Genomic DNA, 71,328 nt, shown 5'->3' on the forward strand with positions numbered 1-71,328 from the left:
TCTGCCCTAGAGAGAATATATTCAAAATGTCATTAATGCTTTTTTTCTCAGTTCATTATTTGTTGCACAAAACATGTGTATAATCTTGCACATACACTTATGCAAATGAGCATTTAAGTGTTTCCAGGTCAGGCAGGGGACAGCAGGCTCAGACATGTCACAGTCTGGGCTCATATGTCTTTCTGAAGTCCAAAGAGCACTTTGTCCATTCAACCACCAATACATAGTAAAGTTTTTCAATCTGCCAAGATGTTTACAAATGGAACCCTCTCTTCCCCCTATTTAGCACAAGAACCTAAGGCAGGAATGATGTTATTCTCAGTGATGAGATATATTGTGCTTTTTTGGAAATAGATACCTTATCTGGAGACCAACACAAAAAAATACACCAGAGATTGATTTGTGTTCTCAGACCAGTGCCCAATTTCAAACATGGGCCCAGACTTATGAAAACAAGTGCTTCTGCCATATATAGTGGTGACGCTTCAGAGAGGCTTTTCAGCCTGTGCACACAAGTCAGGAAGTGTTTTTCCAGAGTCTGGGTCTGAACTAAAATCAGGGTAATGGTGAGACTGAAACTGGACCCCGTGTTATTTTATGTATTTTTTATTTTTAGTTTTTTTTACATTTTTTGGCATAATGCTCAATATATTTTCTGCATTAATTGAATCACTTAAAAAAAAAAAAGCTGTTTGGGATTTCTGCAAACTTATGACAAAGCTGTAATGGCTAAATGACTCAAATGCAGTCATAGTGAGTGGAGTGCAGGGTGAAACAGAAAACTACTGAGATGCAAATTAAATGTTATACATGAATACTTATGCGTATTGATTTTTTTCATCTTACTTAGTAAGAATTCTATGTTTATGCAGCCAGTTGAGTTCCCATTGGCTGCGTTCCTCTTGTTGCACATGCCTGGCATGCTGCCACGCAAACAGCACTCACCATCTTGCCTACATGATGCTCTAAACAATACTTACTGACAAAGTTTTTGTTTGCTGTAATTGTTTCTCCTGCAAAGAGATACCTTAAAGCTACTGCAATACAAGTGATTGAGGGGATAGAATCTAATATGAGGCTTTAGCAGTACAACTTAGTGAACATTCAGGCCAAAATCAGCTCCTATTGGAGCGTGCAACCGTTGGGACAATGAAAAATGATCCAGGAAGCCCAATGGGACTGACAGATCTGTGAATTTGAAACCGAAATTAATTTGAAATTTGAAACTATGACTATGCACTGGGACGAGTTTGTGAACTTAATTATTGGATTTTTAACTCCATGTGTTCATCTATGTGTTTGTCTTACAAACCATTCTACTCCATCTATCTGTCAGTGGAGAGACAAAGAGGAAATTTGATATAAAAAGACCATGGCAGATACCCATTTGACATGACTTACTGTGACTCACAGTCAGAGTATGAGTTGCAAGGCAGCCAGTGGGAGCTGAGCTCTCATAAGGAGGAGTCTGAGCTACCATGAAAGCAGTAAAATCATACTTCTGTGAGGGTCACTGATACATACCAACAACCATTACTTTAATCACAAATAAGGCATTTTTTCAGGATAATGACTATTATTCACTTTAACAAGATAAATAGGTTAAAATAAACCCATCTTCCAAAATAATTACACACCATATTCTCCTGTGAATGAAAGTATGACTGAACTTCACCACCAAGGACACAACTGGTGCAAATAGTGGGTTGCTATGTGTGTGTGTGTGTGTGTGTGTGTGTGTGTGTGTGTGTGAGTGAAAGTGTTGGACCACATAATGAGCAGTAAATTCTATTAAGCCTCTCTCTCTCACATCCATTTGGCTGTTATTTATTCATTCATCTCCACCCCGAGCGTTGGTTATTCCAGAGATCCCCTCAAAGCTCACATTATGACTGGAGCCCTGCTTACAGTGTTTTTACTCAGACCAAATGCTGTGGATTACATCCCCCATCACTTTCACTGAAAGCATTGTAGAAAGGGATCTCTTTGTAGCCAGTATGGACAGGATTAACGGTTACAGCAAACAAAAACTGGTTTAATGTTCATTGGAAATTGAATGTTTTTTAAGACTGACCTGAAAATTGTGAGACAATCTTTTAAAGGGAGAGAAACTATCTTTACATAACTACTATATCATAAGTGGAAACATTTGAAAACAGCTGATCTAAGAGGGAGTGCTGTAAATCCATTTGATCGTTATTAGAAGCTATAGGTTTGTTAGCAGAGACACTGCTAAGTGGAGAAAATACTTTTATGGTGCTGTTAGGATACAGAACAATTCACATCTGTCTGTGAGATCTGTTGGCTGTAACACACACACACACACACACATAGAGACAGAGAGACCACCATACCCCCTTGTGATTTCTAACTTCCTCCCATCCAGCTTGGGTTCCCTGCGGGGGTCGAAAGCCCAGTGCATTATGGTCTGTCACCAGGAGATAAACCAAATGCTACAGTGATGACATCATCTGTCTGTTTGTTTACAGGGGGTGAGGGGGCAGATAGAGAGATGGGGTGAGGGAAAAGGGAGGGAATGGGGACATTGAGAAAAGCGTCGTGTTGAGAAAGACAGAGAAGCACACAAGGAAAAGAAGGTCTGAAGCTGAAGTAGAAAGGACTGAAACAGGATGCACCCGAGCCACCTCAGCTTGTTTAGTCCGTAGTACGTTCACTGAATAATCAAACACTCACAGTTTGCTCTTGCTGGCTGTTTGCTTTCAGACCACAGCTGCTTAGTCTATGGAGGAGATTTTCAATTAAGTGCAGCTTCCATCTGTGTATTATTCTTTGAAGTTAACAGATATGTCAGAACTGTTTGGGTTAGTTTGTTTGGTGTATCTCCAAAACCCATCTCATTGAGGATCCCAGAAAATACAGATGTATTCTCCTCCGGTTTCTGGCTTTATTCTGTTTTTTTTACAATCAATGATTTGATTTGGGGAAAAGGCCATAAAATATGAAGTATTACATACATATCTACACGTGGGAGACTATTGATGGCCGTAAAACAGGAAGTATGAGACAAGACATTTCAATCATGGGCATCATTGTTTGTCTACAAATATATTACCAGTTACTTATAACGAATAATTCCTATCTGAAAAGTACTGACTTGTAGGTCATTTTATTTGCATAATCAGAAATGGTGGCCTGGAAACACAAAGAGAAAGAAAACAAAAGTTTTACGAGTAACAAATGCAATAAATTACTATTGACTAAGTTTCTCTTTAGGTCAAAGAATAATGAGCACAACAATGTGTACATTAAATGAGTAAAAATGAGTTTCTGATGTAGTAATGAAAGTGTGTATTGCGTACAGCAGGGGGCTTGAAAAACAGTGCAGAAATATTATTAGAGCAAAACAAACTGCTCGTGACTAGCTACTGTAAACCAAATATTCTGTATTACGTCTGATGTTCTTGATATGTACATCTTGATGGTCAAGCGCAGATCTTCATTTTGAGGTTGGAACAATGATGCTGGACACTGAAGTAGAGTAAGTAATCAGACTGAAGTCGGTGGAATAAGGGCTGGGAATGGGAATAAATTGCACATGTATATGTTTTAATCACTAAATTCCCCAAATGAGTACTTTCAAAACAGCCTTTAGCTTGTAATGTTGTGCATAGAAACATAGAACCTGTTATGTTATGTATGTCACACTTTCCACGTGGTAAAAACACAGAAAAACAACCCTCATTCCCATGAAAACAATGTCGAAGCAGTCCATGAGGTGTCCATGACACAGTGGGAAGTTTCCTGTCTATCCGCAATAATTCAATGGTCAGAGATGTGAATCACTCGTATCTGTGGTGTACTGTAGCTAATGGATGTGGAGGTGGTTAGGGGCCACGTTGCTCTCACGCTCTCTTGGGCTCTCTTGCAATTTTCCTGCACGTCTCCAAGGCAAACGGCTATGAGTGAGGTCACACAGTGGGGGCAGATGTCAGTGGGGTGTCACCCACACTGAACGTTGTTTTTTATCAGCTTATTCACTTGTTAGAGTTAAAAGAATCAAACATCCATGAAATCTGTGTCACATATGCTGCAAAAACAAACTATACACAAGTACACTATGTATTTTTAAACACAGAAACCAACACATACGCTGCCCGTGTACGTAATGTGTTCTCGTGCATGACAATTAACAAGCAACTCTATATTTAAATGTTTACAGACCACCCCAGTAAAACTGATATCTGTGATATTGGGAGACAAATGTTGAACCTGAAGGTAGCTGCTCTTGCTGCGACTGAATGCATGAAGGATAACAGGACGATAATTTTTACACACTCAGTTGCACAGTGATTTATGCCACATTTCAAACCGGGTCAGAGCAGTCCTAAATACTGAGATGTTTTCGCAGATATCCAGAACAAATCCTGCTAAGAAAAGTGTGGAGTCTGAACTCTTAATCACTCCATCTTTCTTCACAGTGTGACCTCATCTCCCTGGAGGAGGGGGTGGAACAAGAGAGGAAAGCAGAGGGGGAGGGAAACAGAAGAGAAGCTGACAAGGATTAGAAATTAATTTGTTTCCTTTTGTGTAATTTAAGGACACATGTAAGAATTCCTTATTGTACATTAAATACAATGCAAGGGTGTGGCAATCTACATATATACTAATTAATGTACTTAGTGAGATAATTGGATAAAAGGTACAGAATAGAGTTCTTTAAGCATGGAGCCATGTGAGAACACCAATGATGCAGTTAAGAGGAATGCAAGACATCTCAAAAATGGAAAATACTGTATGACAGGAAGGCTGGAAAAGAATAGTGTAAAACAAGAAGGGCAAGCCAGCGGACTCTCCTCTGGGATGCTGCAATTATACATGAGAAATGGCCAATTATTGAAAGCAAGGACAGGGACCAAAGAAAGACAGAGGGTAAGACCAGACTAAAGGTTTAACAGTAATGAGTAACATTTTTAAAGGATTTGGAGAAATGCTTCGAAAGAAATGTTGGATGAAAATGTGCTGCAGCTGTATGGAGACTTTGCAGCTGTGACCTCTTTCCTCACCCCTGTCCTCTTTCTCATTCTGAAAGTGTTGTGTAACGCAGTCACAATGTTACAGTATGATTTCCACACATCAGCATAAAACTTCACTTGCTCTGCCCAAATTTCCCAACTCTCCATCTTTCTCCGCCCCATGGGGACGAGAACGGGTTGATTATTCAGACCTCCCGCAGACCTGATCTCCGACCGACACCTTCCCCAGACATTTCCACAAGTTCACTCTCGCAACACGAACTTTCAGTTTTACAACTTACTTTCTCTCTTTTCATTGATTTTATTTATGTGTTCTGTCGTTTCACTTTTGCTCCTCCTCTCCTCTCAGTTTAGGATCAGTCCAAACAGCCAAAACAAGACTGAGTCTTCTCTAAGCAAACGTTCTGCTCAATCCCAACTGAGAAGTTTACTGTGGACAAAAGACATAGCAGTTCTTATATCATTTAGTAAAATCGTGAACAAGAAGCTTTTGGATCCTCCGCATAAGGCCATTCACAGTGTAGCGTTTAATGCAATTGAGTTCAGACTCACTGTTGTCAACAACATAACCAGGTTGCATACAGGAAATGATTGTTGCAATTTTCATTGTGACCATCCTGCGTGATTTGCTTTTAATGGAAAATCACCACTTAAAACCAGTCTTTATGACCACAAGAATGTTTGTATATTTATATGGGAGGCCACAGTGGGCAGTCGGCTTGCAAAATAACCCAATAATGGCTTTAAACTGGGATTTCTGGTTTCATTATCATTAACTGGCATTGCAGTGGCATAAGTGGTTTAGAGATGGTAAACACAGGGAAATGATTTCAGTTAGAGGTAATCATGTAAGGGGGTAAAAAGAGAAAAAAAAAACAGTTGAAAATAAATGATTTCAAGTTCTTCTTGTAATTCTTGTAATTTAAAGAATTAAAGAGAAGCTCTAAGAGAAGAAACCACCCATTGGAAATATTAAATCTTGTGGTTAGCGCCTTCAGTTGGACAACTTTGTATTAATGTAACATAATTATCTCACTGCATAAGATTGAGATGACTTGGATTATATCATTATTACAGCATGTTGTTTTCCTCTCCTCGGCTGTGAAGCTTGAAGTTCGCCTGTGGCACAAATTGCCATTTTCTGTTGTCACAAGCTCAAAGTTCAAGTTCAACACAGAAACATGATATTGTCAATGCCTCCATGGATGATGAGAAATGCCCTTGAGGTGCAAAACTGCGGTCAGTAGTATATCAGATGACCTTTTCACCTCCTCACCTTTACATGACATCGCCGTCCAACAAACATGTCCATATATAGATGAGTGTGCAGAGTGGGCTTATGGGGGAGGAGAAAGAAAGAAGGAAAGAAAGACCTCAAAGTGAGGATAACTTTGACAGGATGATTATAGTTTATGCAGACTGATGCATTTACACTGTTGGTCTGTAAAGCATGTACAAATCACAAATGGTGATACAGTTGGGGTGACCTGCATGCACATCCTTTTAGATAAACTGACTCTTCATACTGACAGGAGTACAATTGTTGAGTCTTAGAGTTTTATCATTCTCCGATTTCTCTGTTTCAACAAAACCAAACAGACGATCTGTTACAGTTAAAATGTGTCTGCATGCACACTTCCCATGCACGGGACAAAATGTAACAGATGCACACTTATACTGAAGGCGTATCAAAATAAGTTTCCCCCCGTAACCGATCATTTCTGGTGTGAAGCAAATGCTCAATGGCAGCCAGTGTTAAGTCAGATGTCACGGTGCAGCCGAATGATGCCCACATAAAATCTTTCTAACGCCTCGAAAATGTGTATGTGCGCCGTAGATTTCCACACAGAAGATGACCCACATGGCCTTAGTTAAAGAGGCTGGGCTCCCTTTTCTCCGTAACTTGACTAACAGTTGACCTCATGACATTGTGAGGAAATAATGTGAGATGTATTTAATTTTTGTCACTCTGAAAGCAAACTGCTTTAGAATGAGAGCCGCACATGAAGCGCCCACAACAAGCTGAGCATTTTCTCCAGTCCAAAGACTGTATTAAAGCTTCATCATTGTGCATGGGCATTTATTTCAAAACTTGGCTGATGCATCCATCACTTCCAAAATGGACTCGGGACAATAGTTTCTTTTATAAAGAACAAATTCAGGGGCTCAGCATGCATGAGTGTTTGAACCTCAAAAATTGTCTGGAGGTGACTAAGGATGTGGTAGGAGGCTTGCACTCAAGAAGAAGAGGAACAAATGAGTGATTAGTCAAAACAGAAGGATTACTGTATGTTTCCATTAGAAAGTGGTCACCATTCACATTTATACATTTAAAACAGAAACTCCAACCAAAATGGAGGAAAAAGAGCAAAAAGACAACAAGAAAGTTCATTCTTACTGTTCTAAAACTGTTTAACCGTTAAATGTAGCCCAAGCTTTTCCCACAATGTGATGCTAAGAAGTACTGAACAAAGCAGTTAATGAGGGAAAGTAACAGGCAGATATGGAGCACTCCTGACCAAACGAATCTACGCCAATGAATCCAACATGTACAGTGCAGGAGAAAAGAATGAGCTGATTACAGCTAAGGAGAAAGGACAGCGAGTGAAATTGACTCCTTGACACACTTGCACATTGCAGAATTTAGCCTGTATCACAGAGGGATCATTTCAATAAACCTCCTAGACACATAAACACTCTCCAGACATTGAAACTTTAGGCTACTGGAGACTTTCCAGAGACTGACGCCATTGACCTAATTCCTGCAGATCACTACCAGGACTGTGTAAAACCAATAGACCAATATGCTGCATAGAATCAGCTTCCTGTAGCAAGGTTGCTTCAATCAGAGACAATTGTACAATCAAGACATTGTATTTTTTCATGTACTGGCCAATTTTGAGGCTATTTTTGGGCTATTTTGCTTCCGTAGCATGTTCTCTTTCAGACTAATGAAGAGAAAACATTCAAATTTCACAGGTGTCATAGGTGTTTATTTCACTACACTTTGTCTATTTGTGTCAGTAGATTTCTTCTGAATTTACATCTTTAAATGCCATTTCCTAAAAAATTTAAGATCAATCTTGTTTTTTCTCACACTCTGAGCCAGAAATCTGAACTTCAGCAGGACTAACATGCACTGGACATTCCTGTTTAACCCTATCTATACTCTGAAAGTATTTACAGAGGGGTTTGTCATTCTTAGCCTGATTTATTGCACATTTTATTAGGAGTAGCATGGCAAAAATTGGTTTTCATTAATTTTCTGATTGAAGTAGGTATAAAAAAGATATCGAAATGTTCCTTTGTAAAAACCTTTGGTTCCAATATGTCAACAAAATGAAAAAAAGAAGCTTGGACCTGGCTTTATCCAGTTTCCAGATTTCTACACCGGAAATATATGCAAATGCAAACCTGACAGTGATACAAAAAAATAAGAAAATAAGAACAAATTGCTGGAAAAAGAGAAACGTCAAATATCTTCTCTGTTTAAATGATAAAACCTGCATTAATACATGTTGTCAGGCTCAAAAACACAATATCAGTTTAAATCAACTTTCAAGCTCATCAAAGACCCCTCAGACACAGTTTGGGTAAACGGTTGTACAAGAGCCTTAGACACCAGGACAGTTTACAGCTGGTGGATCTTCTTTTCTCCCTGGCTGAAATGTGAAGGAGTCACCCTCTCTCTCACTTTCACACTATGTGGATGGTTTAACCGGCTGTGGTAATGAACCATCAATGCAAAGATTTTATTTTATTTTTTTCGACCATCGCATTTTTGAATGAAAACTCCCTTTCTGTCTAATCTCATAGTCCGGAAACCACCACAAAGAGGAGTTTATGGGCTGAAATGTGCGTAATCATCACTGTTCCGTAAAAGTTTGTCTGCCTCAATTCGACGTGCTGCGTGGGTAGTCGGTCTCTTTGTTGGACCTCCCTCCTCCGGCTGAGACTAAGCCATGCCCAGATAAATCACTCCCACAGACGGGTAACCTGCACACTGGGGCCGCAGACCGGAGAGGAGCGGACTTGAACGGGGAGTTTGGTGCGCGGCAGGAAAAAAAAAAAAAAAACTTTGCACTGGATCCCACTTCTCTCCGTCCCTGGTGAAATAAACTTTGCACAAGGAGCACCTGTAACCACACTCTGCAACAACCGTGTGGCTCGCAGTAAAAAAAGTATGTCCGGCAGCACCCTAGCCAGGGTGCTGGTTGCGCTCTGCATCGGGAGCGCGGTGAACTGCATGCCCAGAGGGACGCACAAGAGTCGGCGACAAGCGCAGCAGCATCACGCCGCCTCAGTCTCTCATGGTAAGTCTTTTTTTTTCTCCAAGTTATTACTCACCAGAGTGACTTTTTTTGAAGTGATAAGTGGATCCCCCAACTGACCTGTGGCCACCAGAGGTCACCTGGGGGACTAGGGTGAGATTTAGGGATGGGATTACATGTAATTTCCTTTATGCTTTTGACATTTTCAGTTGTTGAGATGGAAAAGAACATGGGACAAATCTTGGTGCCTTCAGTGCCTTGTGTATTGGGTTATAATTAGTTGTTAATCTCTGATCTAAGAGTCACCGGATTAACCTGAACCTCAGGATTATTTTTAATCTCATCAACTTCATCCCTGTGTGAAGGATCAAAGCTTCAGAGAGGAAGGGGGGGAAAAAAAAAAGATAAATACATTTAGCCTCAATCTGAAACATGAAAAAAGAGAGATGATCCTGGCATGTGAAGTCATGAGATGTGGACAAAGAACTTGCCTGGTGGGGGAGAGAGAGTCAGAGTGGATATTTTTCTCCACTCTGTGCAGCTGATTTATTACTCAGCCATTTCTGTGGGGGCCTTTGAAGTCAGGTTAACACATCCAGGGTCAATTTCACAGACATGGGTGAAGTCTTGTCCCACAATAGAATGCTTATTCCAGTAGAGGGTTTGCTTACTTTGCTATAAAAAAAAAAAGCTTTTGTCTTTTAAGCAGCAATGTGTGTGCTGTAGTTATGGTTAGGGCTGGATAATTTTCCAGTGGCTGCATTTGTCTTTCCACTTTGAAAAAGGGCCTGGTAAGCAGGTACCGTGTTTGTGGGTGTGTGCGGGTGGAGTGTGTCACATTTTCCCTTTACTTTATGTGTGCCGGGGGAGGGGGGTGCTTTTTATTTGACACCCTGCTGCCTGATTCTAGCTTGCACTAAAGTCTCATCAGCTGTATTTTGTTTTTCTCCTGTCAGATGGTTGTTCAGAGAACGGTCACATCTATGCTGTGAATGACCAGTGGGAGCGGCCGTATTTGGGCAGCACTCTGGTCTGTACCTGCCATGGACTCGCTGGCATCAAGTGTAAAAGCAAACCTGAAGGTTAGTTTGTGTGTATTAATCTCTTTTTTTTTTTTTTTTTTTCTTCAAAAATTGTGTCCACAAAGCGCAACTAAGCATCACTTCACACATCAGCCCATCTTCCATCTTTTTTTTTTTGTGATAAAACTTTCTCACTTGTTTTCTCCCTGTTGCAGAGGAAAGGTGCTTCGATAAAATCAACCAGCAGTCCTACAATGTGGGAGAAACCTATGAGAGACCCAAGGACGGGATGATCTGGGACTGTACCTGTATCGGCTCTGGGAGGGGCAAGATCAGCTGCACCATTGCCAGTAAGTGTGTGTTTCTTTGAGTCTCTGATCCACGAGAAGCTTCTCTGCTGCCATTAACTGTTAAGCAGCCCCAGGCAACATAACCTATTCCACGTTTTTCTGTGTGTGTGTCCTGGTTTGTTAGACTTATGCCATTAAACTGGTTCATCTCTATATTCTCCACAGCTGATCAGCAGCTGGTGCTGTGCAGCTGTCAGCAGTTAGCTGGGTGGTTAGATAATAGGGGGGAAATGTTTGAGTGTGTGTTTCTTTTCCTTTGCTTTCTGACTGTGTAAAAGCACACATGCATATCAATGCACCCTTTTTTTCCCCTTCTGTGCACCCAGATCGCTGTCATGAGGGTGGGGCTTCATATAAGATAGGTGACACCTGGAGGAGACCCCATGAAACTGGAGGCTACATGTTGGAGTGTGTCTGTCTGGGTAATGGCAAGGGAGAGTGGACCTGCAAGCCTGTCGGTGAGTCATTCAGATAGCCACTGATGGACAGATGAATGAATTTACCTGGTTGGAGAAATTGGCTGAATTTCCTGTTAGTTTGCCAGAAGATTTGGGATTATCGTTATGTATCATTTGTTCTCTATGTTTTACAGTCAAATATTATTCTTAGGCTTTGTCATCTGAGTATTTTGTACACAAGGTTTAGTGGAGAAAAAAAAAAAGTTGTGATTATGTTTTTCACGAGTGTGTGTGTTTACTGCAGCTGAGCGTTGCTATGACAACTCGGCGGGAACATCATATGTTGTTGGGGAGGTGTGGGAGAAGCCGTACCAGGGATGGATGGTGGTGGACTGCACATGTCTGGGAGAGGGAAGTGGACGCATCACATGCACCTCCAGAAGTAAGAAACCTCTCCTAACTTTCTTTGCATCCTTCCTTTAATAATCCACCTTCTGGAGAATACACTTAAAGGGCCAGCTCACCGAATGCCACACACATGTACTCTCTTGCCTCACTTGCAGGACCAAAGGCAAAGTCTAGCTTCTGATTCACTGGAGGATCTTAACAGGCTGTTGAGGAAATGTTTGCCAGTTGTGTTTCCAATTAGAGTCATTACTTGCATCCTTAATCAAAATTAATGTCATTCCCTGTTTGCTTGTTTTCACATGCAAGACTTCAGGGTGGCCCTGGCCATTTCTGTTAGTGGGGCTCATCAATAAGTTGTTAGCGTGTGTGTGTGTGTTCAGTATGTCATCAACAAAGTTGCAAAGCACAAACAAGGAAACAGCTGCTGGCCAGGAGGAATCATTCCCCACAGAATCACTGCAGTGTATCTGCTCATTAACATAAAGGTTTCATCATTTTTCCTACCTCCTAGTCTGTCCCCCATCGCTGTCTCATAGTTTCCATCTATAATTTGTTAATTCCTCTTGCTCCCTTTCTCTCCTAGATCACTGTAATGACCAAGATACTATGACTTCCTATCGTATTGGAGACACCTGGACCAAGACAGACGCTCGAGGCCAGCCGCTCCAGTGTCTGTGCACGGGCAACGGTCGAGGGGAGTGGAAGTGTGAGCGACATGCCTCACTTCACACCACAGGCCTGGGTGAGAAATGATAATGTCCCCGTCTATTTTTTTCCCTCCCTCCCTTCTGCTCTCTGTGTGGAGAGAAGAATGTATACCAGAGACAGATGCTGCGAGGATGGAGAGATAAGAAGGGCCAAGTGTTGAAGTGAGAAAGACGCATCTTGTAACACATAATCATGACCTCATGAGAAGGAGAGACAGCGAACAGGGAACGATAGGCCCTGAAGTAGTTTGAACTGATTATTGGGTGTGAGACAGAAACACATGCTCGTTGTGACACGGGGACAGTAAACAGCCAAAATGAAAGCCAGACATGATTTTATGGTGTATGTTATACAGTATAGCACATATAACTGTGTTGTTTTAGCTCAAGTCAACCGTAGATCTGTACTCCAGTCAAAGATGTTCTTGTGTTTTAATGAAAGTTTAATTAAAATCAACCCTCTGTGTTGCTTTAGCCACATCATCACATCACTTTTTTTGGTTTTTGGTGTCATTGCTGCCACTGACCTGAATCCAATGTCACATTTAAGGCACCGGCTCTCGTGTGATCACCAACATCCAGCCTGCAGTCTACCAGCCAGCCGCTGTGCCCGAGCTTCCCCAGGAGGGCCCCTGTCGGACAGATACAGGACTGACGTACTTCATCGGCCAGCGCTGGATCAAGAACCAGGGAACCAAGCAGATGATGTGTACCTGTCTTGGTAATGGAGTCAGCTGTGAACAGTGGGGTAAGAAACGGCACACAGCCCAACACGTGAGTGCAGCTGCATGAGGTGATGGCCTCTTGGCCGTTGCTGTATGTTGTCAAATGTGTCTTAATTTTTGCTGTGTTTGTGTGTTCCTGTCTGCACACAGATGGACCAGCTCCGGTGTACGGTGGTAACTCTGGAGGTCAGCCCTGTGTGATTCCCTTTGTCTACAAGGGGAAGACCTACCACTCTTGTACCTCAGATGGACGCAGTGATGGCCAGCTCTGGTGTTCCACCGCCTCTGACTTTGACACAGAGCAGAAATATTCCTTCTGTACAGAGAAGAATGGTGAGCAGAATATGATATGATTATATTTGAGACTCATATTCCATGAAAACAGGAGTTGTATTGGGGATTTGATGTTGATAACTATAAGTGGTACCAATTTTTGTGGCTATTGTGTTTTTCTTTTAACAGTAATTGTGACAACACGCGGCGGTAATTCTAATGGTGCTCTGTGCCAGTTCCCCTTCCTCTATAATGGCCGAAACTACACTGACTGTACTGCAGATGGACGTAGAGATGGCATGAAGTGGTGTGGCACCACAATAGACTATGATGCAGAACAACGTTATGGGTTCTGTCCCATGGCTGGTAAGTGTGTGTGTGTGTGTGTGTGATGGGGAAAAAGAGAAATGTCAGGGCTGGAGATTTTAAAATGTAATTTAAATGTCCATTTTAAAGAAAACACAAACTTTTAAGACTCCTATTCACTCACAGCGGTTTTAAAATGTTTGTTTGCAACAACCAAATGTCACTATTGTTGACATATTTCAGTTGTTAGCTTTAGGTAACAAAACTGTTCATTTTCAAAGGGTAAAAAATGCCAACTTTATGTCCCTAGATGACTGAAATGTTTTTAAATGTGTCTGCATCAGCGTGGACGTCCTGGCCAACTGGCCGACCGCTCATTACCTCAGCAGTTTGCTAGCCGCTGGGGCCACTAATGTAATTACCATGGCTAATTGCAATGTCCCTCCCAGTCGTAATTGAAATGTATTCCCGCCCAGTCTGAATCACAGAGTTAACATGACCTTTGTATTAAGATTGAACCTTATTTCATTTACATGAAAGCTATTATCAGAGTGATGTTAAACCGGGGTCAGGGCTGATTGGCACAGACAAAATCTAATTTACAGTTCTTACACCTTTTTATTTATCACAGAGCCACATTCACACTGGAGTCCCTGTTGCCTTTTAAGAGACGATTGTGTCGATGGTCATATAGGTGTCAATTAGGTCTCTGTGGGTAACAAAAGAGGCTGAAGCCAGTGAAACACCAGGGGGTCATTGACACAGCACTAATGTCTAAAGGAGTAATGAAATGGTAATGATGATGCCAACCTATAAACAAAGATTTCTTTAGATATCAGAGCTAATGTGTGTTGATGACTAAATAATCCCTGTAGTCTCATTTAGAAACCACATTATTAATGTAACAAAGTAGTTTGTTGTAGACGCCAAAGCCACTCAATACAAACAAAATGGTCAGAACCAATGTGAGTCTCTTTTGATATTTCTGTGAATGTCTTCAAAGGGGTTTCTAAGATAGGTAATGCCTTTTAGAAATAACAGCAGAGGAACACTGAGGTTTTCCTTAAAATTTAGTTAATCTGAGTGCATCAAATGTAGTGACGGTATAAAACAATATCTGCTAATGGTGTGGGAATGTAGCCCTAATTTAAACAAAATATCCTGCTTACTACTGTCAAAGTAGACTTTGGTAGGTTTCAAAGTAGACAGAAGATTGAGTAGTGTTTGGCAGCAGGCAAATGTGGATGACACACAGTTGAAACATCTACAGGGCTCATCTGAGATAAAGTGGTCTTTGAATTCTAAGAAAAAAAATGGAGCAGTGGATTTATTTTATCTCACAATCTTTTGTGTTTTTTCCACCATGGCAATAGAGATAGGGAATCCTTTAAGAAGTTCAAATATTTAAAACATGTCTGATCTGAAGTCAACGGATTCTGCTGTGTCCAGAGGTTCAGAGCTGACTTATGCACACACATCCTGGCTTTTTATGATGAATTTAAGTACATAGCAAGTGATGGGATAATGGATTGCTCTTTTTATTTTATTTTCAAAACTTACATTTTCCTCAGAATTCCTTTTTATATGCCTACTTCAGTCCTGGGACCCACCTTTGGGCCGACACCCTGTCGTTAAAACTCCCTGTCAAGATTTAAAGAGCTCTTTAAATGTCAGACAGTGTTGTCTGTCTCTGTTAAACTCAGTCCAGCAGTCGAAGCAGCAAGGGTTCTTTTGATATTGACATTAATGACTTCGCAGGGATTGTCAAAACAAACATGGCACTTGAGATGTTAATGGTGGTGTTTTAAAGAACAGTGATAGCCTGGAGCCCCTTTCTCCTCCACCTGTCGCCATCCCCTGGAAAGATTGCTGGATAGGCTAATCTAATGTCTGCCATGTGTTCTTTGGATGATAAGGTGCCTCCATCATGCAAACGGCACCATTTACATTATTGGATTCACCCTCAACCTCCACAACACTCAAAATGCGACTTTTTGTACTTTATGTAATCATTTTGCACCAAATCCCCAAAGCCCCATATTTTGGCAGCAGATCTTTGTTTTTTCCGCTGCATTTCAGTTGGAATCTCTTAACATGCTATCAAATAGTTAGAAATCCGTTTTTCCTGTAGGAAATTGCTATACCCCTCACATCCAATTTTAAAAAGCCTCTTTGGGAGTCATTAAACGAGTGGTTCAATTACCCTAAGAAAGCATCGATTTGGTTTTAAAGAGTTAAATGTAGATTGATTGTAGGCTCTTAAAACAAGGCTGAGTTTAGACCAAATATATTCAGATCCAGGTGCTTGACTCCAGTGCCCGTGTTTCTGCTCCAAGCTCTGCCTTGGTGCACAGCCACCAAACCAAAAGGTCTTTACTCCCAGGAACCAGATGGCTTGGCTACGGACCAGATTCTGCCTGGCACAGAAAAGTCCGGGCTGGGCTCCGAGACAGCAGATCTGCCCTTTATCTCCATCTGCGCCTCCCTACCCTTTATGGAGAGTTACACAGATATGTGCGCTGCTGAGCATCGGTTTATCAGTCTACTTTCTCTACAGCGTCACATTTGAAGCAATGCCAGTCATTAAGTCTGCAGCTGATCCATCTGTTTCAAATATGAATGCTAGTTTTTGCCCCCAATGTAAACACAGACAAGCACACAGAGATGTTTCAGAAGCCTCACACAGGTCTCTTCCTGTCCCCCCCCTACCTTCCCACACTTTCTCTCTTTCCTGATATAAACTACTCCCTCTTTTAATTAGCGGAGAACATATGGTGAACACACACAGTCAGTCATTCATACAAGGACACAAGACAGCTGTTTCTGGCTCTCAGTGCAGGAAATCTTCTTTCCTATGGACACAGGTGTTCTGTAATGGTTTTATCCCTTACAGCCTTGTGTAGTAATTGTAGGGTAGAATCAGTGATCTTCAATGGGGAATCATTCATTTAGGTGTGTTTATGGCTGTTTTCATCCCGATGCTGGTATGCAATGCTTGTGTTACTAACAAGGTTTGTGCCATGATGTGTTCATAAGTGTAAGCATGCCAGTGGTTTTTTGTGCTGTACTTTGGTTTGTGTCTGTAGATTACCAACCTGCGTATGAGTTTGTTCCAGTTCTTCCCCCCCAAAATTTATCTTGCGTTCCCGGAGTATTAAAAACAGAGACAGAAGTGAATTTCATATCTCCTGTAGTCAGAGTGACTCAAAGTCCGGACATATGGACAAGTATGCACCTTTTGTAATTATTTTTTTTCCTGTGTGTTCCAGACCATGAAGAAGTTTGTACGACCAGTGAAGGGGTGATGTACCGTGTGGGAGACCAGTGGGACAAACGGCACAATGTTCTTGGTCACATGATGCGATGTACCTGCGTTGGCAATGGCCGAGGAGAATGGAGCTGTGTTGCGTACTCCAAGCTTAAAGGTGTGTGTGTGTGTGTGTGTGTGTGTGTGTGTGTGTGTGTGTGTGTGTGTGTGTGTGTGTGTGTGTGTGTAAAAGTGACAGACAGACTACGTTACATAGAGGAAGAAAAGGGGATTGTGAGTTGCTGTAGTGGCAGTATTTTTTTTTTTTCTGAGTGAAGAGGTGAAAGGTCACGTGTGATATAATCACTCACCTGCCAAAAGGGGAAAAGTGAGACTGCACACCTGCACTTTAAGGGGTTTCAGTTGCACCTGCATCACACACACACACAGTTCAGAAGAGCAGATGTGCAAAGGCAGAAGGCGTTTGCTCATCCATGTCATGTCATGTCATGTCTTTCTTTGTTTTTCTTGTCCACTGCAGACCAGTGCATTGTGGATGGTCTGACCCATGAGGTGAACCAAACCTTTACCAAACAACATGAAGAAGGCTACACGATGAACTGCACCTGCTTTGGACAGGGGCGTGGCCGCTGGAAGTGTGACGCCATTGGTGAGTTTTTCCATTTTGTCTGTGTTCCAGACAAGATATATTCACTTTAATGTTTGAAGCTCATTGCTCTGTCTTTGTTTTCCATCTGCTTCACTGTACCTGCTGTGTAGAAGGTTATAAGGAATGGAGATGGGCACGAGAAAAGAAACACAATTGCTATTTGATCTGAGAACATTAGATATTCATGTGGTTGCATCACTTCCACTCTTTAACAGAAATATGCACTTCTTTAATTTTCACTGCCCGTTGAAAACACTGCAGGCCCTGACATGTAAATAATGATTTGTGCCGTCTCCAAAACTTGTCTGTTGCATCACCTGGTTTTATGTGGCTCTGCCCTCAGACCAGTGCCAGGAGCCGGAGACGAGAGCCTTCTATCAGATCGGAGAGTCTTGGGATAAAGTCATCCATGGAATCATGTACAAGTGCTATTGCTATGGCAACGGCATTGGAGAGCTCAGCTGTGAGCCCCAGCAGTCATATCCTGGTAAGATATTAAACATAGTGTTCATTAAGGCCGGGTGATGAAATGGTGTGATCATTTCAATGTGTCAGGAGCTTGAGTTGAAAGGAATTTATTAATTCTTTATTTGTATTTAATTTGCTGGATTAGCCAAAGTTGGACATTCCTGCCTGGTGATTTGTGTCCATGAAAAGCCTCTCCAGAAAATGCATTACATCACAATATACTTAAAAATGTGCTGTATATTGATATTCCACTATTGTTAGTTGTTGAAGCTTGGCATCTTAAACTAAGAGAGCCAGGTAGATGGCAGAATGAAACCTAGCACAGGGTAATGAATGGACAAAATGTTCACAGGAGCCAAATGTTTGTTTAAGTCACCTTGAAAATGAGGCCCTTGACTTTGATGTGAAACAGACAGAAATGGGAGGGGGTGTGATTTCCTCTTTTACAGATACACCCCCCTCTGTGAGCCTTTGTTCTTGCCAGCATGTGGTACATCCCCTGTGCTGTTGCCACAGCTGTACAAAACGCCCCCCCACCCGTACACACACACACACACACACACAGTCACACCTACCACATGCACGCCTTAAAAGACTGTTGAACAACAGTTTTCAGTTTTGTGGATTTTAGCAGTCATTCAAAATTTAACCTCATGGCTTATAGAGTTTTAGGTCCTGTAGCCCTTAGCCAGGATAATTCAGAGCAAAGTCATGCTTCATTTCACAGCATTATGTAGCCTTCATGGTTATGTTACCTCATTCTTGATGCCTTTGAGCCAAAACTGGCCAGATAGCATCACTGCACACTAACTTTGACTACAAAAACTGTTTAGTCTTGAGTCTAAGTTTCCTCCTGTATAGGTCATACCCAGTCCAGATTTAAGCCACTTTACCTTGTGGACTTCTTCATAGGTTAGGCTTAGATACAACCCCTGTTAAGTTGTGACCAATTCCTATTTCTCTGTAGCTTTCCTTGGTTTATTGTGTGGTGTTTTTAGATATAGCCTGAATTAAAAAAAAATATATATGAGCTTTTGTGGTATCTATTTGCTGTTTTGAGAAACAAAAATGTTAAAGTCCCCCTCAGCACTAGTGGAAACCGAACCTCTTACGCAAAGGAACATTCATTTGAACTGGTACTTGTTTGCTGTGTGTGTGAAGCAGGTTGATGGGAGATAGAAAATGTAGGGCACTATTCTGTCGTAAGTGGCCATAATAGCAACCAGCTGTGAACTTGTTGCGTGTGTGTGCGTGCGTGTGTGTGTGTGTGTGTGTCTAGGCATAGAAACTACAGCATACTAAGATTTAAGTGCAGCAAGAAGCAAATCCAGAATCAAAATCAGATGGCTTACTGGGTAAAACACCATAAAAGGTAAAAATGGAAAACCCAGGACAATTTAGCTCTACATTGATAAGATCTCCTTGTTTTTTTTTTTTAAAGCAAAGTTGTTTTCTTTTCTGCCATCTGTGTTTATCTCTCCTCGTCTGGGGTGTAGTTTAATCTTTAAGGGCATTTCTCATTGTTAGGATGACTCTCAACACCACTTCCCTTTACTGTGGTCCTTATCACCACCTTGTGCTGTGCATCTGTCTGTATCAAGACTGAATGTTGTGTCTATAGGAGCAAAGTAAAAGGGGATGTGTGCATGCATGTTTGTGTTTGTAGGTTACATAGATGTGTGTATGCAGTGCTAGAACATTGTACATTGCAGAATATCCACTGCAAGTGAGCATCCGTTTTCATGCGCGGCCCACATCTGATTCAGTGTAACCCTTACCCTCGCCAGTGGCCTGTGGGTCTGTAATAGGCAGTAATTGGTCCCAGATTGTTTTTGAGGTTTGTGTATCTGCTCGCAACTTCTGGTTAACCGAGCCACTTGCTCAGAAACTTTGATTACAGGTCTGCTATTTGGAAAAGTGGCTAGAAAACCTCAGTTCTTTATAGAAGCTACCAGTTTCTATCAGCACAGCGCATGTCAGGAGTCTGCTCGCCACATGACTTCTGTTTACGTTAAAGATGACTTGATACCCTTTCTTAATTTCCGAAACTAGTAATTATGGCCTATTACAATTTTGTAATATCCTTTTTTTTATTTCCAACTTGTATGCATTGTCTGGTAAGTTTATACATGTCAGCTTGGACTGCTACATTCTCCAATGCTGAACCCAGGTTTATCCAGTGTGCTGCTAGAAGTAGTAATGACACAATGCACACATTTGAGGTTTTCCAAGGTATCCACTAACAGACATGCAGATGTGTGACAGCTGCTAAATGTTGTTAGGCAGTATGTAGTAAGACGCAACAAGTTCAGTTCATAATCAAACCCACATTTCTAGGTCTTAAAGGGGCTTATCCAGCACAGTAGATTCCCCAATTTTCTCTTATCAGCTTTGCTATATGGTTTTTTACTGTGTAATTAGTCTGCTATACTTGCATGTTTTATTTGTAGCGCACCCAAAATGCTGCTATTTCCAAGGAAGTTGGTTAATAAACTCCAGCAAGATAAATCTATTCAAGAGAAAAGGGAAGTTTGGAGAACATGACAATATGGAGAAGGTTAAAGAGAAATTAGAGTAAAAGTTTTCTCCCCTCCAGCTGTTGAAATCCGGGCTGGAATCTCACAGAGACGTGCTAGTTTTCCTTCAGTCTAACTGTGTTCTGTTCAGGAAAATACTGCTGCTCACTTACTGATAACTCACTCACTGTTAAGTCTGTATATGTAAAACTGAAAGTGTCTTAAATTTATTTGATTGTAGAAGAGCCAGAATCTCGCCATTTTAGATTCTGTGTCTGCTTGTTAAAGTTGACTTTTACTAAAGATGTTTTACATTTAAAACACTGAAAGTGTCCCCTCTCATCTATTAAACCTTTGCAGAATATCACATTCTAATCATATCTCTACTCTGTATAACAGCGTACCCCTCTGTGTTTGTTCTTCCTCTCTTAGGTGGTACCCGTCCTGTTCAGGTGATCATAACAGAATCTGGAAACCAGCCCAACTCTCACCCTATTCAGTGGAACGCTCCATCGTCTGCTCACATCACCGAGTACGTCCTCAAATGGAGAGTGGTGAGTTTTTCTTTCTGAACGTCGCAGTGAACAAAGAAGTGATGCCTCGCCTTGCTGATATCTCTACAGGACTTGATGCTGAACACAGTCCATATTGATGTATCTAACACTCCTGCTCTCCATGCGAAGCTTTAAAATAATTTTGCAGCTCTTTTTTTTTCTAATGCTCCTAATCGCATTTCACAGAAAAACACTCAAAACCCATGGAGAGAGGTGATGATCCCCGGCCATCTGAACTCCTACACCATCTCTGGTCTGAAGCCAGGTATCACCTACGAGGGTCAGCTGATCAGTGTGCTGAGGTTCGGACGCCGAGAACTCACACGCTTTGACTTTACCACCAATTTTGGATCACGTGAGTAGGCAGCATTGACACTGACCAAATCATTTGGTATCCTTTTCCATGCAAACCTGTTGGCGTGGGTGTCTGCATTTAAGTACTTTAATGTTTGTCTAATCCTCCAACTGTACCTGGTTTGCAAAATATGCAAGATGATCTTGAAGATCAGTTGTGTTAACTGTCCTTTTTCCCTTGCTGTTTTGGTCTTTACATTGAAACCAGGAAGTCCTCACAGAAGCATCTTTTTCAGACTGTCCTAGCCAGATCTCTGAGGCTGCATCCAGCCTCCTCTCTTATTTTCCATCTCTTTTTCTCCCGTAGTGGCTACATCACAAGGCGAGACCACCCAGCCTCCGCCTGTGGTTGACATCTCAGAGTCAGTGACCGAAATTACCTCCAGCAGCTTTGTCATCTCCTGGGTTTCCGCCTCCGATACGGTTTCTGGCTTCCGAGTAGAGTATGAGCTCAGTGAGCAGGGACAGGTCACTGGACAACCCATGGTGCTCGGTAAGTACAGATATACACATATACAGACATTAACACATTTTTCTTTTTTCTTTACCGGCCTGTCTTTAGCTGCTTTAAAACATTTAGATGTACGAAAAACTAATATGTTAATATAATGTATTTTTTTTCCCATCAGACCTGCCCCGTACAACTACCTCAGTGAACATTAATGAACTTCTGCCTGGGAGGAAGTACACTGTTAACGTCTATGAAGTTACAGATGGTGGAGAGGACAACCTCATTCTTAGTACTTCCCAGACCACAGGTTAGTAGTCATAAATACACACCGTGTTTCATTTTATGTTCCCATCTCTCCTCTCTATTTTTCCCCATTCTCATCTAAGGCACAAAATTGCAGCTGCTAGACTGAAATATTATTTTTTTATCCCAAACCTGCAAGCAGCCTAATGAACATGTGCCAAGGTTGTAATTTTCCCTCTCACACCAACACCCAATTTGTTCCACAGCACCCGACGCTCCCTCTGAGCATGCGGTGGACGAGGTGGAAGAAACCTCCATTGTGATCAGCTGGGAAAAACCACTGGCTCCCATCACCGGTATGCTATGACCAAACAGAAATCGATCATCTTTCTGTTGCTAATTTGAACCTCTGCCTGTTCATGCGTCACCTCCACACAATGAATCGCATGGCCTCTTTCTCCCCGCAGGATATCGCGTTGTCTACACGCCATCAGTAGAAGGTGAAAGCACGGAGCTGACTCTCCCTGACACAGCAACTTCTGTGACTTTGAGTGACCTTCGACCTGGGAAGTTGTACAACATCAGTATCTACTCTGTGGAGGACAGCCTGGAGAGTGAGCCTGTCTTTGTACAGGTCAACACTGCTGGAGATCCACTGCCAGGTAACAGACTGACATGTGTAAAACAAAGAATTAGTTATTTGGAAAGGTTGAGCTGAATCTTTTTAAGTAAGATTTCTTTTTTTTGTGTGTGTGTGCATGAGTTGGATGGATTCCTGGAGAGGTTATTATTATTTTGTGGTTTTAGAATATACAAACAGTATAATAGAGATTTAAATGCACCCCATGTCATCTAATCATGACACGTACTCTACAAATTTCCGTGCTCCTGAGGGGGTTCGTTTTTGTGTTGGCATCAGGAGTTGGTGTACAGTGACCAGAAATCTGCCTCTTTGGTGACTGTGATCACCAAAAATATCATGATTTGAGCCTGTGTCTCACACAGTGACACAGGAATTTTACTTATTACTCTCGTCACAGGGGAACCCTCCAGAATCAACCTGCAAGGCATCCTGTGGCCCCAGCAGTCAGTGATTTATGTAGAAGTTTCCAATCCTCAATACTAGAAGTGAGGACTTTTCCAATGAAAAGTGAAGTCATTGAGTTCACAGCTGTCATGCTCTTATTCTGCTCAGCTGAAGTTATTTAAAAGGTCTCAGTCTGCCAGGTCTGACATGCTCTTGGGCCAGTCGAGCAGATGCTGAAAAAGTGTGTCCAAGTGTGTGTGTGTGTGTGTGTGTGAGTGAGTGCGCTTGTTTGTACAGTCTGTGTGATGAAATAAAGATTCATGACTTAGTTGAGTGTGTGTGCTGCCATCTTTGGACAGATAAGTGAAGGGCTTTTTTCTGTGGCACATGTACAGTACACATGATACGTTGCCTGAGCAGCACTCGCCACTGGATCGGCTGAAGAGTCAGTTCCAAGTGCTTACCTCATACATCATCATATATGTTCATGATGTAATCAGTTTTTAACATTGAACCAAACCGTGCTTAAATTGGACTAATGAAATTTCAGTAGTGAACAGGCTGAAAGATCAAATCAGGTTTGTTTAAGGTTTTGAATTACAAAAGGTCGATGCACACGCAGTGACGCAGTGTAATGGTTTGGCACAAATTCTGTTAACATGATTGCACACTTGGTTTAATAATATACGGATAGACCAATGTGTGTTTTTTGATGATGGGCAACGTAAAAACAAGAAATGGCAGGGTTTGTTTTTGCGAAGCAATGATGTGTCAATGCCCCAATTTTAAATCATGTTTTTAATCTACAGCCAGATAAACACGAAGCCATGAGGTCATGGAATTATTTAGAGCTGTGTTTGAATTTGATTTCCCCATATGATACCTCCCATTGGAAGCCTTTTATCCATTAAACTAAATGTGACCAAATGTTGGCAAAATTTTTTCATCAAAATGGAGATTAAAGAATGATTAATGAAAATTCTAACGCTAGGTGTTTTGTTTCTGTCCACAGACGAAGTGGTTTCTCCTACAGACCTGCAGTTCTTCGAGGTGTCGGATAAAAAAATCGTTCTGACTTGGACCAGCCCAGCCAGTGAAGTCTCGGGTTACCAGGTCACCGTCGTCCCCATCGAAGAGTCTGGCTCTCCGCAGAGGGAGATGGTTCTGCCTGTCACTCAGAACTCCTACATCGAAGTGACAAACCTACTGCCTGGAACACTGTACCGCTTCAACGTCTACGCCACTCACAATGGCGAGGAAAGTTTACCGCTGATTGGGGAGCAAACTACAAGTGAGTGTGACAGATGCCTGCAGGGACGATACACACACACACATCAGTTTCTACATCCCACAGTGAAATGAAGTGAAACTAGCGGATGTTTTGAATGTTGGAAAGCAATCTAGAAACCTATGGTATGCTTTGGAACATGGTTGTATGGTTGGATTTTTACCTAATGAGCTAAAACAATGGCCATCAAAACCGTAACCTCACCCTTTTTGAAAAATAGCTTTTCCGTGGCTAACACTGTTTATTGGCATCTCTCTTTTTAGAGCCTGATGCTCCAACAGATATCCACTTCACCAACGTGACTGAGGACAGTGCTGTGATATTGTGGTTTGCCCCCCGTGCCAAAATCACTGGCTACCGTCTCTTCCTCATCGTTGAGGGCTCCAACCCCAAGCAGCTGCGCCTGCCTGCCCGCCTTACTCAGTACACCCTCCTAAACCTGAAGCCTAGTACAGAGTACACCGCAACGCTACATGCAGAGCAAGAGAATACACTGAGTGAAGGGGAGACTGCGACATTTACCACTGGTGAGTGTCTGATGCGTTTACAAAATGAGTATAAAGCAGTGTGGTCACTGTGCTCAAAGGTTCTTGTGTTTGTCAAACATGCAGTCCAACCTTATTCTGGGCAATGAGTTCCAAAGTGATATTAGTATATGATTTGATATTAGTAATGGAGCGGCCTTCAACAATCATGTTCAGTCATTTAAGATGCGTAGAAGACACTCGCAATATGGATACTTGGCGTACACACTGGGGAATGCTTATATCTTCCCATATGCCATGACACAAAACGTGATCAGAACCTGCTTTTACTCTTTATGTGTTTGTAGACCTCCCAATGGGCAACGCTCCTCATTTCAGCACTGATGTGACTGACACCTCCATCATAATCTCCTGGACTCCAGTTCCCCGCATCGGATACAAGGTACATTCACTGATAATACACTGATAATGCATAAAAAACTTTTTGTATGCTACCACACATGTTCATCAGTCTCACCATGTTTCCCATTCTGTGCCTCCAAATCAACAACTGGATTGTGATTATTTCCTTCCATTTGCTGTGGCGAGCACATGTCGGTTATTCTTGGTTAAGTTTAGGCCCCAATGGGGTTTGATAATATGGGAACATCAGACCACAGGGATAATCCTGATTGGTCAGAATATATCACACCAGAGATGAGAATGTTCTTCTGGCTTCCATGTTCTTGGGAAAACATTGACCTCTGACCTTTACCTCCTGTAACCCCCCCACCCCTTGCCCAGTCCACGTGCCTCTCTCTCTCTCTCTTTCTCTTTCTGTGCTGCCTGTATGACTGTGAGCATTTATCTTTCAGCTGACAGTGCGTCCCAGTCAGGGCGGAGAAGCCCCCAGAGACGTGACCTCTGACTCAGGAAGTATTTACGTTTCTGGTCTGACTCCGGGAATGGAGTACACCTACAGCGTCCAGCCAGTCGTAAACGGCCACGAGCAGGGAACACCGATCACACGGCGCGTTGTCACACGTAAGAATGCACCAATAAACACTGAGTATGTCAACTTTTTTGTTTGTATTACACGTGCGCTGACTCCTCTGTTTCTTCTGTCTCCAGCTCTGTCTCCTCCTACTGATCTAAACCTGGAGTCCAACCCAGGTACCGGAGAGCTTGTAGTCCAATGGAACGGGGCCACTACACCAGGTACTGAGCACATTACTAATAATCAGTCTAGTAGTTTAATAGTATGCCTCACTTACTGTATGTGTCCTTGGATGAAACTGGCTAGAGGCTGATTGAGGTACTTATGTGCCTGTGAGCTTCTTATTGTTCCTCACTAAAACATCCTCCTGTTTCTTCCCACCCCACGTGAACTCTCCTTATTTTTCCTGCTCCAAATCTCTCCCTCCAAGACATCACTGGCTACAGAGTGACCTGCGCTCCCACCAACGAGCAGCAAGGAAACAGCGTGGAGGAGTTTGTAAAGGCGGGGCAGAACTCCTGCACCCTGGAGAACCTCAGTCCAGGGGTGGAGTACAACATCAGTGTTTTTACTGTCAAGGATGAAATGGAGAGCACTCCCATATCGACCACCATTACACCAGGTGAGTGAGAGCTAAGGGGTTTTTAGTGGGTTTCTGAGACCCACAGGGCGTGAATATTTAACATGGAAAAAGCCTAAAGAACTGTAATTTCAGGGAGTCTGGCCTGATCATTTTTGTTTGTCATTTACAGAAGCCCCATGTTTATATTAACACATTATGTTGAAAGCTAATATGTTTAAAATAACACATTAGCTTTGAACATTTAACAGATACTTGCTCTGCTCTGTTAGCATCGCTGCTCTAACTTAGCATCAGGAGCCGAGGGACTATGCAAAACAGTACAAGGACTGTTTTGCAAAAATGCTGTATTGCCTGTGTATATATTAACAATTTTCAATGGAGAAGCTTCATTGAATAGCAGGTGGAACCTCACGAGATGATAATATATAACAGGAAAAGCAGTCTTGCATAATCTCTTCCACTGGTGTGATATGTTGAATACCTCACCAGACTGGAAGTAGACGATCTCTGTGGCTCGCTTTGACCACTGCTCTGTCTTTTTGTCTGTTGGTTTCCTCTTTCTGGCCCTCGTGTCCAACCCCTTCCCTCCGCCTGTGCCTCTCGTTTGTCTGGTGTTTGTGTTGTCTTCTCTCTCTCTCTCTTTTTTGTCCCCCCCCCTACACCCCTTTCCTCCCATCCTCTCTCCACGTACTCAGAAGTCCCCCAGCTGACGGACCTCAGCTTCAACGACGTGACCGACACCACTATCGGCCTCAACTGGTCACCGCTCAACACCACAGCCATCACTGGTTACAGGATCACGGTGGTGGCAGCCGGTGAGAGCGTGCCCATCTTTGAAGACATGGTTCTGCCTACGACTGGTCATTACACTGTCTACGGACTGGAGCCTGGCATCGACTATGACATCAGCGTGATAACCGTGACGGAGAATGGCGAGAGCGAGCCCACCACGCTCACTCAGCAGACCTGTAAGATTTCCATTGAAACAAAGAGATTTTCTTTGTTACTTATAACATGAACAACGCTCACATTTTCTTATTGGAAGAGCCAGTGAGTCTGTCTGAGAGGAAGACACCACTCACATTGTGTGTGTGTGAGTGTGTGTGTTTGTGTGTGAGGTTATATAATGTAATGAGGTTCTTATTAACCCTAAGACAAGGCTTTTCAAAGCAAGCCTTTTAAGTTGCTGGTGTAATGGCACAGCATGATGTGTTGTCAGAGTAATAATTCTCTGTGTGTGTGTGTGGACCATCTGGTTTTAATTGAAAGGTTTTATCACACTGAGACTCATTTTGCCCCCTAATGCAAACACTGCTTGCTCTTTCACTTTTAAGATGTCATAAAACTTCATGGATTTACACTGACACACACATAAATCACTCCTCCCTTTTAAAAGATTCTTCTCTTTTCTTTCTCTCTTTCTTTGTATCTTTTTTCTCCCTTTATTTGCCTCCTTGCTCGTTCATAGAATTATTAATTAATCATTAATTGTCTTACTAGAGCAGTAATAAACCTACCATTGGTCTTTTGATTAGATTGTGAATCAAGCTGCGCTCTGTTTTAAACAGCTGTACCAGCCCCCACTGATCTGGGCTTTGGCCACGTTGGGCCAGACAGTATTGAAGTCACCTGGGTCTCTCCAAACGTCCCCAACTCCCCTGACATCAACACCTTCCTCATCCGGTACAGAAAGCAAAATAAAATGTTCTTAAATCTCAGCATTGTTTATGTCTGATTCAGATGTTCTCTTCAACACACACTGATTTTGTGAAAAGCATTTTAAAAAATGACTCTTTGTTGCTGCTGTCTTTTATTATTAAGGTATCATCCCATTGATGACGAAGATGACATTACAGAAACCAGCTCAGCAGGCAACAATGTGGTGCTGAGGAGTAAGTTATTACTAAAACAGAGATGCACAACGATGCACAAACGACTGTATTATGTATTTATGTCTTTTTCATTGTCCACAGACTTGCTGCCTAACACAGAGTACCTGGTGAGCGTGGTGTGTGTTTATGAGCAGAGGGAGAGTTCGCCCCTTGTCGGCACACAGACAACAGGTGAGTCTTGCCGCGTCCATTTTAACAACTGGAGTTTATTGGTCCAGAACTACATACTAAAAGCAAATGAACTTCTTTTTTCAGGGTACAGATGCTATAGATTCTATTATTTAGCGTTTTTTGGTCAAATGTTCCTTCATGCATCTGTTTCTGTGTGTCCCAACCTTCTTCAGCTCTGGATTCACCAGTTGGACTGCGTTTCTCTGAGATCTTCACCAACTCCTTTACCGTCCACTGGCTCGCTCCCCAGAGCAAAATCACCGGTTACCGTATCCGTTACCAGATGGTCAGCGGTGGGAGGGCCAAGGACGAGAGGCTGCCCCCCTCCAGGAATCACTTCACCCTGACTGGACTCACTCCAGACACGGAGTACTTGGTCAACATCTTTGCTGTGAGCAGGGGCCAAGAGAGCCTGCCGCTCAGTGGGAAACAGAAGACAAGTACGAAATCTTGATCTAATACTTCATTACCTCCAGTTACTCACAGTATTAGTATCATTATGTTTATTTTTTTTATCTCTGGTTCTTCCCTCTCCAGTCTCTGATGCCCCCACAGACCTGGAAGTGCTGGACTCCACCCCCACCAGCATCACCGTCCGCTGGGACGCCCCACCGGTCACTGTGCGCTACTACAGGATTACTCATGGAGAGAGCGGTGAGTTAGTAATCATGGCTTAAGATACTGATTTGCTCTAATCAAGTTAGTTTAGATTCGTTTTTTTTGTGTGCCAGGAAACGCTTTTTTTCAGAATGTATTTTTTCTTCCTTTATTTTTTTTTATATAGGATTCTTGTGTTTCATGTACATTTTGATTTTGAAAACAAAACTTAGTTATTACTGTGTCATTTCCACTGTCACTGTATTCATTCATCATGATTTAACAAATATTGGCTTCTCTAACCTTTTGTCAGGAGGTCACAGTAATCCTAAAGAGTTCACAGTGTCTGGCACTCAGTCCACTGCCACAATCTCCAACCTGAAGCCTGGCACCGACTACACGGTCACCGTCTACGCTGTGACTGGCAGAGGAGACAGCCCCGCATCCAGCATTCCCATCTATGTTACACACAGAACAGGTAGACACACACACACACACACACACACACTCTCTCTCTCCCAGAAGTAAAACACAGCCCCCCATTTTTACCCTGCTTCCCTCTGTCTTCGCTCACAGCTCCCTCCTCTTCATCTCCCCGTCCTCCTCTCCTAGGTGTCGACTCTCCCTCTGACATGGAGGTGATGAATGTGAATGACAACAGTGTCACAGTGAGGTGGAGCCCTGCCCAGGGCCCAATCAAGGGATACAGAGTGACTGGGGTTCCCAGAAATGGACAGGGGCCAACTTTCACTGAGGTTGTGGCTCCAGGTAAAGTGTTTTACCCAACTTCCCAGTATCGAATGATATTTTCGTTTCTGCCCTCTCAGTTAAGGAAACTCTAATCTAAGGTTTTCATTTTTTTTTTTTCCTTCTCCTATCCAGACCAGACAGAGATTACTTTCTCAGGACTGATGCCCACAGTAGAGTACGTTTTGAGTGTTTCCGCTCTTGGACAAGATGGAGAGAGCTCTCCAATGGTGGTGAATGCTTTAACAAGTAAGTTTAGATTTGTGAGACTTTTTTTTGGCAGACTTTCACAAATTCAAAAACAACCTTCTAAACCCCTCCCCCAAACCCTGCCACCTTTCTCTCCGCTCTCACCACCTTTTTAGATGTAGACCATCCCAAGGACCTGTCTTTCTCAGACGTAGACTCCACCTCACTGCGAATCACCTGGGACAGTCCTGAGGGGATTGTTACATCTTACCGGGTCCTGTATTCAAGTACAGAGGAGGGCGAGAGAGAGCTGCGTCCTGCTCCCAGAAGCGATGCTGAGTCTGCTATTATCTACGGTCTGCAACCCGGCACTGAATACACTGTGAAGGTCATCGCTCTGCATGATGACACAGCCAGCACACCACTGGTCGGGACACAAGCTACAGGTATGGAACAAAATTAGTCCTAGGAGTTTTATTTTTTAGGTAAATAATACAGTACAGGTAAGAAAATATGACAGATAAAGTGCTGAAACCAAACAGGAAGTTTATTTTGGGTCGCATATAAAGGCGTGAAATCCTCTTATTGTGTACTTACTGATACTGTCTCCCTCTAACCCTCTTTTCACATTCTTTCCTCCCTGCAGCCATCTCGCCCCCCACCAACCTCCACTTCTCCCAGGTGAGCCCTACCTCTTTCACCATGCGCTGGGCAGTGCCGGGTCAAGAAAACCGCCTAAATGGCCTAACAGGCCTCACAGGCTACCGTGTGGTGGTGAACCCGAAGAACAAGAGTGGTCCTACCAAGGAGATCAACTTGGCCCCAGACACCACACAGGCACATATCTCTGGGCTCATGGTGAGTGTGGGTCTGTTAGTGAGACAAGGACCCTATTTTGTCCTTGTCCTGACCTTTACATTAACAGTTATTTTAACCCTTTTAACTACCATACTTTATGGTTGTTCTCCTATCATCCTGATACCCATTCGTTTCCATTTATGTTACTGGAGTATTCAAACTTTTTTGTGTTTCTTTTTCTCCATCCCCATTAGGTTTCAACTACCTATGAAGTTCATGTTTATGCCTTGAAGAACTCTCTGACCAGCAGGGCACTCCAAGGAGAGGTTACCACTCTGGAAAGTGAGTCTCTAACTCATACAAATTCTATACATTATACAATTATACAATTCTCACATAAATGCCATGATGTGATGCATAAAAACTGAGAATCACAGTAAGGGCATCAGAGATAAAAAGCCACTGTTGCGTTTCTCCCATCAATCAAGAATATACCTCCCATCTTCACTCTCTCCGTCTTTCCTCATCTACCTCAAGATATCAGCCCGCCTCGCCGTGTACGGATCTCTGACGTTAACGACTCCTCCATCACTCTGACCTGGCGCTCCAAGACGGAAACGATCTCTGGCTTCCTGGTTGAGGTCACACCCACGTCTGCCCCTACAGACTTCATACCCATTCAAAAGACCATCAGCCCTGACACACGCTCGTACACCATCACAGGTACACAGATTTGAGAATCTACAAGCATTTAAATACATAAAACTGTGGTGAAAACCCACAGCTGTAAGAATAATGTCAAATTGCATGTGATATAATTGAACCATAATATCAGATTCCTAGTTTTACTCCAAACAATTCCTCTCTAACTCATCTCTGTGTCTTCACCTCAGGTCTGGAGCCAGGCACCAATTACAAGATCAACATGTATACACTGAAAGGGAATGGACGCAGCGCACCTCTCACACTCACTGCCATCACAGGTAACCGTCAGCTTCCACCAGGAAGCGTCAGTGAAAAGCAGCATGTTAGTGTGACATAACAAGAAATATATTGATGTATATATGCTTGTTTTATCTCTTCCAGCCAAACCGCTGGTCATTCCGCCAACCAATATCCGCTTCACGTCCCTGAACCCTAACAGCATCTCTTTCACCTGGGAGCCATCGCGCAGTCCAGGGGTTACTGGGTATTATGTCACCTATGAGGAGGCCGGAGGATTGCCTCGAGAAGTTACCCCCAGACCTCATGCAGGCCAGAGCTACGCCATTATCAACGGTGAGTGTGGAGATTTAATGTCAACATAAAACATACATGGAAATACACTGATTTTTAAAAAAAAAAAAAAAAAAAGAAATGTGGCAAATGACACATGCTGATAGCTTTTTGTTTATTTGTTGTTTGGTCATAGGTCTGAAACCAGGAACAGAGTATGTCATCAAGATTGTCGCCCTGCAGAATGCTTTGAGAAGCACGCCTCTTGTGGGTAAAGCCAGAACACGTAAGTACACCCATCATTCACCTACAGATGGCCCATGCAACTTTAGCACTTTAACTTTTTTTATTAAAGTGTAAAAAAAAATATTCAAGACATTGTTAAACTATTAAAATGTAGTTTCTATTCTTCCCTCTTCTGTCATTTTGGAGAAACAGGGCATTGAACAGTTCTCTTGCAAAGACAAAACTGCACCTCTATCATCAGTTACATACTACTGGTGCTCTGGAATAATAAAAGTAACTGCTATTAAGTCTTCCCACAAAAATGTTGATAAGACCATGAAATATAACATTATGGGCTCCTTTTATATGACCCAATGTTAGGAACTGTGCCAAGAGTTGCTCTAATTAGGTGTAAGTAATCTCGTCTCTCCACCCAAGGAGAGAACTTTGCTTATTTGTCGTGACTGTTGGAAAGCAGAATAACTTCTCTTACCGACACTTTTTCCTGTAACTTGTTTTAACAACATCAGATATTGAAGTCATTACAGCACAAATTGTTTGTGCATATAGTATGTAGGAATTATTACTGACTACTGAAGATGTTTTGCTCACAGCTGCAAAGTGTTTGAGAGCTATGCTGCCGCCCTCTGCTGGCTTTGTTTTGTGCCTGCTGCTAAAGTAGAATGACAGCATACCGCTGCATTTACAGTTCTGTTGATTGCACAAACTAAACACTGATGTTAAGATGTTCCCTCTTGGGAAAATCTGCATAACCAGTTAACCCTATTTAGCAAAGTGTTCAGAGCAAAACATTTCATTCTGAATAAATTCACCTGAAAAGTCTCTACCAACAACTATAGTATATCACTAATCAGGTCCCAACTACAACTCGTACTGTACTGAGTTCTTCTGTGCATTTCATTAGTTCATGCTAATGGTTTAAGAAGTACAGGAGAAATGCAACTATGTTGTGTTTTTTTTACCTGCTAAAGAATCAGCTAGTGGATCTCTGCATTTGCTTTGTGTTGCTTGCCTTCTAACAGCATGTATGTCTTTTGTTCATCAGAGTTGGCTACACATCAGCTGTTGGTCCCGGAGCTGCCGCAGCTTCCTCACCGACCCGGCGCTGACATCCTAGACGTTCCTGAGCCCTTCAATGACCAGATGTAAGACCCTGAATAATCACGCTGAGATTATTAGTACAAAAATTCAACACCAAGACCACCTAAAATTTCTATGCAGTCAAACAGTGCTTTTGATCTTAGCAGTTTTTTTGTCCATGTTACTTCCAATATGTAACTCTTGTTTTAATTATTCCCTCATTTCTGTCACTTTCTGTGTTCAGTTTCGACTCCAACCATGTTCACTTGGCTGGTACTAGTGGCCTGAGCCACCCAGGCCAGCAGGGCCAGCACATCTATACAGAGTACCAGAACCTAGGCCCTAATAACGGACTTCACGGCCCCTACGGTGGACCCAAAGAAGGCCAGAGACCGACTCTCAGAGAACCCCTGGTCTATATTCCTGTAGCAGGCCCTGATGGAAACAGAGTACCCTTGGTCCGGGTGTGTGAGACTTAAATTATGTGTTAGAAATCTGATGTACCTCATAGTATTGGTTTAATTCTTTCCTATCAATTATTATAAATTACAAGTATTGTTTTTTTTTAATGACAGGTTATAGCATGGCTTACAAAATCTGTTTTCAATCAAAAGCTGACCTGAAATCTTTATATTCGATCTTTGTTTAATTCATAGAAAAAATAGCTGATTAAGATATGTAGCTTCAATACGTGACGATTTCTTTTTTTCTTATTTAGGAATGTAGAACTTGAACACAAATTAAACAGCAGGGTTGTTCCTACATTACCTGGTGATCCATGTATATTTACATTTTATATTTATCTCTATACTGTATGTTTAATCCTGTAGGTCAGTGACGGTCCGCTCCCAGGTCTTGCATTTGGCTTCCCTGACAATGAAACCGAGTTCCCCCAAGAAGCACAGACATTCACAACCATCTCCTGGCAGCCCATTCCTCAGACTTCAGAGTACGAGGTGTCCTGTAATCCCATTACACACACCGAGGAAGGAGGCTTCCAGGTATACGCGCACATAGCCACGCACGTACAGTGTTTACTACGGGAAATGTAAGGATCACTTAGTAACTTTCTCTTCTGCCATGTAGATGCGTCTCCCTGGCACCTCCAACAGTGCCACACTGATTGGACTGACATCTGGAGCTTCTTATAACATTATAGTAGAGGCCATGAGGGGCGGGGCTAAAGAGAAGGTTTTGGAGGAGGTCGTAACCGTTGGCAACGCTGGTAAGGTCATCCACCCTCACAGTGTCTGCTGAGAGAATTTTTCTGTCTCACCACGAAAGAGTTTCATATGTTAAATGTTAAATGCAGTAAATAAGGTAAACCACATAAGTTGACTCTGTTTTAAACACATTTTTCCTTCCATCCTTTAGTTCCAGGTGACATCCCCATTACCCCCAACCGGGATGTGTGTTACGACACGTTCACACAGACCTACCACGAGGTGGGCGCAGAGTGGGAGCGCATGTCTGAGACGGGCTTCAAGCTGTGGTGCCGCTGCCTGGGTCTGGGCAGTGGCCATTTTAGGTGTGATTCATCCAGTGAGTGGCTTAATAACCCCATCATGCTTTGCAAACACCCAACAACACACCATGGAATTAGAAATCAAATAATTCTATGTGATTTACTCAAGGAATTTATAAGCAGAAATGATAAATTAATATCTTAATTTACATATACATTATAAATTCCATATCTGCAGTTAAAGCCATAGAATTGTGTAGTGTTTGTGTTCTATGTGCCGTATTAAAATGCTGGCATGGGCAGCCTTCCCGGTGATAACTAGATCATTTACTGCAAACAGCATATTATGTAAAACTTTTCAGATATTATTTTCTGGATAAATTCATCAATTATAATTATTTTCTTAATATGTAAGAGTTTCTGGAGTCTGCCCATGTTGTGGTGTGTTCCGCCTCTGTGAACTGTGACAATCACAGTAAAGGGGCAGGCAGCAGCACGCTAAGCTAAGCTAACTGGCCAGCATCAGTCTCGGTTATTTGTATTGTTCATATAGCTAACATGACAATGCAAATAAGTGAGAGCACCATCCATTCAAGTCATTTCTGTGTGTGTGTGTGTGTGTGTGTGTCCACTGGGACAATGTATTGTGTACACCAGTAAAACTCAGTCAGGCCATGGCTCTAAAGGATGTTATCACATGTTGAAAAACTTTCTCTGCAGTGTGAAGAGGAAAGGTTCGACCATCAGATTTTTTTGTGCTTGCCTGCTCTCTACATAAGTTAATGAACTTCTCTCATATCCACTTCACTCTCCTTCCTTCATGCTCTCACTCCACCATCTTTTCACCACCATTTCAATCCAACCTTCCCTCTTCTCCACATTCCTCCTCCCCCTCCCGTGCTCCTTGCTCCCTTTTATCCTCTCCTTCTGCTCCGTCTCTCTACCTCTCCTCCCTCTGCCAGAATGGTGTCATGACAACGGTAATAACTATCGCATTGGTGAGAAGTGGGATCGCCACGCTGAGAACGGTCACATAATGAGCTGCACCTGTCTGGGAAATGGCAAGGGAGAATTCAAATGTGAACCTCGTAAGTACAGACTGACGCGCGCACACAGGGACAAACAACATTTAGACGGCAGACTTGTGACGCATGATGATTCTGTTTTACTTTTTCACAGTACGTCATGCATTACAGAACAAATTCACACTTGGGCTACATTTACAGCCTCAAATACTTTTCTTGTTGTATTACTCATGATTTTAATAAATTCTCATGGATATTCAAATGGCCATTCATATCTGTTATGTCTGTGAATTGACGAGGGAAAAAAATATATAATACATTTTTTCTTTTTTAATTTTGAACGTGTAACTTTCACCCTTCAGATGAGTCGACATGCTATGATGATGGGAAAATGTACCAGGTGGGAAACCAGTGGCAGAAGGAATACCTGGGTGCCATCTGTACCTGTACCTGCCATGGGGGACACCAGGTGTGTAACATTGTGTGTGTGTGTGTGTGTGTGTGTGTACAGACCTATGCCCTGCTGCCTGATGGAAGTACCAATTCTCAAGGGTCCTTCTTTCATATGTGTGTATGCTTGTATTAAGATGCATACTATCATCTCAAACAGCATTATGTGTGCATTTGTGTGTGTGCATGCATCAACCTCTCCCATCCCCTCTTCAGGGCTGGCGTTGTGAGCAATGCAGAAGGCCGGGAGGACACACTGATGTGGACGCTGACCTCCTTCATCCTGTGAGCTCAGATGTCTTCGACCGATACAGAGAAAACGCTCTACGCAAACTGGTCAGTGTCTCACTATAAGTGTAACTATTAATATTTAAAAAAAAAAAAGATAAATTAATATTATTATTTAGTCACAGATATCTGTTTACACACTCTCATTTGAACTTGTCTTCACATAATTCAGCATAGTTTTGCTGATTACTAATTACTAAAAAGAAGATTTTGCTATAAATCTAGTCAAAAATGATAAATCACAACATCTGATCTTCTTTTTCCTTCTCTTCTCTGCTCTCCAGAACATCCAGTGTCCGATTGAATGTTTGAGGCCGGAGCTGCTTGCAGACGCTCAGAGCCCCGCGGAGTAGAGGAGAGAGGAGTATGAGATAAGGAGGATGAAGAAGCGAGACCTCTTTACAACATCAAGAAGGAAGACGCCTCCTGATTCATTTAAAAAGGACATTTCCATCAGATCTGTGCCTTTTTTAATGGTTTTTCCCTTCACCAAATTTAAGTGCCTTAACAAGACTTTTTTACAACAGCCTTTGTGCCTTTTTCAAAGATCTGTCCAGCTTTTCACGTTGGTTGTGATCCTTTCTTCTTCGGTAGAAACAAGGATTTCTTCATTTGATGAATTTTTGACATCAGTCTGTCAGAGCACAAACCCTGCTGCTTTATCACCTCAAACCTGCATACCCTGAAAAATCTGTTGACTCACACACACACACACCAGATGCACTATTTTTGTGTATTTTTACTGTATCATTGAAAACATTCCATGACATTTCTCTTACCAAGACAGAGCACACCACTTCAAATGTCACTGATGTTTTATAATTATATTCCCTGATAATAACATTTGTTGCATTTCCTATGATTTTGAGTCTCATTGCAACTAACATGTATTAAGATTTTTTAGGTAATGATAGAATGCATTTTCTGGGTCCTTTAGACATTTCCAAAACAGGACAGTGTGAGTTTATTGCAAAGGAATTCCAAAGCCATACAGTATTTGCATTGGTTCTCGAACAGGTTTTACAGATCCTGTGCCAGCCTTACTGACTTAGATAGACCCAGCAGCCAGATTTATATAAAACTGAATAGACAGTTTGTATTAGACTAATTTAAACAAGCATCCTTTGTAAAGTGGGGGTATAATACTGTAAGTGTACAGTCTGTCTGTGGTCAGTGTCCTGCTATTTTGATGAGCAGAACAATAGGTCACCAGGATTTCTCTTTGAATTACAAGAAATTCAAAACGACACACTTTCCTTACAAAGATAAGCACTGTTACTTTTAAGTTGGTATTAGATATATGTTGCCTTGCTATAATACGGGATAGGCTCTTGAAGTCGTCATGTGGATATGATTCTGTGATCTGTAATGTTCTACCCTTATGTTTATACATAAAGGTAGAACACCTATACAATCTATAAAGCAATAGCTGACTGACCAAAAGTTAAACTGGTGTTTTAAAAATATAATGGAAGATTTGCCATTATTTCCAAGTGAAATGCATTATAATTACATAAATGTTTGTTTGTTTTTAAAATTCATTTCTTTTATTTATCCCTTTTTATTCAGGCATTTTGTTCAATGCTTTTTTTGGGGTGTACACTTTATTTTTGATTAACTTGTTTTTATATTGTTGGTGCCAAAATCTGAACTACTGTGGACTGAATCTTTTTAATAAATTTAAAAAAAATCCAACCAAATTGTTGTCATTTTTGGGGGGTACTTGATTTTTTCCAGATTGATACACAAGACTTCATCACAGACTTGTATAGGCCAGACTCAGTTGATACACCATGAGTCCAGGAATCTAAGGTTTACAGCTTTTGTAAGTTTCGAGTTTTTTGATTGAGGGAAAAGTAAACTACCTGTAATAACTAAAGAAATATATTTGGTTGACGCTTATGAGTCCACAGGTCCTTGTTGTGTGGAAGGTCCATACTTTTATTCTGAAAAGCTGAATAAATCGGAAGTCGTTCTCCTGTTGGAAAGATTTCCGGATGTCCTTCAAAATAAGGACTAGCTAACTAGTTTAAAACACTAAACGCTAATATCTAAACACTAAAGTTTAGATTAACAATATTGTCAGAAAGACACTATCTTCTCTCATCTTCTCTCATCATTTTCTTATGCTGCTTTAGTGCTAAATGTGTCTTCTGAGATCAATAACATTTGATCTTATCGTATAAATATTATAATGTGCCCTACTGTAGATGATCTTCATATACAAATATACAAATAGTTCCTACATACTTGCGCTTTAGCTTTATTTACACTAATAAGCAAAACCTTAAGGCCTTGGAAACATTTAGCTGAAAATTTAGACCCGACTTTGTTCTGAAGTAAATCAGAGTAGAGTGGGGCTTTTATTCTGAAGGAGCGGGAGCGGAAGTGTAAGATTTAGGAGGTTTCTGCTGCTCTGGACGAGGAAGCCGAGTGTGCGCCACAAGTTAGAGAAACTCCTGCCAAATCTCCCGCAAACACGAGAAGATGGAAAACACTTGTATCGACAGTTTAATCCTGAAGCTTCACGACGTGAACGCGGTGAAGTTTGGAGAGTACAAGCTGAAGAGCGGCATGCTGACACCCATCTACATCGACCTGAGGGTTCTCGTGTCCCACCCAGCGCTCATGAACCAGGTAAACACGTGCTGTCCTCCCCCAGCTCAGCGCGGCAGACTTTAAACACTAAATGTGTCACCCACAGACAACATGGCGCTAAAGCCACGCTAACGTGTCGGCACCGCCGTGAAGCGACGTGCTGCAGGCGCACGTGGGGGCACATCAGCAGTCTGAACAGTCACAATAAGTCACAGAGACCTTATTATGATCAGCTTCAGATTCATCAGGCTCCACTGTGTGTGTTTGTTTATTTATTTATGTGTCTACTAGAACATCTCTCACATGGCTTAAAATGTTTAAAACACTTATTTTTTCCATCCTGTAAACTGCAGCTTCTCCCTCTTTCACCCTCAGATGGGTCTGAGATCATTGGTTCATGACCTGAACGCCCATGCAGATCATTGGTTTAAACAGCACCAATGATCTGCACCTTTTTTGCCCAGAAACTTTACTGACTGACCTGTTCCAAACATGACACTGGGTCGCAGTAAAAATATCTAGAAATGTTGGTCTCTTTCCAATAAAAAAAATGAAATACAGAAACCCAATTGACACATTGCACCGTGCAGCAATATATTTGATACTTACATGAGACAAAATATCTCTAGAAAGCCATGACAAAGGTACGCCCTTTATTAAAAGGTAATAAGGTTTTTGTGGTGGTGCTGCTTTGATTGGAGACGGCAGCTGAACAGGCCCTGGATGGCTTGTGGTGCCAGTGGCCCTGTCACTGGAGCCGTGTGCGTTGCTGAGGCAGCTGCTCCTGCTTTGGCAAGGGATGCTGCTGGGAACAGAGAAGAGAGCCCAGCTGCTCTTACAACTTCTGTGACATTTCCAGTTCACCTGAAACAAGAACGCCCTGCCAGTGAATCACTATAACAGAGTATAGCTGCACGTCTACCGTGAATATCCACAATAACCGCTTCCGAAACCCAAAACATCACCACTGCACATGGTCGAGCAGGAATCTGCTCCGAAGTTGTGGAGAAATGAACAACATCAACAATCAAGATAAAGTTTTCACGGACATTTTCCTCAGGTAAATATTGATAATATAACGTAACGTTATAACGTAATGTTTTGTTAGTATTTATGCGTGAACTCTCTACACAATAAGTCTGTTTTATGTCTTTACAGGTACGTTTGTGCGAGGACACTCAGTGAAGTAGAAGCATTTGTTGTGAAGAGCTGCAGAGGTATGCAGATGTGTTGGCATGTCCGTGTAGCAAGCACAGATTGTTACAGTAATTACCATTATGGGAACAGACAATGTGAAATATTAGTTAGGCAATTATTTCTGGTAAACAGACACCCAACGCCCACCAAAATAATCAATAGTATGCCTATAGTAAGTACTGTAGCCACTAGCCCTGTATTATCCTGACTATACACACGTGACACTCACCATGATGAGGCAGCAACCTGTCTTCATCCTGTATGTCACCATGTTGACATAACTGAAGGGATAACTGATCTTATACAGTAACTTTTCCTTATGTAGTTGATTAAACTGCTTGGTAAAGTATCAGATCACTGTACCGTGGCCACGTCTTGGATCGTGTCATTTTTCAAAGTTTTTAGTTGTCAGATGATTATTGTCACATATACATTAAAATGTTTGTCACAGTTTCAGATGATCTGTTTGATGCCCTCTCACAGCACTGTAGAGAATAATGCATCATTTGTATTGTGATCTGTCAACACTGTAATAAAGTTTGACTGTTGGACAGAAATGTCTTTTGTTGCTTACTGTCATTATTTACCGCCTGTAGTAAAGGATTACAAGCACAGCTCTTCCACATCTTCATAGTCACAATATTAAATGCAGGTTTCTCCATATCACCCGTTTTTAAAAAGTATAATTACTTAAAAATCAGGTCACTCAGATGATGTGTAAAACATGGCAGATTCAGTGTTACTTGTGCGATATATGCATAGCAATGTTATAAAGACAACTACTAAAGGCTGCATCAGCTCATTATCAGGCTACAAACCATTTGTCAGACGACAGCACGTCAGATTTGGCGAGATGAATCATTTCGGAGATTCTCCATAGCACTGGAAGTCTGTATTTAGAAGGCAGTATCAATCTTCATAGTTTTTATTATTCTACATTTTTACTTGGACATGAATCTGAAGAGCATCCATTATCATTTTTCCCGTCAACCCCTAATGTTCTTTGTGCACAGAACCCCAGCCACTCCTCTGTATGTTTCGCTGACAAGAATTTTACTGCTATTGAACAAGCCATTAACTGCATTGTCTAACTGCATTTGGGCTGCTCCTTTTGTGCATGTAAATAGATCAGGCAAGAAGGCCCTGCAAGAAATTTAACACCGTTTTAATTCAGGTAATTTACCATAAAGTATAGTTTACCATTATTTGAACATGTCAGGTTGATCTACCAACAAATAAAAGGTTCCACCAAAAAACCATTAAAGGTACAGATGTTTCAGCAGCCTGTGTCTCACCTACACATTAACGTTTATAGAGTTTAAACATCCGGAGCACTAAATGAAAAGTGTAAGTATGTAAGTATGGTGAATAAATGTCAGTCATGTGCAGGCACATTGGATGTCCGTCACCTCCAACACTAACGCTGCCACATTAAAACGCTGACCCCTTTTGACGAGGCAAACCTTTTTTCCTGTTTTATTTGCAGGTGTCAAGTCTTATCTACGAGCGCGTGCAAGAAGAGGGGCTACAGTTTGACTCAGTGTGCGGGGTTCCATACACAGCCCTGCCTTTGGCCACGATCATCTGTTCCAGACATGAGCTGCCCATGCTCATCAGGCGAAAGGAAGCCAAGGACTATGGTGGGTGGCTGGAAGGCGAGACCAGCTTCATTTATCAAGTATTGCCCACGTATTTGTCAGTAAACTCTTTAAAAAACCCACAAGAACAACACTTGTTAGGATGAAAACTGACAGTTTGTCCTGGATAAGGATTTATGTTCCTTATGTCTCTCCCCCCCCCCTCTTCTGTTAGGAACGAAGCGTCTGATAGAGGGCTCATTTCGTGAAGGGGATACATGTCTGATAATTGAGGACACGGTTACCAGTGGCAGCAGCATCCTGGAGACTGCAGAAGTGCTCTACAAGGGCGGACTGAAGGTGCAGTGTATGATAATCTAACATGCATGCTTTTTGTTTGAATGGTCATTGTAAAAGTTACAGAAGTCCGTTAAGTGTTGCAGTAATGTTATCAGCTTAGAGACGTGCTTTCAAAACAGCAACCCTCTTATTAAATTGTGAGTGTTATTGTCTTTTTAAATCTTTATTTGCTCAAGGTGACGGATGCCATTGTACTAATGGACCGAGAGCAAGGCGGCGTCGAGATGTTGGCTTCCCACGGAATCAAACTCCATCCCATCATTTCATTGTTCAAGCTGCTCAATGTGCTGCAGGCGGCTGAACGCATCGACATCCACACCGCCCAGAGCGTCCACAAGTTCATCCTGGACAATAACACTTTCAGGTACAATCGCAGTTTTCCCCTGTTAAGACTGTACAAGTACAAGATGTGTGTTGACGTGCCTTTCGTGTAACAATTGCAACTTGAACTTGCCTCTCTCAGTCCAAAGGAGGAGAATGGTAATGATGTTCCTGCCACCAAGAAGCCATGTATGGAGCAGAGCATGGAGCTGAGCTATGCAGACAGAGCCAAACTTCCAAGTATGTAGTCCCCCACCTTAGTCAAATGGCCAGCCAGGGCAGTCATTTTGTTAAGAGGTGGCGTCATCTTAAGGAAGGTGGGGGGTTAACGTTCCATTTTCAGCTTCGTCATCCAGGCTCTTCCTCCTTTTGTCTGCAGACGTTCACCCTCTGGCGTCAAAGCTGCTGACGGTCATGGACGAGAAGCAGTCTAACCTCTGTGTGTCCGCCGATGTGACGAGCGGCGAGGAGCTCCTCCAGCTGGCAGACTCGCTAGGCCCGAAAATCTGCATGCTGAAGACCCATGTAGACATCCTAGAGGTTGGTGTGAAACCAGTCCATGTTTTACAAGAACAGTGTCATGTCGGGACGAATAATCCAGTTCTTATCGCTGAAAACAGGACTACACAGTGGTCTTCAGTCAGAAACTGCAGGCTTTGGCTGAGAAACACAACTTCCTCATCTTTGAGGATCGCAAGTTTGCTGACATAGGAAACACAGTCAAGCATCAGTATGAAGGTGAGAGGATTTGCAGATTTGAACGTGGCTTATGTATATAATAGATCTGTCCTTAAAATGTAATTTAAAAAATTGTCTAACGTATCTGTTCCCCAGGTGGTTTGTACAAGATCTCGTCTTGGTCCCACATAGTGAACGCCCATGCGGTCCCAGGGCCTGGGGTTGTGAAGGGTCTGAGTGCTGTAGGAAAGCCTCTGGGCCGAGGCTGTTTGCTCATAGCACAGATGAGCTCCCAGGGGTCACTGGCTACTGGTGATTACACACAGGCTGTGGTAAGCACATCTCTGTCCTTTTCTGGGATTACTTCAATACACAATACTTTCAGAGATACCAGCCTACAGCTGTTTATCTGTTATCTGTTATCTGTCTTTACAGCTGAGGATGGCAGAGGAGCAGTCAGACTTTGTGATTGGATTTATCTGTGGCTCTAAGATCACCAAGAGGCCAGAGTTCATCCACATGACCCCTGGGGTGCAGATGCAGGCTGGAGGTAGATTTGACTCCATTTTGATCAGACCTTTATTTGTCATTTCTCTGCGTTCGGTTGATTTGTTTTCCTAGAAATGTTGTACATGACATTCTCAAGTTTATTTGTACATTAAATTAAAAGAGAGCTGTAAGTTTAACAGGTACAGTTTATATAGTATACTTTCTGATGTATGTACTGTGGCTCAACTAGAAAACTGGTATAAAAACTCTGATTGCTCTGTCAGTGAATCTCCTCAACACAGCACTTATTTATACATATACATATTTACATACATGTTTTTGTTCTGTATTCCACCACATTAGGTTTGAAATAAAACAATCACTATAAGGTTAAAGGTGATCAAGGTGATGTGTTAACATTCATATTGGGTGAAAGGTGTAGCTCAATAAGGCCCTTATTTGTAGATAGTATTGTAATATTGGGACACTCCCACTAGTTAGACATAGACAAGATTGTCGGGAATTTTAACGGCCCAGCAGTGACGGCGGCCCGGTTGAGTAGGTGCGTCACAGGTGTGTAAACAACCTCAGGCCTTTTCACCCTGCTCTCTTTTTGCTGTTGTGACTTGTCTTTAACACAGGGTGGAGCTATAGCACAAGAAATAATAGCTACGCCTGCCTCAGTAGTCCTCCTCATACACCTCAACGACCTCCCCCTTTCTCAGCCTCCCAGCCTCACCCATGTCTCCCACCCCTTTCTGCGTCTCCCTCCCTTACAGGTGATGTGTTGGGCCAGCAGTACAGCACTCCAGAGCAAGTCCTCCACAACAAAGGCTCCGATGTCATCATCGTCGGTCGGGGTATCCTGGAGGCCCCCGATAGGCTGAAAGCTGCTGAGTCATACAGAAAGTCCGGCTGGGAGGCTTACACAAAGAGACTGGGCCAGGGTGGCCAATAGGAGAGTGGCATCTGCACCATTACGTCTAATTTCAAACTGCAGCTCTCAGTAACTCTAATGAGGACCTCTGCAATGTAATTCCTTTATTTTTTGAAGTATATTTTTACATTTTTGAGGAGCAAAGTAGTCGTATACATAGAAACACACACTGCCACATCACAATGCACACCTGCTCCTGCACAATCCAGCAGTTTATTAACGCTTGCAAGGCTTTCTGGGGAAGCGGACACTTTACTGTGTCAACTTATGCGTTTCACATCTGTCCACTTAATGAGCTGCTTTAATTGTGTTCTTATTCCTTCCTAATGATAAGCTGTGAACTGAAGTCCATCTGATGAGGTACTTCTTGATCAGACTTAAACAGGTTTGGGGAAAACGTGTCAGTATTCCTCTAAGACTGATTTAGTTCCTCGTGTCCAGATCAAACCATGCACAGTTTGAGGTAAATCATAGATAATCTAGAGCTAGTTTTTTTTTTTTTTTTTTTTTTTTAAATGAGATGGCTGCTAAACTCTCAGAGTCTCCTGAGGATTTGTTTGGTAAAGCAGGAATACCAGGTGCTGAAGACGACTTCTTCTAGTTATGGTGAAGCTCGTCTTTGTCACAAATCCACCATTCCTGTGAATGCTTTAGTTTAATTGTTGAAATACTAGACCAAGTAGTAGAGTGGGTTAGGTGAATTCATGTTTGGGGCATTTCAGGGAATTTTCCAGTACACGGTTGAGGATCTTTAGTATTTTGAGTTGTCCAATCTGGATTTTAAGCTTCGCTTTTCTCAGAGTCAATAACTTTGAACTCCATCTTCAACGAGAATCAGTTAATTTAAACTCACATGTACAATAAGTTAATTACATAGCAAATGGAACAGCTTGGTCACTTGCGGTTCAGTGATACGATGGGTTTCCGCTGATGTTTTGACTGTGGTTCGGACCTGACTACGGTCTTTAAAGGGTAACTTCGTAGATCGCCTATAAAATAATGGCTTTTGATTTAGATGATTCGTTGCAGTGCCCTAAAGAGAAAATGACAAAATTACACAACACTTGAATAGCGATCAGCTGGTTTGATTTTTATTTAATTAACCTTTCTCAACAGCTAGAGTGGTTTGGATGATCAGTCCGTAGCCCCTCGCATTATTTAAGATCACAAAAGGAGTGAATTGCAGCTGTACTGATTAAGTCCAATGTCTGCCGTCCATATTGCCTAACCGAAAATACTGAGGTATACAGATAAGAATTCAGGTATAATGTGACACGAGCAGCGATCCAACACAGCCAGTTTTCAAGTTGGTCTGCGATGCTGAATGACTTTCTCCAAAAAGGGAGTTGATAAGTTCTGTTTTGATAAGAGAGGCCCTCAGGCCCTCAGGTTGGGACACCTCGCTTTAAAAGTTCCCCACGAGGTTGAATTTTGTAAACTGTGTTCTGACATTTATGCTGTTGCTACAAGTCCTACCAGCAGTGAACGGCTTCATGGTGTTCTTGATGATCTTCTAGTTGATTTAGTGAATTAATGTGAAGTTTCCTTTGCAAAGACCATGTCTGGCTTTTTCCCTTCATTTACTTTATTTTTATGACAAACAAGTTGACAACAAAAAAGTTGTTTTTGTGACACAAAACTGGAAATTGCAATAAAACTTCTAAGTTGAAAAAACTGTTTCAAGTTTAATTTTAATTATTGTTCCCCTGTTTTTCATACAGGGACTTACTGTAATAATACTTCACTGTATAATACTGTTGGGTGGACAAAGTCCTTGCCAACAGTATTTTAATTTCCATATCTGAGGTAGAGGAAGTGAGATTTCATTGGATATCAGCTACTCTACTTTCCCCTCTACTTTGTTTTTTTTAGACCAATTTAAGTTATATTTTCCTAAGTTGAAAGCACTATTTGTTGGCTTATGTAAAGCTCCATAAAAGATCACGCTGAGCTAATACCAGTCCTCTGAGCTATGAATTATGTTTGAAATATTTTGGAAAAATGAGTGCCAGTCTCCCCCTTATTGACATATTCTGATATCAGAATCAGGTTTATTGGCCATCTATGTGTACAAATACAAGGAGCACGACTCCAGTTTTTTTTTGTTGCTGTGAATGTACTTCTATGGAACAGACATACAGCAAAAAACAAGGACAGCAAAACTGAACAGTGGTGAACATAAACCTTTAGATATAAATATATATAAGAAAATGTGTGCATGACATTTGTAAACGAATGCTGAATGTTGTGATGAATCAATTTATATACATGAGGTTGGTATACCAGTATGTCAATGTATGAAATAGTTTATACAGTATGTACAGTGTGCTTAAAAATATATTTTATAATGACGTAAAAAAAACTTTAAAACTACAAAATCTAATTCAGAATTTGTAGATACAGTTTAGGATTACAGGGTTGCTGCACAGCGACTGTTACTGACACTGTATGACAGACTTAAGTGTTCATCAGAGCGACAGCCTGTGGGTAGAAACCGTTCTTATGTCTGGTTGTTTCAGTGTGCAGTGCTCTGTAGCTCCTACCACAGGGGAGGAGTTAGAACAGGTTGTGTCTAGAGTGCAGTGATGTTGGCGTGTGTATTGCCAACTGTGACCGTGTGTGGCTGGTATAGTTTTTACCTTTTGTCTGTGTGTGTGTGTGTCATCAAGGCAAAATGTGGTCCTGGAGGCACCTACTGCAGTGGGAATGACCACAGAAACAGTTTTTAGCGCTTTGCCAGGTGTTCAAATGTCTGCCTGTCTGGACAGATCTCAGCATCACAACCGTGCAAGATGCAGTCACAAAAAGTGTGTAGTTGAGATCATAATAAAGGCTGGGTTTGGAGATGGGTGTGGCCCGAGCAAAGCACTGGCAGTAGCAGGGTAGGAGGTCAGTCGCCCCCCTACTTTACGCCCCTGGCCCTCATCTGTTTTATGTCGCAGTGTAGCCCAGTTTCAATCAGTCGGTGCCAGAGTGCCTAAAAAAAATATCAATACAGCCACAAAGTTGCACGAACCATGACTGGAGAACTGGGTTTCATGTATCAACTTGAAGAAGTGTGCCTTTATTTTGAAGACATGGAGTAAGTTTGCAACCAAAGAGGTCCAGCCCACAGAGCAGTAACAAGATCTCTGATTGGCTCTCTACCATTGTCCTTGTTGTATGGAGGAGCATCTGGTGTCAGTTGACTTATTGGAGCTCCTTTGTTTTATCATTTTTATTTCATACATTTATTTCTCTTTTAAATGATAATAGTCTTCTGTATTAGCAACTTAGTGAGTTAACTGATTCTTAGTCATTCAAAAATACTCAGATTCTATGACTTTCTTATTCAGAGGCCGACAAACATGATTTTCTTTCATTGCTGAAAGAATAGAACAAAGTCATGCACTAATGTCACTGGACCAACTTAAAAAACTGTCACCTTCTCTCTATACTCTCTATTTATGCGTTTCTCTAGACTACATCAATATGTCCTCGTGTCTCAGGGTGGATTTTTCCGTCAGTGGCAGATCTAGTTTGAACCCAAATCTTTTTCCTTCCACAACACCAGGAGGTTTCAGCGAGCTTTTCCCCAGCGTTGTGGGACAAACTGAGCCACCCAGCAGCAGAAAGTGATTTGCAAGGCATATGATATGGAAATGATGCCCGAACAGGCACAGGGACAATGGGACAGGTAGCTACGTTACAATGCGCCTTTTTTTTTTTTTTTTTTACAGATCAACGCAAGCACAAAGGTCAGACACGTTGCCGGGCACACACGAGGAGGAGGGAGGGAGGCTTTGGATGGAGGGAAAGGGTTGGTATAATTCATTGTGTGTGTGTGTGTGTGTGTGTGTGTGTGTGTGTGTGTGTGTGTGTGTGTGTGTGTGTGCGCGTGTGTATCCACCCCTCCCCCTTTATGTCAATATTGGATCAGAGCAACTTACCGTGCGACAGGTGTCCGTGCGCGCCCTGAGGATCCTCTCGGTCGTTTTCATCCAAGATGGGTGGGGAGAGAGAGCCGTGAGGGGTGGAGGGAGGGAGAGAGAGACAGAGAGGGAGCATGTAGAGGTATAAAAGGTGTATACCTGTCACAAACAGCACACATTCAGTGTGCGTAAAAGGTGAGCCAAACCCGACCACGCGTGCGCATCTTGACCTTTACTGCTTTGCTTCTTCTCAAGGTAAGTTGCGAGGCTTTTCATTCATTCTTCGGAGCATCCATTCGTACCACAAAGTGGATTTTCTTGCTCGTCTAACTTTTCCAAATCTCCCTCCAAAGGTTACCTGACAACAGAGAAGCCAGCTGTTACGCGCTCACCTCTCTTTGGGTCATCGTCACACCGAGATGCTTTTTGTGACTTTTTTCATGTCTGTATTTGCTTCACGTTGAGCCTCACGTACAATACCTGAAGATGAAGTTTTGTTCGTTCGGCTCGCGTTATGCAGGTACAGGTTGACAACTGGCAAAAAGACACAACGTTTGTTTTTCGTTCGGGGAGCATCACTGTAGTCAAGCTTGTCTTCAAACCAACGACGGAATGCAGTTTATTGTTGGGTTACTTTAAGAGTTTCCAGGGGTTTGAAGTGCTCCTCATGGTACTGATACTGCTGCCAGACTGCAGCATAAGTGAGCCAAGTTATTGGTCTGAAAATCTTCAAAAATGTGTAAGACATTTCTCAGAAAATACATCAGCCATGACATCAGGACCATTCCTCTACCTAAGACGACTTAGTAACAACATAGTTGCAGTAACCTAAACACCAGGTGTATGTAGTGTTTAACTGAATAGACTGCCTTATTTGCATACAGCTGGTGACAGGCAATGCTCTAAAGAAGCCTTGGGCAACATGTTGCCTGAATACTGGACTCAAAATTATCTTTTGAAAAGTCAACTGGAAAAAAAAAACAACTCATGGAAAGGTGTTTCTTGACTCAATTAAAGATTCTTTATTCAATTTTGTTGAACAGGTGTCTGTGTTTAGCAAAGGCAAACAAATGGCTATAAAACATAGATAAAAAGTTCCAGCTGAAACCCAACTTGTATTTTCTTGTTTTTTGTTTTTTTTAACCGAAGAATAATGTAAATGCAGGTTTGTGAATCCTAGTCTCACATCAATCCATATGTTCATGTATAACCTGCTCGCTTTCAACAGACACACCTGTCTGTTCAGGCCAGTAATGATAGCAAGTGTCACTACTGATAAACTGGCATCGGGAAGGTGTCCAAGAGATGATTATTTTCACTGTTTATTTTTCACCGTTGGTGGTTGTACTCTCCTTTATGTGCCAGTTTGAATTACCCCCGGATGATATCATATCGTACGCATTGAAAAGGTTGACATTTACAATGGTAAGGACAATAATCTCCGTATCTCCTTTTGGTGCTTTTTTTTTGATAATCATTCTCCCGTTGGCACATTCATGATGACAGCATGTATTTTCCACTCGGGGCCTATTCATTACTGTCCATCTCCTACGTCATGAACTGAGGCTGCAGGCAAGCACAGGGAGCACGGAGATGGGCTTAATGGGAGGTTATGTTAATCATTAGTTAAACATTAACCACACACACCAGATATCTGATATGGGCCATCTGTCAGTTTGATGCAGTATTCAACCATCACACTTTTACAATTCATTTAATTCATTGTTCCTTATGTTTTAGAGTATATAAGAGTGCTTTAGTGTGCACTTTAAATGTACACTGATGTTTTTTTAATCAAGCTTTTTGAGGAAGAGGCATAGTCAGACTGTAAGTGCATTGACAACCAATGCTGATGCTGCACATTTTTCATTTAGTAGAAAAATAGCAATGACATCCAGAGTAACAAACAGTGCCAGAACACACGAATGCACCAAAATATTGCCACAGATTATAATCTCTGACTGATTTCACCACCAACAAACTGTTCACTAAAGTGTCTGTTTATATGAAAAAGAAAAGTTTGATATATGTACATATGAGCCAAGAATGACATAAGTAAAAAAACAACACACGCTCAAAGACATTATGTCATAGAATCATCTCATTCAGTTAAAAGTAATTCTGAGCTGTGCCTTTGTGGCATCAGAAATCTTTTTTCCAACATGCTGAAATCCAGAGAATAATAATAGGGATAATAATAATACTCAAGATGAAGTTTGATGTACATATCATTAATACCATTAGGTCCTTCTGCACGTTATTCACTCAACACTGCTTTTATTTCCCTGGTAAACCCCCATCTCTCTTTATTATCTCAAAATGCAGGTCATGTAGGTATCGTCAGCTTGCAAGAGACATTATGTGAAAGCCTGTCCTGCATGTCATTCTTTACCTGAGAGCCTATTTGCCTCAGCTTGAAGCTCCAGTCAATATTTGTTTAAAGGCAGACGAAAGGAAAGCTCACACTCCTCAGTATCCTGGTTACCTTTCCCCACTTTAAACTGACTGTCCCAACTGGTCCTGCTGCTGTTACTACACCCCTGCTACGAACACCCAGGCGAGTTGTATTAGGATTCACCGTGGTGGTTTAGCCAGCTGCATTTTTTCCGGAAAATACATAAACATATGTGAACATATTAAACACCAGCGCACTGAAACTCTGCTTAACCTACTCCTGCTGCCCCTGCTGTGACCCTCTGAACTCTGCTCTGCAGGGCCACACTGTATCAGTACCATTAAGACCACTGTTTGTATCTGTACAGCAGGAACATGATTACATTTGTGGTGCCTGCCAAATTGTTTGCTGCTATCTGTAAATGGAGAAGCGAGTGCTTCCCAGAGGCTGTCTGTGTGTTTTATATGTGTGTGTGTGTGTGTGTGTGTGTGTGTGTTTGTGTGCTGCCTGCAGGATGTGTGCTGTTTCCTCTGACAGTTACGGATAATGAAGAGTCATGCAAATGCCCGAGGCCAACTCCCTCCCCTGGCAGGCTACTACTTACCATCGCTGATTTTCTGATGGCAGAATTAGAGCTACTGAATGAAAGTGATAAGTCCACATTTGAGGAAAACGTATCTCAATAAGCTAATAAGAGAAGATAACTTTGAGACAAAAATGAGAGCATCTTGTCTCTGTGGCACATAATAACCACGGTAGCAAGATTCATTTGAGATAATGGAAATCAACAGAGTAACAAATATGAAAGGCAAAGTTAGATTTTGTCTGTCTTACTCTCTTAAACAAAAAATGTCCCTCCTGTGAATGTTCTGTGCTTGTACACCTGACTGGTGTGTGTGTGTGTGTGTGTGTGTGTGTGTGTGTGCCTGTCATCACAATTCAATACTGATCATCTCTGTGTACCTTTACCAGCAATAATTCAAGGGCACTAGCACAGAAAATTATTATCTACATAGTATTTCTCTGGGTTTTTCCTACAGGTAAGTTCAGCTGCTTGTTTGTCTGTGCAGAGAGTGGGGACAAGTGGAGGCGGTATGAGCAGATGTCCTGCTCGCATCATCCTTACCTGGATTAGTCTCCACGGTAACCTTCCACCTGAAGGAGGGCATTTATTCAGTGCAATCTGTGTGTCACTGTGTGTGTGTGTTTATGTGTGCAGGTATACAAACAGTCACGTGTGTGTGTGTGTGTGTGTTCGCAAGAGCTTGCATGCAAACACGTTTGTGTGTGTGTGTGTGTGTGTGTGCAGGTGCATTCACTGACTATTCAAATAGCATGAACTCAAACTAACCCAAAAAACAAGCTCTACTGCACTACAACCAATCCATAGAAAGAAAACTGTAGCCTCAAAATCACATTATATCCTTAAATACTGCATCCTTTGTTTGCTTTAAGAGACAAAGATGAAGGCCGTGTTGTTGTCTTTATTTTTTGCATTTTAGATGAACTCTTTGATATAATTATTGCACCCAGGACATCAAAAATGTAAAAATAACATTTTGTGAATGAGTGTGCCTGCATGTTGTGTTGTTGCTTATTAAAAACATAGATGCCAGCTCACGAGAGAACAAGCCAACAACATTTTATTGTGATGATATTAAAATGTGTGAATGCCAAATAGCTGCCTTTGAATATTAAGCTATATTGTATATGTTTATTAGTATTATTATTATTACAGCCAAAGAGCTTTCAAATTCAAATGTGCGAATCTGTAAGGGCTGACAAAATAAATAAAAACATTGTAATATTATGGTGTAACTAATGAGAATGATGCTCTTATTTGAATCCCAACCTGAGTGTGGCTGGTGGGAATAGATGGAAATGAGATGTATTGATTCATTATTACCTGTGAATTTAGGAAAGAAAATATGATGGAGCAATGTTTGCCCAATAGGGTGCACCTGCTACCATAAAATTATCTAATGTTCTGTGGCCTGTGTTCTGTGTGCGCAGTCTCATAATTGATCCCAGTCCATGGCTGCACAAACCATGTTGTGTATTTGACTGCCTGAGCCGAATGCTCCAAACAAAAACCCATTTGGTGGATCACACACAATAAATGAATGTTTTCTTCAGCTGTACTTACTTCTTCATTGATATGAAACAAGTGACCAGTAGATGTGTCACATGACCAATGAGTGGTTATTTGTACAGCAAGATAAGGATTCAAAGTAGAACTGTACAAGCTCTGTACCGAACTATTCTGTCCCTGACACATGCAAATCCCCCCTACCGTATTTAACAGGGAAATGAGCTGCGCACATGTGTGAGTGTGTGTGTGTGTGATTGTCTGCACACACATGAAGGTAAGGTTCAACAGCTGATCTCACTCATCAGACCTGGTGAAGAAAGATGAGAGACCTTCTTCATGCATCCACCCACAAAGACACACACACACACGCACACACACACACACACACACACACATTTTTGTGCATGTTGGCACACTGTGTGTGTGTGTGTGTGTGTGTGTGTGTGTGTGCGTGTGTGTGCATGAATGTGTGTGTTGCACGTCTGAGCTGTCAACGTGTATGAACAGCTCTCTCATTGTCCGCTGTCAACCATTGTTCTTGCCTTTTACGTGTGTGTCTCTTTGAGTGTGTGTATGTGTATCACGCTGCTTTCCCCCAGAGCAGGTGATGGGCAGGTGAAAGGACACATAGAGGCAGATGTGTGTGTGTGTGTGTGTGTGTGTGTGTGTGTGTGTGTGTGTGTGTGTGTGTGTGTGTGTGTGAATTGAGGTTTGGCTGGGGTTAGGGGTTTGGGCATACAGTCAACCAAACTATCCACATTCTCCTTTACTCTATGTTTCCTGTGGCTGGATAGTTGTCATTAAATACCTCCATCCAGGTTGATGCTTGACTGCCAAATCAGCCGCTTATTAGTACATTAATGTTTGTCCTGTGGTAATAAAATCGACCACTATCTTAAACACAGCCAACTTTACAAGTCTCTTACAAAGACAGTGTAATAAACACTTTTGCCACTAGATGTCACCAATGATGAAGGAAAATTCCTCTCTAAAATCTTCTGTTTTCAGATTGACACAACAGTGGATAGAAATGCAAAGCTGGTGTATTAAAAAAAAAAAAAAAAACATGCAAGAGGAAATAATGAAGTGTTGAGAATGAAAATATTCATCTGTGTTTACTCTGACAAGGAAAACCTGATGTGATGTAGAACTTATGATGTGATTTAGAATAAGCCATCGAGATACAGCATGGCAGTGCACAGCGAATTATTGCATATAAATATAAACAGATAAAATGTTTTTTTGTTTGTTTCCTGAGTCCAATTATATATTATGTATATATGTGAATTATAGAAAAATATTTGTCAGAATATCTATGGGAAGGAATTTTGGCTTTACATAAAGAAACAATAGTAATGACGCAGATAAAGGAACAAAAGATGAGTGTGAGGTTTTCTTTCATGATGCTTAAAGTGCCAGTGTTATCTTTCCCTGTAGCTGTATCAAAGTAAGTCTATAATCAAATGTAGAAACAGTAGCCCCAACAATAAAATTCAAAACACAGCTTGGTATCACTCCTAATTTAAATGACAGGTCTATTTTTATAGTGACTATCACAGTACAACACTTAAGTGATGTAACTATTTAATATATAGGAGAAAAATAGGGACACAAAACAGGGAATAAGCTGTTTTTTTTTTTAAATTAAAGATAAAGATTAAGCATAAACATTCAGATACTTCCTGTGTTTTCCCATATCAGAAATGTTCTCTGTCACTATTTGTCACTCAGCCCATATTTAAATCTCATGATTATTCTCATTGAAAGCCTGACATTCCCCACTTTAAAGAAACATTTCTTCCTTATATTTTCATATTTACAGTGTATGGTGTGGGCTACCAACATGAGCACATCAATGTCTTTCTTTGGACCGCATATTTGGGAGGTGATGCTCCTCATTTTTCTAGCCAAAACGGTATGTTTTAAAGCTATAAATGAGGGTAGGCCCAATCAGTCCCAGTCAGAAAGTACTGCCACTAGTAGCTTTTTACTGTAGCAGTCCATCCAATGGACTCTTTCCAGATCAACCATTGGAAAAATAGGAGACACGGATGCCCTCCGCATGAAATTGGCACATGTCCTTGTACTGACTGTGTGGGATGCCTTGGACACTTTCCCCACCTCTAGTTTGGGATCCAGTTTACCTACAGCAGAGAGAGAGAGAAAGAGACAGAGAGGGGATCAGACCCTAGAATGTGTCTATTATCCTGCCACACCAATCAAACTGTTGTGTCAGTGCGTTACCATTGTATAGTCCTGGGTCAGGTTGCCTCTGACCATGGCTGCCATATTGATGACTAAGTCAGTTTGGGGCTCTGAGGACAATGGTGCTCTGGAGCCTCCACAAAGCACGAGGCTAATGCTCCCCTTTCAGCCGGCCCGCTCAGCTGCTGAGTGTGCAAGGCTGCTGGGCAAATGGAGTGGCGCAGGTCCAGGGGGCCTGGCCCTATAAAAACACAGGCGAGGGTCTCTTCCCCGACATTGATTATACTGGATCTGTCCCACCTCAGTACTGTCTGTAAGTATATCAACACACTGCCTCAGACTCAGCTAACAACTGCAATCAGGGGACAGCTAAGTGTACTGGGGTGGAGCCCGACAGCCACCAAGATGCTGCTCATACTGTGTATTTGATAGCTAGATAGCTATGGAAGCTCTTTAAATGAGAAATGGAAGGCACTTCATACTGCTGCTTTTGGGGTAAACACAGCTGCCCTTTAACAGGGAGAGCTGGCAACATGCTGCCTTACTGCTGGGCTTGTTTTTGGCCTGTGGTCATCATACAAACATTCTTCTCCAACCAGTAATGTGCTAATTTTCTAAACTTCAAAATCAGAGAAACTACGCTGAAGGTGGTTAGCAACTCTTGTTAAAAGTGATCAGTTTTGCAAGCGAAAGACTTCTGAGTGCACTGGGGACAGCATGTGTGCTACTGCTTACGGATATGTGGTTTGCTTTAGTGGCATTTGCATAATGCAACCGTAATTGTGCACCGTACAGTTTATGGGCAGGAGAAATGTCTGTGGCTCTTGATTGAATCTCCTCAGTGTAAACAGAGACAAATATGCACTGTGAAGAATAGAAAAAGGATGAATGAGTAGAATTTCTCAACGGATTCTGCTCTCCAGAGTAAAGGAGCAATAATACACTCTGAATGGAATCGATACTTTGTCATCAAGCTACAATACAAAGTTAATTCAGACAAATGCCGGCATCATCGTACAGGCTGATTTTTGTATCTGTTTTAGTCGTGATGAGAGTACTCCATTTGTTATTCACTCCCTTTGCTTGGTGTTTTTGGCATTATACCTACATAGGGCGTGCAGGTCTTGCTGTGATTTGATTTTTCATCTATTAACTGGACTTTGCTTCCAAAAACAAACTCTACTTTGCTCAGAGAGTAACCCCCAAGGGAGAAGCAGCAGCCATGAACACTCAACAGATGGAGCAGATGGGCCAGTTCAAGATCACAGTCTGGGAGGAGGAGAACTTCCAGGGAAAGCGCTGTGAGTTCATGCTGGAGTGCCAGAACATCATGGAGAGGGGCTTCAACAAGATCCGCTCCATCAAGGTTGAGAATGGACCGTAAGTCCTGTCCACACTGTTGGTATTCCTCTGCATCTCCTGCTTTTTTTTTTCCTTCTGGTCTCTCACTCTATCTAGAAGACCTGTGTTTTCCATATGTCGCGGAAGTCGCATCACTTTCACCTCCTGACTTCTTCTGGATGTTTTGTCCTCTGTGTGGATCGTGGTCATTGCTTTGCCCACTTCTGTTTCTCCGGGAGTATGAGGTTACATTTTTACCAAGTTTGTACATATTTAAGTTCTGACATCTCACTGATTAGAGCAGATTTGACTCGATGATTTCTTGGAATTCAATTGAAATTGCGCTCTTGGATATTTAAGTAAGCCCTAGAAATACTGTGTTATCTTTAAGAAGATTTGCCTAACTGCATAAATAGTATTAGAGTAGAATTTAGAGCGAGCTAAACACACTATGTTGGTTTAGAGACAAATATTTTATGAAATACACATTGCTGCTTTGACGAGCAGATAACTCAGAGCCATTTTTGCCCCATAACAAGATCTAATAAAATCACATTATTTGCCTTTTTTTTGCAATTCTAATTTCATCTGCTTGAAAAAGCCTGATTAAAGCACACACTCTAATCAACAAGTAGACACGGCACAACAACAAAAACCATAAATTACGGCCTACAATGTTATTACATTGCTACTTGGCATGTATCTTTTTGTATGAGTGTGTGTGTGCATGCATCCAAGTGTAACCCCGTTGTGATATGAGTTGGCTGTGTGCAGCTGCTGGCTCAGAGCCAGAATGGCTGACTGACTGACTGGCGATCAGATAAAAAGCTCTGGGTGCAGCAACAGCAGTGGAGGCAGGATCAGCAGTGTTTAATGTTTGCTTTGTGCTCTCGGTGACAAAAGAAGCTGCATGCTGCTTTCTCTCCAGGCTATTCTGTGGGCGATGGACTATTGTTTAACGAAAATGACAGTTTCAGTGTTGTTGCACAAACGACTTTACATTTAGTGGTTTGTTTGTATTCTCTGTTCATTTAACCTCGTTTAACGTTTATATTGTCTTTCCTCTCTCTTTTCCCTTCCTTGTCTGTCTCATCCATGACTTTCCACTGTCCAGTTGGGTGGGTTATGAGTACCCAGAGTTCCAGGGACAGCAGTTTATCCTGGAGAAGGGAGACTACCCTCGCTACGAGGCCTGGAGTGGAAACAGCAGCTACAGAACTGAGCACATGCTTTCCTTCAGACCCATCAAGTGCGCTGTAAGTCACCACATCCCTCCATTCATCCGCTACCTCTCGCTTCCAGACTTTGCATTCTCCAGCTACTTACATCAGTGTCCACACTGCCAGCTTGGCCAACTGGAGCGGCACAGTCACATTTTCTCTCTCTCTCTCTCTCTCTCTCTCTTTCCTGCAGAACCACAGTGACAGCAAGGTGACCATGTACGAGTGCGAGGACTTCCAGGGCCGTAAGTTTGAGATGTGCGATGACTACCCCTCCCTACAGGCCATGGGCTGGTGCAGCAAGGAGGTGCCCTCCATCAAAGTCAACTCGGGAGCGTAAGTCATACATCTCCCCTCTGTCCCCTAGTTTGTCAATTTTCAAGCATCCAATCACAACTCTCCCCTTTTCCTTATTCAGATACTATTAGTAAAAAAATATGATTAGTATTGTTATTATCATTTGGAAACACACATAAAATGTAGTTTCAGCACTATTCAGGACAGGCATGCTTAGACATTACAACCTGCTCCCACTGGACATAATTTAGGGATCTTGTCTGTCAATTCATCAAAAAAAAAATCAAACAGTTGATATATGAAATCTGTTTGAGACACCCTCCCTCCCACACCTGCAGTCTCAACGAATTTGCTGAAATAATTTGGATTTAACTACATGTCTGCTGTTTAAATGACTCATTGTATTCTTTGACCTGACCTCTGCTCACCCCCCCCCTCTCTCTCTGTGCAGCTGGGTGGCCTACCAGTTCCCTGGTTACCGTGGCTACCAGTACATCCTGGAGAGAGACAGACACCAAGGCGAGTACAGAAACTACAACGAGTACAGCACCCAGGCTCACACCAACCAGGTGCAGTCCATTCGTAGGATCCAGCACTAAGCCTCCGATCTGCCTGCCTGACCCAACCTGAAAAAAAAAAAAACTCTCCCCGAACCCCTTCTTCAACTTGAACCCCGGACTGACCGCTGTCACAGAACAGTAGATGGACAAACTCTTTCTATCACTCTGTGGCTCTGCCTGTATGGATATCTAAGTACTTCTACTGCCATGCTGAAGCATGTTCATGAAATAGGAAATAAAGGCTTTTCTTCAAAACTAGATACTGTTTGTCGGTATTCCTTTTTCTTTTTACAATGAAAATTATCACCCTTATTAAATATGAATAAATGAAAATCTCAGAAAAGCAATGATTGGCTGCTCTGAGCTCTCAATCATTTTGCACCTTGGTTATGACAGTTATGGCCCAGGTGCACAAAAACATCCAAATCAGAGCCCCTCTTCCTCTTTTAGCTTCACAGGCTAGGTTGTTCTCAGAGATAGTTTTTGCTTTGTATTTATAAGGACATATTTAGCCTTTTAGTGAACATACATGGAAAGATTTGATTCAAATCTCTCTGTTAGGCTTTAGGATGTGTAACATTGTTCTTGTCAGACTGTATTCTCATTTCCAATAAACAAGAGCACGAGATCGCATTGTTTCTATTATTTGTTCTCCGACTGTTGAAATCACAATTTTGCCAAAAAGTAAAAGGAGGAGCTGAGGGAAAAGCAACAGATAATCTGGTTGGTCATTTTGAAACCGTGCACTGTCTGTCTAATGACCAGTCACATATGACACAAACACATATGAAATTTCGGTAAAACATCATCTTTATTTAAACACTTTCATTAATCTTTAAGCAATTCAAAACAGGCCAGTAGAGGTCGTCTCATGGATGAACGTCATACATGTAATGTTTTTAGTTATTGATGAAACGTAGATGTACAGGGGACTGTCCAAAGTCCTGAAGCCTGTTTGAACAATTGGCCCATCAGGTGAGTGACAGGCGACCAACATTAAAGGAGTATTACTTGAAATCAAGTTCACAAAAAGTTTGCAAAGCGTGCAGCATAAACCACCTACCTCAGCAAGACGGATCATGTCGCTGAGACCCATTCATTCATGCTCCCGGTCCCCATACAGTCTACGTTGAATAGCTACTTATTGTCATTGCTGGCCTGTGGAGAAAAAAAAGCATGCAAGTCCAAAACATTAACTTTCCATGAGTCACTGAAAACAAGTCTGACAGCCCAAAGTTCTTCTTTAGTGTCAAAGGTACACAATTTACTTAAAGCCAATAAGGAACGGTTAAAGCTTCAGTTTATCTGAAGGTAATGTTCTAAACATTCAAAATCTTGCTACTTTTACATAGTACATGATTCATTCAACCCAGGTAAGAAGCATTACCTCCTGATTCACTTCTTATTATCTGTACAAACCATGAAGGTGGTGATGCAGACAGCAGCTGACCAATCAGGTAAAGACTTTTAAACTGCAACCTTTGAAACTCAACATCAGAGAGAGATGCATGGCAAAAGAAACCCCAGTTGATTTGCTTTGATGATTTTTTTCCCTGCTAGAATCTTGCACACCTGTACAAGTCTAGCATCTTAACTTTTGTTTGTTTATTCCAAAGTGACACCATCATGTTTATCTTACAGTCACACGCCGGGATCCTGGAGTGTGTTTACCTCCACACACACCCCTCCCGTTGGTCCAGGACGTGGGATTCCGTGTTACACACCCACAAGCCTGCACCAGTTCACAGTCCCACACCCAAAAAACCAGGATCTCTTAATGAATGTGTAACCATGCACACACACCTTTCTCAAATACACATTCCTCTGCAGACTGATTAAAGCATCTGCACCGTGGCTCACAGAGGAGTGACTCTTCGGTTGTCAAGTAAGTTGCAAACTCTGCGACTTTGGCCACACAGTTGAGCGCACCAAGGTAAGTTTAAGGCTTTATAGAGGAACTTTGGATTGATTCTTGATGAGAGCTCTACTTAAATGAGGGTGTTATAATTGATTTCTTTACTAAAATGACTTTTGGCACGTTTTAAAACGGAGAAACATGTTATATAGATTTTTATAGATAGATTTTTAGTCAGAATGTTTATGTCCATTGAGGCACTAAATGAGTACAGAGTTCACTGCGAGGATTTGACTTTACACATGCCTCAGCTTTACTTACAGGCTGTTGTGGAATAGCTACCATCAGATGCTGACTAAATTTAATTAAATTATGCAATCTAGATCAATAAATAGCAACAAGTTGATGTGATAATAGGATCAATAAGCAAAGAAACAAACAAATGAATGATTTTCTGTAATTATGTTTGTTTTTTTCTTTCTGTCTGTGGATTTCTTCCCCCGTGCTGAAAGCTGAGCGGAGATTACCCTCTTATTTATCCACCACTGCTTCAGTGGCTACAGTCTAGTTTTCGAGGCTTGTTTTAAGTTGCCTGCGACTTTTACTTGAACACAGGCAGCTAAAGCAAGTCTGGGACGCCAGAGACACACCTACAGGCTCAACCCTGAGGAATTGCTGCCATGTGAAGAATGGGAAATCCAGTTTTTAATCCAGGAGGAAGAGACCTGGGAAATATACTGCAGTTCTGCATTGATCAATCAGTCACATAAGATTTGGACCCTTTTCACTGAGAGGAAAAACCGTGAAATCAAGTGTAACAGTTACATTTTGTTAACTAATAGGACAATTAAAGGCTGATGCAACCTGTTTCTGTGAATGGGGACTTATGTACAAACATGCATGCTCGAGTTAAATAATCAAAATAACCACGCAAATATGTAGCTGCTGCATTTTCCCTACAGTGTGTTTGTGCATGTCGGAGCTCCATCAGGTGACACATTATAGAGCAAACACTGAAACAGATGATGAATGATTAGCAGAACATTTACTTCCTGTTCACGCAACAAAGTATGATTTGAATTTAAAGATGAAGCAATGATTTTCTGTCAGGTGCATTTACTGTAGTTTCATTTCAAGATGTTTCACATTTATGGTTTAAAATTGCCAAAAGTGTATCGTTTTTCAGGTAAAATGAGTGGGGTTCTTTAATATGGCAGATGTTCTTAGTCTCTGAACCTTGAACCTTTTTCAAAATGTTCCTCTTTTTTTGTAAAGAAAAGCCATGGAGATCCATGACTGTGTTTTAGATTCCTGCAGTAGCACTGATTAACCTACTCCGTGTCACTTTATGTCATGACACATACATTTTTGACAAGATGCCAAAACCACATGACGTCTTGCCAGAGATGCACATTTGTCAGCGTCAATGTCGGAGCATTTTCATCTTCTATTCTCGGATGTTTCTACATATAGTGATGGAGGGATGACACGCGACAAATGTCCCAGAATCAAACCAAGGTTGTTACATTCACGCTTTACACATCTTCAAACACTAATCCTCCTGGACTGCACCTCCATTTGCTGAAAAACCTTTATCACGACACGCTTTTTGACACATGCATTAATTGCTGTTGTTGTATTTGTTGCTTTTAAGCATCCAAAGGTGCTTCAGGACGAGAAAATAGACTCCAGTTATAACAATACAGTCCTGGATTGATCAAACTGAACACTACTAGACACTGTTTCTTGATCTGATGTGTCATATGAATCAATGTATTAAAAAAATGAATTCAAATGACATTTAATCACAGTGTTATGTGTCTGTTAAGTGTACTGACGACATTATTTGCTTCTAAATTATATGTTTGTTTGGTTGCTCTGCTTATCTTTGTGTATGGGAAACACTGCTGCTGTGCTCCTGTCAGTCATTTAATGTATCACCCTTAAAATACCAGCCTACGACCACAGTTTTAATGATAATACAGATAATTACAAAGGGTGTTAAGGTTGTATATTCTGTTTCTGCAGCCGACACCAGAATAGTGCAGGACAATAAGGCCCAAGGAGGCTTCACACTGTCCACTGCCTCTGGAAAACACAAGAATTAGAAAGAATGTGAGTGTTCGTGATAACGTCAGTGGTTTTAAAGTTACAACCTCATTATCCTCAGATTGAGGCTATATAACCTTAAACCCACAAACAGAAGGTTAGGGGGGATGAAATGTTCCTGTTTTCTCATGTGCACTGAGGCGTGCTTTTCAAGGTAAATATTCTTTTTCCAACATGAAATAGGTCTTTGTTGTTTGCCCAGAGGTAAAGAGGCGGAAAAGTGAGGAGGATCTGAACTGGTTTCCATGTCAAACACTTCAATTCACCATAGAAACTCAGATCTTAACGCGGAAACTTTATTAAACTGTGATGGTGGATTGATAAGGGCCGAATTTCTATCGGCCTCTTTTTATTGTGGGCACCAGGCGGGCTGACAGAGGTAAATTGCTCTTTTAATTAAAGCAATGCACCAGGGGAAATTGCTGTCTGAATATTGTCTCAGAGATGGGGGCCAGTGACAGTTGCCTGGAAACTTCAATCTGTCCACCCGCATTTATTCCAGATCACAGTTATGAGATAAAGTTTAATAAAAATCTTTTCCTCCGCCACCAAATGAAATCCAACCCTTTCTGAGCAACTGAACACAATGAGACAGGACTGCGGAGGAAACCTCATGTTCAACATGTATCTCTCAGGTTCGTCATTTAGTCCCTTAAAGAGTCATAGAAATAACCTGTTCTAATTCTTTAAATCCTGCTCCGGGTGTGGTTGTCCCGAGGCGGCGATGCTCCGTCTCCAGGGCAGAGCATTGTTCAGCCTTTTCAATCTGAAAGCCCGTCTGCTCTTTTGTCGGAAATCGGAAATCCTTTTTCCTGGACGCGTTTCCTGACTTCTCGGAGAGACGAGACCGCAAAGACGACACGCTTCTCGCATTAGACTGCGACTGGACGAGGATACAATTAGGATTTTAATCCTCTTTTACTTCTTTTGCGATCTGGCTATTTTTTTTTTTTTTTATTAAGATTTTATATTCTAGTTTGAAATCCTAAGACTTCATCTTAGGATGTAACAATATTATAACAGCTGTTCATTTCGTTCTATTTCATTTCTTCCACCTTGGTGCTCATCGCGTGTGAAAAGATCCAACTTGTTTGTTAGAATACAAGACATTTGTACAAAAAAATGATGGACAAGAGTGAAATTGTTTGCTGAGTAGAATCAGGATGTGAGAGTGGCCTAAAAACGGCTTCCTAGTTAGACGGTGTGACACAGATCAGAGGTCTGAGCAGGATGGAGAGAAAGCTGCTGATGCTGACAGTGTGTCTGCTTTGATTTCAGATCCAACAGAGAATCTGTTGAAAGAAAGCAAAGGAACAACTTGGGGTCCACTAAACACAGGAGTACAGAAAGGTAAGAGAATGAGCCCACATAGTTATTTCACGTTAATCCGCTTATTGTGATATGAATGAAGCCCCCCAATACTCCAACAACATCTGAAAATACTGAGAGTAAAATTGTGATATTAAAAAGTGAAGAAAATAGATGTTTATTTGTCGTATTATCAACAATGTAAGAAAATTATATGAGTAGATTTGAGATTTTTGGCGATAATAATTATTAAAAATAATAATTAGGAGTCAATAAAGATTATCATATTATTACATAATGCCCCAATTATTACAGCAGGAATAAACCGTGTTTAATCCTGTTGTCATAATTTAATTTAATTTGATCAGGTCATTTAATGTTTGCTTCCATTATTAGTCTCGCTGTTAAACACTCGATATATGAACCTCTGCCTGCTCTCAGTTTGCAGCTGCACTACATTAAATGGTCAAACTAATACAGAATTTGTTTTATTTTATTTATTTAAGTATTTATGTCGCCCCATAACACGTTTTGCATCCCAGAATTATTTTGTCTCATTAAGTGACTCATCCACCCTCACGCTCAAAACGAAATAATGGAGCAAAGAAAATACGGAATATAAGGAATAAATCTATATGAAAAAAAAAAAAAAAAAAAAAACCGTGACAAAATAAAATAAAAACCGCCGAACAGCAGAATCATCGTAGTTCACTCATTTAATGATGAAGAGTGATGGAGTGCTGATGGATTTGAACGCCTCTCAAAGCGCGAAGAGCAAAGTAAAGCAGACTGTGACGTTTTTAATGTGAAAATTGTAAACGGACACTTGATAATAAATTCTTGAATTAATAAATTCGCTTAAATCAATAAATTCAGGAACACCATGTTGTATGGATGATCTAAGATGAATTTAAATTCTATCTAATAAAATAATTCTCAAGATGCATTGAGGCGTGGATTTTAAAAATGATAGAAAACTGGTTAAAATATAAACTGCACAGTTGCAACTCAAAGCATTCAATTAGAAATCAGTTAGTCTCTAATCGTGTATATTTTCCCTATAAGTTGACTATTTGCCTTGAAACATAGTCATCTGCCAACATTTGCGACCAAAGTTTTAATAACTGATGACGTCTTGACAATATTGACATTATTTGATAAAAAAAATAAAAAGCCAAATATTCTATCCCCAAATACGTTTTGCACAGAATATATCAACTGTGTGCCGCACACATTTAATCTTCATGTGCTTTCAGGTTATTTTACTGTTTTGTTTTTCTATTTATTTTCTAAACCTGCTCTGTGTTGCCCTGATCGGTTCCCTTCACCGCCTCCTCCCTGCAGGCAGTGGGCAGATTCAGCTGTGGCAGTTCCTGCTGGAGCTCCTCTCCGACAGCAGCAACATGTCCTGCATCGCCTGGGAGGGCACCAACGGCGAGTTCAAGCTCATAGACCCGGACGAGGTGGCCCGGCGCTGGGGGGAGCGCAAAAGCAAACCCAACATGAATTACGATAAACTGAGCCGAGCGCTGCGCTACTACTACGACAAAAACATCATGACCAAAGTGCACGGCAAGCGCTACGCGTACAAGTTTGATTTCCACGGCTTGGCGCAGGTGTGCCAGCCGTCCACCACGGAGCAGGCCATCTACAAGTTTCAGGGTAACTTCTCCCCGATTCCCTTCTCCGGGATTTCCAAACTGAACCTCATGGCTCCCGGCGTGGGGCCGTCCGGGTTCTCCTACTGGCCCGGTTCCCCCCCGGCGGCTCTGTATCACAGCCACAACCTCCAGCCTCCGGGGCCTTTCGGCACCGTGTCTCCATCCCACATCAGCTGCGTCAACAACATCAACAGTCTGAGTAACATCAATGGTCATTACAACTGACTCTCAGTGCGCCTTTTAGACAAACTGGAAAATACTAACACCGCGGGAGGCAGGAGAGACGACAAAGATCACCGAGCGGCGCCGGATTCATTTGGTTAAAACTGTTTAATGTTTAAGAAATAATCATTTTTAGATTTACACACGTAACGACTGTTTCGACAGCATCCGCTATATATTTACGTGTAATTATGGACCTGTAGTCACATAGATGCTGCGGAGACAGCGGTTGTTTTGGAAGTAAGACTTCTAAAAAAAAACTTGTATTTACACAAACGAAAAATATGTTTTCCCTGTCAATATCCCAAGTGAGACATCTTCTCACGAGCAAATTATTAAACCTATCAAGGGGCGCGTAAAATCAAAATTACGCACCGTGGTTTGAACTTTTACGCGCGGTATCCGAATAATCACATTAGTTAGATGTTAACCAATAATGATCCTCGTATGGGATTTCAGCCACAATCTGTGAATTTAAATCGGAAAATCAGCAGTAGTTTCCGTGTAGGAGACCGGTTTTCCAAATGAACAATGTATATAATAATACTTAAATAAAAGATAACAAGAGAAAGATAGTGAATCACAGTTGTTCTGTTTTATACCTATCAGTTCTCATTCTTTTCTGTTCCTTTGCTGTCTCTCATCGTCCTCCTTTAAGGTTCCGTGGTTGTTTTTACGGGCAGGTGGGTGCATTTGTATCAACTTGGGAGCAAATCATCAGTTATTATTGGACTTATGGCGCCATCTCGTGGTTTTCTGAATTCTGTTGATTTTTTTTTTCTTTATGATATCGCCATTTGAAAGTGGTCACCTTAAATATATCGTCACTTTAATCACCAATTACGCATTATCCACGCCCTCATAGGAACTTGCAATAAAAATAAAGCCAGTACAAAGGTACAGGGGTGTAATCTGTGTGAAGTAAACTCTGATGTGAATAGTAACAGAAACTGTGAATTCATGAACTGCTCTGTAAATACTGTCAGGTAGAGACAGCCTCAGACTATCGCTGCTGTTTAGTCATTTTGGAGTGAATTACATTGCTTTCTGTCGCTAAAACAATTGTACCAATGACAAACAAATGAAGTAAATAAAAACAGACAGTTATGAATACAGCTCTGTGTGAGTATGTGTCTAAATTCTTTGCTGAATGCTGAGATTTTTTTTTGGGGGGGGGGGAGGTCATGATGCAAAATAGTTCTATGACAAGATTAGAAAGCACAGAAATCCTGGTGGACCTTGTTCTGTAGTATTAGCTTGTAATTCTGCCAACAATTGAAGCAAGCAGCTATGACAAACCAGAGTCAGAGCCATTTCGCTTTTTGAAGGTTCATCTGTGAATGTGTTCCCATCCTAACAGAGTTTTAATGACTCATCCTGTTTGGCCATACAGGAAAAAGATGTAATAGTGAGCTGACCATTCAACAAATATGTATTACGTTTAATGTGGAAAGTAAAAAACAGTGAAACTGACGTGGGCTAATTTGGACAACAAAAAAAAAATTGATGCATTTGCAGTGGCATTGTAGGATACAACCAGAGGTAATTATTCTAACGGGGAAAAAACTAAACAGCTGCTGGTGATAAAGTGCCCTCGGTGATGCCCCTGTGGTAGATAATACATGATAAAGTGCAAGAAAACGTGACGCGGTGCCCTCTAGTCTGCCCTTCCAATGCAGAGAATGTGATGCAGTGGTAGATGGCCTCTATGTGCTCTGATGTGCGAGACAATGTGCCGTCATGGTATGCCTTTGTAGGGGAAAATGCCCTCCTGGTGCCTCTGTTCTTGTTATTGTTGCTGTTTTTTGTATATATACCCTTTTTAAAAAAAACGTCTGGCAGCTTGTTTCAGCCTCATTTTCACTCTCTTTGGAGCCAATAAAGTCCTCCAGTTTTCCCAGTCAGTCACACAAGAAGTTAAATGTATCTTCAGAAGGAAAATAAATTGTCTGGATGTGACGTGTTACTGATGTGTGTAAAGTTGCACATCTCTTTTAATCTGTGTACCATATTAGCTATTATTCTAAAAGGACGTGCTGCTTGGTAGTTAGTTACGTTGCTGAGTTTAATGTGAGTTGTGTTTTCAATTGAATTGACAGATGAATTAGCAGTGGGCTGCATTGGTTACAGAATTCCAGACAGAGAAGGACAATTGAAGCACATGCAAAAAGACCAGCAAAGTGCTGCAGGAGATAGTTCCTCATTAAAAGGTTGGATCCATAGCCGCTACGGCAAGTGAGATGAGAAAGATACGGGTACGCTTGCTTGAAGTCTTCCCATGGACTGCCATGCCACTAAAGAAAGGCAAGAAGGCAAGTGATTCATGACATTTGCTCTTTTGCAATATTTTTATATTGTTATTTGCTCCACCTGAAAACACAGCACAAGCAGTGAGGATGAAGATATCAGGGAGCAAAGAGGTGCCATGGAGAGAGACGATGATGATGAGGAGGATGATAAAGCTGCCAGGGAGAGAGATTAGGAGGATGAAGATCGTATCGGGGGAGAGAGATGGTGATGGCGATTAACAGATCAGGGTGAGAGATGGTGATGATGTTAATGATGACGAAGATGATGCCAGGGAGACAGATGATGATGTTGATGATGATGAAGATAGCAGACAGTGTATGGAAACTAAAGCTTATGAACATCCCAAGGACACAATAACAAGCGTGAGCTACTGAACTTGGTGCTGGTGCAGAGCTCCAAATCATCTAATTCAAAATGCTCTACACTTTCACGGCCTCACAAAGCTCCATGGAGCATTTGTGAGAATAGAACGATCCATGCGCCCAGTGTATGGTGAGCTATGGTGAGAACACTGAGCACATGGCTGGTAGCGATCCACCACACTCCACAACAACTGATGCATGGATGCTCTTGTGAAGCACACCATATTTAACCATCTCAAGTCTGGTTATGGTTTGGTTAAAACTAAAATAAGATCTCAACAATTCCCATTTGTTGTAGACAACTTTCTCTATTTTGATACATTTGCATCACTGAGCATTTTTCACATTAAGTCTGATTCATCGGACAACACGTTGAGGCTACAGTTTAGAAGTACAAATAACCTCAAATTTGCTGTCCATGTGAATTTTCACTGGCCTGCAGGAAATTCTAAAACTGTATTGTAATGAGGCCCACACATGGAACTTGTGCTGGACTGTATTGTACTTCTTAGTCTCACCGCTAGGTGGAGTAACTGTCTTGAACGAGGCAGCTTCTCTATAAAATGAGTACCCGAAGAAGAAATGTGCTACAGGTGACCCAAAATGGCAGAATTAAGGAAACTAAGGAAAGTTTCAGACGTGGTGTGCGATGAGAGCACAACTAATAACTAATGACGATCACTTCTGCATTACGGAGGAGCTGCTTGATGTTAGCAGTCTAAAGAGCACCACGACGGGTGAGGATGTTTTTGAAGCTGTGCCAGATGCAGTTGGCATGATCGGAGTTAAATGGGACGAGCTGTGTGGAGGTACGACGGATGGGGCTCCAGCTGGGACAGGCGAGTGCAAAGGAATCTACGGTGTCCGCCGAGGGGCAAGAAAGTGGAGGTAAGGCTGTTGATTCGAGCACCAGGGCTCTAGCACAGACTGTTTCAAGCTTCTGAAGCTGATGCTGGTGCTGATACTGCTGATGTTGAACATCATGGCAAGGTGACAAAATGTGACAGTTCACCTCCTCAGCCACGCGGGGGCGCCCCAACTCTTCCAAGCTCAGGATACCAGTTACATAACAAGGTGATAACAGAGTTATCTGAGTTAGTCAAATATAGAAGCATCTGCAAATAGCAGATTAACCCCAAATCTCATTTTATGACAGAGATTTAAGTGCGTCTGGACACTATCAGACAATTGAAGGGACACGGGAGCTTAATGTCACACAGAAGAACTAAATAGTACAGATAACCAGGTGTACACCTACAGAAGAAGTAAAAAGCTATGGTTATTAATGATAATCTGGCAAACACAAATCGATTGGATTTGATAAATAGATAATATGAAATGTAATCTATTGGCATGTAGTAACGTGAAATCACTTATCAGTCAGCAATAGTTCAGCAGGTTCACCTGTCAGTTCAGTTCAGTCTGTTCTCATTCACGTTTTGTCAGCAAGTCAGTAAGACAATTGAAACTGAGGTCCACGTACCTTTCGCTTGTCTATTTAGATGCCAGCAGGTTTAAACATTGATATTGTGCGACCTGGGACTGAGAACGAAATTTTGATGGAGCAGAGATTAAGAAAAAGGAAATGTGTGTGTGTGTGTGTGAGTGTGTGTGAGTGTGTGTGTGTGTGTGTGTGTGTGTGCTTTTGAAAGAAAGAGAGCTGGTCGCCCATTCACAACAACAACGTTTGTGTGTGTCCTGCATATCAATAGGAAAGACTTGGGGTCGCTATTGACAACTCTCTCTCTCTCTCTCTCTCTCTCTCTCTCTCTCTCTCTCTCTCTCTCTCTCTCTCTCTCTCTCTCTCTCTCTCATTCACTCACCCTGTGTGTGTATGTGTATGTGAGAGAGACTGCTGGTAGTCTGTGGGGATTTAACAGCACAGAGAGAGGTGACAGGTGCGTATCCCTGTGATGTTGTACACCCCCTGTAGACTTTGGGCTCCTTATAATAACACAGCGGCACTTCCACAGGGATTAAGTCACTTCCACAACATTGTAATCGTCACTGTCTTCTCTGCCAACCGCTCTGCCACTAATCTGCTGCGCCCATTGTTTCTGCTAAGCAGCACTCATCCTCTCTCTGCTCATTGCGTAACAAACTGGGTGGGTGTTTTCCCTGCAAGCCACAGGATTAACAGTGTGAAAGTAGAAGACCGAGGAGCAGGGAGAAAATAGGAAGAGGAGGAGGAGTAGGACGAGAGAAGAAAGAAGAATATCTTATTACTAATGTTACTTAGCAGCACCTTTGTTATAATATGAAACTTATGTGTAAGTGATTAAAAAAAGAAAACCAAATGGCGCTTATGACTCAGATCAGACAGTGTGTTCCCAGACATTTGGACGTTTTAATTATTAGATATATAGACGTAGATGTAGAGACAGCCTGCCTCTCAAGCCAGTCCTCAGGACCCAGGCCACTGAAACTACTTCAAGGACCACATGCAGATTTATCCACGTTTTAACTAATCTTCTACAAAACATTTGGCTTCCGCTTTACATCACCATCTATCATTTTTCAAAGCATATGATAAATGTACATGTTTTATTAATGGTTTTTGTACCTGCTTGGTTTCAGTTCCTGTCGGTTTGGTGTAGAAATCAATTTATAGACATTCAAAACTGCTTGAGTCACACATGAACATGTGGTAATCTTTACTTTTTTTAGGACAATCTTACGTTACAATTGTACGTAATATGTGCAGTTTCAAAAAAGATGGATTTTGTCAGAGGATGGAAGGAGGTGCACACATGTTGTGGTGGGAATCTTTGACATCTGAGAACAGACAGTAGGTTGCAACATGGTGTTGCATTCATGGGCCACGAGCTGTATTGTCTGAAAATC

General features: G+C 41.8%; 4 protein-coding genes across 4 annotated transcripts; all 4 read left to right on the forward strand.

The window, feature by feature from the left end:
- Positions 1-9,177: 9,177 nt before the first annotated feature.
- Positions 9,178-38,159, forward strand: fn1a (fibronectin 1a). Its single transcript, XM_070837550.1, has 49 exons — positions 9,178-9,307; positions 10,222-10,347; positions 10,503-10,637; positions 10,964-11,095; positions 11,340-11,477; positions 12,027-12,185; positions 12,701-12,898; positions 13,026-13,208; positions 13,338-13,514; positions 16,724-16,879; positions 17,243-17,371; positions 17,715-17,858; positions 20,788-20,909; positions 21,096-21,264; positions 21,571-21,756; positions 21,893-22,021; positions 22,224-22,313; positions 22,425-22,619; positions 23,997-24,275; positions 24,536-24,799; positions 25,105-25,199; positions 25,612-25,780; positions 25,868-25,954; positions 26,164-26,355; positions 27,012-27,284; positions 27,885-27,999; positions 28,138-28,208; positions 28,290-28,379; positions 28,553-28,819; positions 28,917-29,033; positions 29,290-29,454; positions 29,589-29,744; positions 29,859-29,972; positions 30,089-30,358; positions 30,559-30,770; positions 30,965-31,052; positions 31,248-31,433; positions 31,604-31,693; positions 31,797-31,988; positions 32,122-32,211; positions 33,217-33,316; positions 33,496-33,715; positions 34,082-34,252; positions 34,338-34,476; positions 34,626-34,793; positions 35,679-35,804; positions 36,104-36,210; positions 36,408-36,527; positions 36,764-38,159. The coding sequence occupies exons 1-49, from the start codon at positions 9,178-9,180 to the stop codon at positions 36,830-36,832; spliced, it is 7,500 nt and encodes a 2,499-aa protein (XP_070693651.1). The 3' UTR covers positions 36,833-38,159.
- A 744-nt stretch (positions 38,160-38,903) lies between these two features.
- Positions 38,904-46,270, forward strand: umps (uridine monophosphate synthetase). Its single transcript, XM_070837886.1, has 10 exons — positions 38,904-39,116; positions 41,761-41,914; positions 42,087-42,211; positions 42,388-42,575; positions 42,675-42,772; positions 42,912-43,072; positions 43,153-43,270; positions 43,367-43,542; positions 43,646-43,760; positions 44,479-46,270. Exons 1-10 carry the CDS (start codon positions 38,967-38,969, stop codon positions 44,655-44,657), a joined length of 1,464 nt encoding a protein of 487 aa, XP_070693987.1. The 5' UTR covers positions 38,904-38,966; the 3' UTR covers positions 44,658-46,270.
- Positions 46,271-56,461: 10,191 nt separating this feature from the next.
- LOC139208375 (beta-crystallin A2-like) lies at positions 56,462-58,915 on the forward strand. Its single transcript, XM_070838037.1, has 4 exons — positions 56,462-56,619; positions 57,695-57,836; positions 57,994-58,136; positions 58,549-58,915. Exons 1-4 carry the CDS (start codon positions 56,462-56,464, stop codon positions 58,694-58,696), a joined length of 591 nt encoding a protein of 196 aa, XP_070694138.1. The 3' UTR covers positions 58,697-58,915.
- Positions 58,916-63,062: 4,147 nt separating this feature from the next.
- On the forward strand, positions 63,063-66,904 carry fev (FEV transcription factor, ETS family member). The gene is made up of 3 exons (XM_070838208.1): positions 63,063-63,256; positions 63,900-63,971; positions 65,274-66,904. The coding sequence occupies exons 1-3, from the start codon at positions 63,208-63,210 to the stop codon at positions 65,813-65,815; spliced, it is 663 nt and encodes a 220-aa protein (XP_070694309.1). The 5' UTR covers positions 63,063-63,207; the 3' UTR covers positions 65,816-66,904.
- The last annotated feature ends 4,424 nt before the right edge of the window (positions 66,905-71,328 follow it).

Source organism: Pempheris klunzingeri, chromosome 10 (genome assembly GCF_042242105.1).
Source record: "Pempheris klunzingeri isolate RE-2024b chromosome 10, fPemKlu1.hap1, whole genome shotgun sequence".
Classification (NCBI taxonomy): domain Eukaryota; kingdom Metazoa; phylum Chordata; class Actinopteri; order Acropomatiformes; family Pempheridae; genus Pempheris; species Pempheris klunzingeri.

Coding starts and splice junctions, on each gene's coding strand:
- umps (XM_070837886.1), top strand. CDS start 38,967: ATGGAAAACACTTGTATCGACAGTTTAATCCTGAAGCTTCACGACGTG. Junction 39,117..41,760: donor ACCCAGCGCTCATGAACCAG/GTAAACACGTGC, acceptor TTTTATTTGCAG/GTGTCAAGTCTTATCTACGA. Junction 43,543..43,645: donor GTGATTACACACAGGCTGTG/GTAAGCACATCT, acceptor CTGTCTTTACAG/CTGAGGATGGCAGAGGAGCA.
- LOC139208375 (XM_070838037.1), top strand. CDS start 56,462: ATGAACACTCAACAGATGGAGCAGATGGGCCAGTTCAAGATCACAGTC. Junction 56,620..57,694: donor ATCAAGGTTGAGAATGGACC/GTAAGTCCTGTC, acceptor TCCACTGTCCAG/TTGGGTGGGTTATGAGTACC. Junction 57,837..57,993: donor TCAGACCCATCAAGTGCGCT/GTAAGTCACCAC, acceptor TCTTTCCTGCAG/AACCACAGTGACAGCAAGGT.
- fev (XM_070838208.1), top strand. CDS start 63,208: ATGAGACAGGACTGCGGAGGAAACCTCATGTTCAACATGTATCTCTCA. Junction 63,257..63,899: donor GTTCAACATGTATCTCTCAG/GTTCGTCATTTA, acceptor CTTTGATTTCAG/ATCCAACAGAGAATCTGTTG. Junction 63,972..65,273: donor AAACACAGGAGTACAGAAAG/GTAAGAGAATGA, acceptor TCCTCCCTGCAG/GCAGTGGGCAGATTCAGCTG.
- fn1a (XM_070837550.1), top strand. CDS start 9,178: ATGTCCGGCAGCACCCTAGCCAGGGTGCTGGTTGCGCTCTGCATCGGG. Junction 13,515..16,723: donor TGGGTTCTGTCCCATGGCTG/GTAAGTGTGTGT, acceptor TGTGTGTTCCAG/ACCATGAAGAAGTTTGTACG. Junction 34,794..35,678: donor TTTTAGGTGTGATTCATCCA/GTGAGTGGCTTA, acceptor TCCCTCTGCCAG/AATGGTGTCATGACAACGGT.